Raw genomic sequence first — 71,587 nt, 5'->3', positions numbered from 1 at the left:
ATAGAAATCAGACATGTCAGACAGTATCTGGTCCATCAGTCTCTGGAATGTTGCCGGGGCACCATGCAGTCCAAAGGGCATGACTTTAAACTGGAACAAGCCCCACGGGGTCTGGAAAGCAGTCAGCTCTTTTGAGCGCTTAGCCAGTGGTACCTGCCAATAACCCTTGCAGAGGTCTATTGTTGTCAGGTATCTGGCCTTCCCAAGGTGCTCAACCATGTCATCAATGCGGGGAGTTGGATATGAATCAAATTGGGATATTGCATTCAGGTACCTGAAGTCTATGCAGAAACGGATACTGCCATCCTTCTTTGGCACCAGGACCACCGGGTGGCACCACTCGCTCTTCGAGGCTTCAATGATTCCTAGTGACAACATCAGGTCGATCTCCTCTTTCAACGGGATCAGTAGACGCTCAGGTATCCTGTAACTCATTCTCCTCACAGAAGCTCCATCTTTCAACACAATGTCACGTTCCACAATGTCCGTTCTACCAGGATTTTCACTGAACACATCTAATTTACACAGGTTTCTCACTTGAGCCCGTCTTTCCTCAGAAAGATGGTTGAGATCCAGGTCCTGAGGAGTGGGTTTTGGCAGATACTGATCATCCACTTCCTCCTCCTCTGAAACCTCCTGAATCAGAAAGACATCTGCTTTTGGTCTCTCCACCCATTCCTTAAGCAGGTCGTGGTGGTCGTGGTCGTTAGTGACCTTTCCCATTTTGATGTTTTAGGCCTTTTGCAAACCCTTTGTGTTCTTTTAAAATAATAAATTTTAACATATCTGACTGATATTGACCCTCTTGTCCCGTTTATTCTGGGCTCGTTCCTGTGAGAGCTTTGGGCCTGAAAGTTTGCACAAGTAGTATAGAGGCCCTTAGCGGTTACTCGGTGGCTTTCACTCGCTACACATAAATTAACAGAAAACTCTAAACTAGCTAACTAAGAGGCCTAGTTAGCTGGCTAGCAGAGACAAGACAGACTGACCTAACATAAATTACAACATAAATTAACAAAAAACTATCTAACTATCTAAGGAAGACTTTTTTTTGTTATCAGACAGCAGACAACAAAGTGCACGTGCAAATGTGCAAACAAGAGCAGCAAGTGACAGTATGACAAAAAAACACAACGTAACATAATAACAAGGTTTTGTGATGATGAGTTGAGGTAGTGGAGGAACAGTAAACATTCCTTAGTGTAGCAGCAAAAATTAGGAAGTGCAGAAGTTAGTGCAGAAAGTCCAGTAATAATATTGTGCAAAAGAGCATTTACAGGTTGGTGTGTACGATGGTTTGGTGGTGTAGGTCAGTGTGTTTGCGCTTGTGTTGATTAGTCAGTCCAGTCTCAATGTTTTGAGGTAGTTGAGTTAAGCTGAGTGATAATGTGTGTGTGTGTGTGTGTGTGTGTGTGTGTGTGTGTGTGTGTGTGTGTGTGTGTGTGTGTGTGTGTGTGTGTTTATCAGTCAGTCCCTTTTTGCTGAGGAGACAGATGGCTTGTGGAAAAAAGCTGTTGCACAGTCTGGATGTGTGTGCCCGAATGCTTCGGTACCTTTTTCCAGATGGCAGGAGTGTGAAGAGTGTGTGAGAGGGGTGTGTCCGATCAGCCACAATGCTGGTGGCTTTGCGAATGCATCGTGTGGTGTAGATGTCCTCAATAGAGGGGAGAGAGACCCCGATGATCTTCTCTGCTGTTCCCACTATCCGCTGTAGGGTCTTGCGGTCCGATATGGCACAGTTCCCAAACCAGACAGTGATGCAGCCGCTCAGGATGCTTTCGATAGTTCCTCTATAGAAGGTGGTCAGGATCGGTGGTGGAAGCTGGGCCTTTCTCAGTCTCCTCAGAAAGAAGAGACGCTGTTGGGCTTTCTTGTGCAGGGAGCTGGTGTTGAGGGACCAGCCGAGGTCCTTCTCCAGGTGGACGCCCAGGAATTTGGTGCTGTCGACGATCTCCACAGAGGAGCCGTTGATGTACAGCAGTGAGTGGTCGCCTCGTGTCCTCCTAAAGTCAACAACCATCTCTTTTGTCTTGTCAACATTCAGAGACAGGTTGCTGTCTTTACACCAGTCCGTTAGTCTCTGCACTTCCTCTCTGTACGCTGACTCGTCGTTCTTGCTAATGAGACCCACCACGGTCGTGTCATCAGCGAACTTAATGATGTGATTTGAACTGTGTGTTGCTACACAGTCATGAGTCAGCAGTGTGAACAGCCTTGTGGGGCCCCAGTGCTCAGTGTGGTGGTGCTGGAGGTGCAGTTCCCGATCCGTACTGACTGAGGCCTTCCGGTCAGAAAGTCCAGGATCCAGTTGCAGAGGGAGGTGTTCAGGCCCAACAGGCTCAGCTTTCCGATCAGTTGTTGGGGGATGATCGTGTTGAATGCTGAGCTGAAATCTATGTACAGCATTCGAACGTGTGAGTCCTTCTTGTCCAAGTGTGTCAGGGCAAGATGGAGTGCAGTCGAGATGGCGTCGTCCGTTGAGCGGTTATGGCAGTATGCAAATTGCAGTGGGTCCAGTGAGGGGGGCAGCAGGGTCTTGATGTGTCTCATGACGAGCCGTTCGAACCACTTTATGATGGTGGGTGTAAGTGCAACAGGACAGTAGTCGTTGAGACAGGACACAGAAGACTTCTTGGGCACGGGGACGATGGTGGTGGCCTTGAGGCATGTGGGAACGACGGCACTGCTCAGAGAGATGTTGAAGATGTCGGTGAGAACATCTGCCAGCTGGTCAGCACATTCTCTGAGCACTCTGCCTGGGATGTTGTCTGGTCCAGCAGCTTGGATTGACTCTGCGTAGAGTTTTCCTCACCTCAGCTGTAGTGAGACACAGGACCTGGTCGTTCAGAGGAGGGGTGGTCTTCCTCGCCGCCACGTCGTTCTGCCTGTCGAACCGAGCATAGAAGTTGTTCAGCGCATCTGGGAGGGAGCCGTCACTGTCACAGGCAGGTGATGTCGTCCTGTAGTTAGTGATGGCTTGTAAGCCCTGCCACATGCGCCGTGTGTCGCCGCTGTCCTTGAAGTGGTTGTGGATTCTCTGGGCGTGTGCGCGCTTCGCCTCTCTGATGGCCCGAGAAAGTTCGGCCCTAGCTCTTCTAAGCGCCACCTTATCTCCCTCTTTGAAGGCAGAGTCTCGGGTCCTTAAAAGTGCACACACTTCCGCAGTAATCCACGGTTTCTGGTTGGGTCATGAGATGATGGTCTTGGAGACAGTGACGTCATCGGTGCACTTGTTGATGTAGCTGGACACTGATGATGTGTACTCCTCCAAGTCAGTGAAGTCGCCGTAAGTTGCAGCCTCCCTAAACATGTTCCAGTCAGTGCTCTCGAAACAGTCCTGAAGACCAGAGATGGCTCCTGCTGGCCAGGTTTTCACCTGCTTCAGAACCGGTTTTGATCGCCTGACGAGTGGTCTGTATGCTGGAATTAGCATAACAGAGATGTGGTCTGAGTAGCCGAGGTGGGGGTGGGGCTCTGCCCGATATGCGCCGGGGATGTTTGTGTAAACAAGATCCAGCGTGTTTTCCCCTCTCGTTGCAAAGTCCACATACTGATGGAATCTAGGAAGCACTGACTTGAGATTTGCATGGTTGAAATCTCCAGCAACAATAAACAGTCCATCCGGGTGTGTATTTTGCAGTTCACTGATCTTTGTATACAGTTCCCATAGCGCTTCCTTAGCATTAGCGCTAGGTGGAATGTACACTCCGATAATGAAAACAGTGGTGAATTCCCGTGGTAAATAAAAAGGTCTGCATCTAACAGTCACAAACTCCACCAGCGATGAGCAATAACTAGAAACTAGCACAGAGTTCTTGCACCATTTCTCGTTGATGTAAACACACAAGCCGCCACCGCGAGTCTTACCGCACAGAGCTGCATTTCTGTCGGCGCGAAACGAGGCAAGCCCGTTTAGCTGAATAGCGGCGTCCGGTACTCTGTCGCTGAGCCATGTTTCCGTGAAAACAAAGACACAGCAGTCTCTAACCTCACGCTGTGTAGCCTGCTGGAGTCGGATGTAATCCAGTTTACTATCCAGGGAGCAGACGTTGGATAAGATGATGGACGGTAGAGCCGGCCGGCTAGGGTTTGTTTTTAGCCTAGCACAGACTCCCACCCGCTTGCCGCGCTTCCGCTTCCTCGCGCAACGCTTCCGATGTCCCCACCTCCGGCCGCCGACATCAGGCAACGCCGAGGCTTCGAGGCCTGGTTCGCGGAGCAAGCCGAGTTCACGCAGCGTTTCCCGCAGCCCATCCTGGATGTCGTCAACCGGGTTATTTAGGTTGAAAAGTGTCTGGCTGTTGTATGCACGGACACCGACACCAGTTGCGACGATATCCATACATAGTGCAAAATAAACACGCTACACACAAAAACGTAAACGATAAACAATGCAGCACCACTTTGGCTCCGGAGTGGCCGCTGCGTGCTACTGCCGCGCCGCCAGATAATCACTTGGAAGAAGCACCAGCACCTTCTCACCAGGACTGAAGGATCTTTGCCGAGCTGACTGGTCGTACCAGGCCTTCTGGTGCTGCTGTGCTTCCGCTTTGTGGGCTTGGGCCAGCTCCATCATCTTCTCCAACCGTTCCTGCATCTGGACAACATAAGAGACAACACTGACAGCCTGTGATCTTTCTTGGTCACCCTCCCAAGTCTCCCTTAGAAGAGACAAGGGGCCTCGTACCTCATGGCCATACAATAGTTCAAAAGGTGAAAAACCTGTAGAAGCCTGGGGTACTTCTCTATATGCAAAGAGGAGGTAGGGCAGCCACTGATCCCAGTCTGTACCAGTTTCATTGACAAATTTGCGTAACATTTGTTTCAGGGTCTGATTGAAGCGCTCTTTTAGGCCATCTGTCCGAGGGTGGTATGGCGTTGTCCTCAGGCTCTTAATCCCAAGGAGCTGGTACACCTGCTTCAACAAAGTGGACATGAAGTTAGTGCCACGGTCAGTAAGAATCTCACGAGGAAAACCAACCCTTGAGAAGAACTGTATGAGACAGAGGGCGACTGCTTTGGCTTTTATTGATCTCAAAGGAAAGACCTCTGGATACTTTGTAGCGTAATCTGTCACTACCAGCATGTAACGGTTGCCTGCCTTGCTTCTTTCTAGAGGACCAACAATGTCCATTCCTAGCCGTTCAAATGGAGTGCTGATAATTGGTAGAGACTGGAGAGGAGCTCTGGAGGGGATTTTAAGAGAAGACTTCTGGCACTGAGGGCAGCTTTTACAGAACCGTGTAACATCCGAGCGCACTCCAGGCCAATGAAAATATTTTCTAATGCGGGCCATGGTTTTATGCTTTCCCAAGTGGCCAGCCCATGGAATGGAGTGTCCCAAGGAGAGCACCACCTTCTGGACTGCTCTAGGAACCACCAACTGCAATGCTGAACCCTGCTGATGATACAGAATGCCATCTTTCAGCAGAAACTCCCCCCTGCTGTTCAAATCTTGCTTAGTTCCTTGGTTCCTCTCTGCAGCTTTCTGGAACAGAGATGTTAGAGATGGATCGTCATGTTGCATTTCAATAATATTAACAGGGATTTTAAAACCCAAAGGTAACTCAGGCTCTGTGCTAGGAGCTGCTCGAACAGCAGTATGTAGAAACTTCTCTTGCCTTCTCTGTCCACGTGACTTACAAGACTTCCCGGGTGCAGTCTCTATGTCTGCATCATAGAAGGACAAGGCACGGAGTGGGTGTAGGGACTCCTCTTTCTTCTTAGCTTGAGCTCTTGTTACTGCAACATTGCATGTATGACTAGGATTCAGCAAGTCAAACAACACAGGCAGATCTCGACCCAGCACTACTGGAAATGGCAGATTCTCTGCAACACCAATATTTAGAATATACGTTTGTCCTTGTACCTTGATGTACAGATCTGCTGTTGGATATGACCTCTCATCTCCATGAATGCAGCGAACAGGGATTGTCTCCACATTAACTTTATTTGCGGGAACAAAGTCTCGGTGCACAAGAGTCTGAGTACTTCCTGAGTCAACAAGGGCCTTTAATGGTTTCCCATCAACCTCAACTAAGGTCATTTTGAAACCATTCTCAAACTCCACTTTAGGCTCCACACTTTGTCGGGGCACAAAACACATCTGAGTTGTTTTTGTAGAATTCTTTGGGCACATAGGTTTTGTGTGGCCCTCCATCCCACACAAATAACAAATCACAGTCTTGATGGAGGTCTTGACGGCATATTGACAGACTGGCTCTTTGGAGGTTTACTCACCCCTGCTTTCTGGTAGTGAGGGACAGATTTTGAACCATCTCTCATTTTCCATGCTGTGTGGCTCCATGGCTGTCCTTTTCTCCGTGCTGCCACAAACACATCAGCCAGCTCTGCAGCTGCCACTGCAGAGTTTGGATTGCGTTCTTTAATCCATATCTGTAACTCAGGAGACAGCATTCTCAAGTATTGTTCTAAAATTAATATTTCACTAACCTCATGCACCATTTTTCCTTTTGGCTTTACCCACTTCTCATATAACTCTTGCATATAGTTGCATATAGTTCTTTTAGATTCTCATCAGGTTTTATCTCCAGTGAACAGAATCTCGGTCTATATGTCTCAGGATTAATGTCATATTTTTGAAGAATAGCTGCTTTAACTTTGTCATAGTCTAGAGAGTCATCCATATCCATATGAACATACGCACCTCTTGCTTTGCCAGTGAGTAAAGAAATCAGATGAAAAACCCAGTCCATTTTTTGCCACCGGCAAACTACAGCCATGCGTTCAAATGTTGTTAAAAAATGTTCAATATCATCCTCCTCTGTCAATTTTTCCAACCTGGGTTCATAAAAGCGAGACTGACCTGATTGAGGATGTATTTGCTCATTACTGGAGCCAGCACAGGGAGGATCCTCCTCTTCAACGGACTCTACCTCTGGTTGTTTAGGTTCCTCCATTTGCAGCTCAGGGAGAAGTACGAGCTTTCACTTCTACCTGCAACAGCTGAAACTGATGTTGTAGTGCTCTAAAGCGCTGTTCCTGGCGGGTAAACTCCTCCCTTCTTCTTGCTTCCTGGGCCTCCTGCTGACCCATATGAGAATGAAGGATGGAAATCAGTTCTGACATTGTCAGCTCCTTACCTTGGCTCTCAGTACTATCCACCCCTCCAGAGGCTCCATTTTCCTCTCCTCCTTCTACTTGCTCTACCACTCCAACTGGCTGGTTTTGACAATCTCCTTTTGCTCCTCTGCCACTCCTTCCCATTCTGTGCATGGCTTGATAAGTGAAGAGGGGGAAAAAGAGAAAAAAAAAATCCTGTGCCTTCAACTGCTGATCCCACTCCTGACACCACTTGTGATGGACCAAGCAGTGAAGGAAACTTAGGCACAGGTTAAAGTCCAAAAAAATGATTTTTTATTTAACCCAAAAAACATAATTGGTTAACTCGTGCAAAAGACTCAAAATCTTGGGCCCATAAAAGAGGTCAAAATAACAAAACTCTACTCAAAGTTGACAACTCAACTGATAACTCAAACAAACTGACCTAACTTAACGAGACAAAGGGGAAACTTAAATAGTGGCTGATCAGTCCACAAAAACAGGAGAAGGGGTAAAACACACAAAACCTAACTAAACCAAACATAATGAACTCCAATTCCCCCCCATGGTCCTGAGTTATAGCGTGAACCAATTTGTAGTCTTCCTTTAAAGCTCGCTCTGCCCCTTTTCCACCTCTTGGCTCCTTAATCAAGGGACTGGAACAGCTGCAACTAAGGTAACTCAGAAAACAAAAAATTAATCATACATAACAGTGTAAACTAAAATGTGTGCACTTATTTTAGAATGCAGTGTTATGTGGATATGTGAATTAAATCTAAACCAAAACCAGTTATTTATTGTCCTGTAAATTAATTCCTATATTTAAAGAAAGAAATGTGAATGCAATGTTACTTATAAGCCTCTACACTAACATGGTGGGTATTACCACTGTGTGGCTGTAAGTGCAGCCATCACACAGACATGAAAGTTGAACTCCAGTGGAACGAGGCAGCACATGAGAGCTTCAGTAACCTGAAAAAACTCCTTCTGGAAAGTCCCGCACTTGCCGTCTATGACCCTGACTTACCTGCTTTTATCACCACAGATGCATCAGACTACGGGCTAGGCGCTGTGTTGACACAGTTACATCCAGATCAAGTGGAGCGGGTTGTGGCGTTCGCCTCCCGAACACTGTCTCCTGCTGAAAGAAAGTACTCCACCACAGAAAAGGAGGCGTTAGCCTGTGTCTGGGCGGTGGAAAGATGGCGTACATATGTATGGGGCCGCAGATTCACGTTTCGTACTGACCACCAAGCTCTTACTACCCTTCTCAGCACCAAAGGTATGAACAGAGCGGGCATGAGAATCGCACGATGGTCTGCAAGGTTGATGTGTTTTCAGTACGATGTGCAGTACCGTCCTGGTGTTCAGAATGTCATCGCAGACTGCCTCTCACAGGTTCCCCTGACGTACTCCAGCACTGACATTGATGCTGAAAAAGACCTTCTCTTGGCGATAGCTGAAGTTTCTCCTCTCTTGACAGCGACACCGTTGACGGATTTTAAAGCTGAATATGAGGACTGCCCTGACCTTTCTCTGCTGCGACAGGTTATCCGCTCAGGCTGGCCTAAGGTGAAAAGGTCTCTCCCACCTGAGATGCAGCCGTATTTCCTGGTGCGACATGAACTTGCTGTGGAATCACCGTTGGTTTTCTGGGGGACACGTCTGGTGGTCCCAAGGTCCCTGCGAGAAAAGGTGATATGCCTCGCACACGAAGGTCACCAGGGCATAGTTCGCACAAAGCAGCGACTCAGAGAGCTTTACTGGTGGCCATGCATGGATACTCAAGTCCATGCGATTCTGTCATCGTGCTCAGTCTGTCAATTGTGTGACAAAATGGCCAAAACTGCTCCTGCTCCCCTACAGCCGGTTCAGTTTCCAGATGGTCCCTTTCAGCATGTGGCCGTTGACATTGTTGGACCTTTTGACCGCGGGTCGCAGGACTGCAGGTTTGCTATCACACTGGTCGATTACTTCAGCAAATGGCCAGAAGTAGCCTTTACTTCATCAGCTACTACAGACACTGTTATCAGGTTCTTGTCTTCAGTTTTTGCATGGGAGGGAAACCCTTGTGAGCTTACGACAGATAATGGACCACAATTCACTTCATCTGCCTTTGCTGATTTCCTGAAGGAAAGGGGCATCAAGCACATTAGAACAAGTGTGTATCACCCTCAAGCGAACGGGTGTGTTAAAAGATTCAACAGAGTACTGAAGGACTGTGTTCAGGCTGCACAGGTGTCCCAGAAGCCGTGGAAGCCCGCCGTAACAGAGATGCTACAGAATTACCATGCTACAGCTCATGCAACAACTGGAGCAGCACCGTTTCAGCTTCTCAGAGGGAGACCAATGAGAACAAAGCTAAATGTTTCCCAAAGACACAGGACAGTATGACCAATGCAGGGCCAGAGTCTTTCACTAGCAACGTAGGAGTAAACGTTACACTGATGCTAAGAGGGGGACAAAACCTCCCCAGCCTGTGGTCGGTGACAGGGTGCGGATACGTAAGCCTTTCCGAATGGCGAAGGGAGAGAGACAGTTTACTGATCCACTGTCAGTGCAGCAACAGACTGGACTGAGCACCTTCATCTTGAGTGATGGAAAGCGATGGAATGCAGCCCGTCTCTCACTCTGCCGAGCAGAGAATGCTGAGCCGTTGCAGGCTGGTGAAGAGGTTGAAAACAACACAAGAGAAACTCCTAAAAGACCTTCTGTTCCTAACAGACCGAGACAGTTACCAGCTTGGACCAAGGATTATATAATGAAATGAGTTTAAAAAAAAAGAAAAGTGGGAAAATAACACGCTTGAGCTGTTGGATGGTAATGTTAAGTTCCATACTGCTAGTTCTGAGGTCCAAGTATAATAGATGATTGATTTACTGTGATTTATTTGTGAAGTTTTGTGACTTAAGGTTGTTAAGTTACTACAGTAATCTTAACTGTACAAGTATTCATTATAAAGGACGATTTAGGCACCATAACAAGATGGGTATGTTAAGATCATAGATATAGCTCAAACACCCAGTAGTGTTATGAATGAAATAGGTTCAGCAAGCAGTATTGAAATGCTGTCTGGTTGCAAAGTTTACTACTGATAATGTTATGTGCAAATAGTAATGTTACCATGCTAAGTAAGTAATACTGAGGTAGTAGAATTCTGTGAGAATGAGGAGAGATGTTATGTTTACATACACTGCGAAGATGGTGAAGGGTTGCTTTACAAGGGGGACTGAATATGAACATATACTCAGTTACCAGTAGGGGACTAATGTGATAGAAGGATAGAAGAAGAGAAGTGTATTGTGATATGTTTTGGATGGCTAACTACTGCTGAATACATGTTCCATTATAAACCAAGCCATCTCCGTTCTGTCGAAACACCACAACCAGTCTGTGTTTTTTTACACCACAAACTTGTGCCTTGAACGCCCCATCTGAGTGGCGGAAAAAATGCTGTTTTTATCTGTCTTTGAACGCCGCTTTTTATGTCACTCGGCAGAAAACGGCAACGATGGATAAAAACTGCGTTTTTTACGGCGTTCTGTGTCAGCTATGATGGCGTTTAAAATGCAGTTTTCTTGAAATTATGCAGGGCAATCCCCATGGTTCCCTCATCCAATTACTTTCAACTCCTTTCACCCAATCAAAGAAGAGGAAGTGCAGACCACACTAATTCATCACAGATTCACCTTGCTGCTAAGTGATTACCTATTCGGTACCAATGTATGTAACCCACTCTGCATTTTGATATGTTTAAAGCATGAGCAAACAAGGTAAAAAACAGAATGCTTTTTCTGAAACAAGTAGAGACCTTAACTGCGGCAGTTCCACTCATTTCTGAGCTTCTTTCTTATTTTCCTCTTTACGTCTCTTAACCTTTAACTTACTTCTTACCAAACAGATTCTGAGATCATACACTACAGTTTCGTGCTAGTTCTGGTCATTTTTCTCCCCTTTGTCCCCCACTTTTTTCACCTGTATTTGGAGACCCGGCGACTGGCTCCCTTGTTTACGTGAGGGATCAGCTGGTAGCGCTGCGCCCTGCAGCTGCACTATTCTATTGTGGTTTTTTTAACGTTTACTCTTAAACTTGAACTTTCTGCCATGACCTAAAATTTTCTCACATGTGGGACTAAAAAGGTTTATGTTGTCTTATTATTTACTCTGTCCTGTTTTGGTTTATGTGTAATGTAGGTGAATGAGCTGAATACCTAATTTAAAATATTGCATACATAAATGGGGGATGTGATTGATTATTTTTTATATATACAGTATATATATATACACACACGTTCACACGTACACATACACACACGGGTGGTGGGGGCGGCATCACGGGCTTCTCCAAAAAAAGGTTGCTCGTACTTGTGCTGCCCCGACATCAACCAGCGCATTTTGGAGATGGCATAGGCACCGGTCGGTTTTCTGCCGCCCATTTGCAGGGAGTAAGCAAGTCTGGAAGCAAAAACTCTGGTGCGGGAGGAGTTCGGAGAGGCCATGTAAAAAGACTTTCGGACTGCCTCGAAGAGATTCTGTCAAACCGTGAGGCGTCTCAGGAGGGGAAAGCGGTGCTCTACCTGCACTCTGTATAGTGCTGGTGGAACGCTGCTGACTTCGACTGAGAAAATTGTCAGGCGGTGGAAGGAATACTTCGAGGACCTCCTTAATCCCACTGACACGTCTTCCGAGGACGAACCAGAGTCTGGGGATGAGGGGGATGACCATCCAATTTCCGGGGGCGAGGTCACTGAGCCACTTAAACAACTCCTTGGTGGCAGAACCCCTGGTGTGAGTGAGGTCCGCCCCGAGTTGCTGAAGGCTCTGGGTGTGTAGGGCTGTCCTGGCTGACATGCCTCTACAATGTTGTGTGAAGATCAGGGGCAGTATCCCTGGACTGGCACACCGGGATGGTGGTCCCCATTTTTAAGAAGGGGGACCAGAGGTTGTGTTCGAACTACAGGGGGATCACACTTCTCAGCCTCCCTGGGAAAGTCTATGCCAGGGTGCTGGAAAGCAGAGTTCGTCCGCTAATTGAACCTCAGATACAGGAGGAACAATGCAGTTTTCGTCGTGTTTGCAGAACACTGGACCAGCTGTTTATCCTCTCAAGGATACTTGAGGGTGCATGGGAGTTTGCCCAACCAGTCTATATGTGTTTTGTGGACTTGGAGAAGGCATTCGACCGTGTCCCTCGGGGTGTCCTGTGGGAGGTGCTCCGGGAGTATGAGGGGTCTGGACCCATTGCTACGGGCCATTTGATCCCTATACAATCGTTGCAAGAGCTTGGTTCGCATTGCCGGCAATAAGTCGGACTCGTTCCCGGTGGGTGATGGGCTCCGCCAGGGCTGCCCTTTGTCACCGATTCTATTCATAATTTTTATGGACAGGATTTCTGGGCGCAGCCAAGTGGCAGAGGGTCTTTCACTTATGTGGCCTCAGAATCTCATCTCTGCTTTTCGCGGAAGATGTGGTTCTGTTGGCTTCAACAGGGTGAAGGCCTCCAGCTTGCACTGGAAAGGCTTGCAGCCGAGTGTGAAACAGCGGGAATGAGGATCAGCACCTCCAAATCTGAGGCCATGGTTCTCAGCCCGAAAAGGGTGGAGTGCCCACTCCAGGCCGGGGATGAGTTCCTGCCTCAAGTGGAGGAGTTCAAGTATTTCGGGGTCTTGTTCGTGAGTGATGGGAGAAGGGAGCCGGAGATCGACAGATGGATTGGTGCTGCAGCCACAGTAATGCGGACGCTGCACCGGTCCGTCGTGGTAAAGAGAGAGCTGAGTGTAAAAGCGAAGCTCTCAATTTACCGGTCGATCTACGTCCCTACCCTCACCTATGGCCACGAGCTGTGGGTAGTGACCGAAAGAACGAGATCGCGGATACAAGCGGCGGAAATGAGCTTCCTCCGAAGGGTGGCTTCTCACCTTATCTCCCTTAGAGATAAGGTGAGAAGTTCAGCCATTCGGGGGCTCAGAGTAGAGCCCTCTACATTGAAAGGAACCAGCTGAGGTGGTTTGGGAATCTGACAAGGATGCCTCCTGGGTGAGGTGTTCCTGGCATGTCCCACCGGGAGGAGGCCCCGGGGCAGATCCAGGACACGCTGGAGAGATTATATCTCTCGGCTGGCCTGGGAACGCCTTGGTATTCCCCTGGATAAGCTAGAGGAGGTGGCTGGGGAGAGGGAGTTCTGGGCTTCTCTGCATAGGCTGCTGCCCCCGCGACCCGGCCCCAGATAAAGCGGAAGAAGATGAATGGATGGATTTAAAGTCTCACACACAACCTGTCGACAGAGGCCCTGTCGACAGAAAAGAAGAGGAGAAATGAGCAAAAGATACAGGTAAGAAGATGTGTCATTGAACAATTGCAGGCCTGAAACAATCAGAATCATATTAAGAATACTTTATTAATCCCTAAGGAAATTATGTGGGTTACATTTGGTCCAAGAAGAAATTCTAAAAACAGCAACAGACTAAACTCCAAACAATACATCATCCATCCATCCATCCATTCGCTTCCGCTTATCCTTTTCAGGGTCGCGGGGGGCGCTGGAGCCTATCCCAGCTGTCATAGGGCAAAGGGTGGGGTACACCCTGGACAGGTCGCCAGTCTGTTGCAGGGCTAACACACAGGGACAGACAACCATTCACACTCACATTCACACCTAGTGGCAATTTGGATTATCCAATTAACCTATCCCCACAAGCTGCATGTCTTTGGACGGTGGGAGGAAGCCTGCTTTAAACATATCAAAATGCATAGTGGGATTATAATACAAGTGAATACTGTGACAAACATTGGTACTGAATAGGCAATCACTTAGCAGCAAGTTGAATCTGTAATGAATTAGTATGGTCTGCACTTCCTTTTCTTTGATTGGGTGAAATCTGTTGAAAGTAATTGGATGAGGGTACCATGAGGACTGCCCTGCATAATTTCAAGAAAAAAGGCGTTTTAAACGCTGACACAGAACGCTGTAAAAAACCCCAAACAAAAACAAAACAACGCTGTTTTTAATCCGTCTTTGAACGCCGTTTTCTGCCGAGTGATGTAAAAAGCGGCGTTCAAAGAATGCCACTCAGATGGGGCGTTCAAGGAACCAGTCTGTGGCGTGAAAAACAGCATTCTGTTGGGACAAACACCGTTTTTTATGGCCTTTTGAATAATTAAACGCAGTTTTTACGCCATTTCTTAACCAAAGAGGTTAGAAAAGTGGCGAATTTTTGCCCTGATATCTTGCCATAGATTACCTTAAAATAACAGGGCTATGTGCAGTGATGCTAATGTTAGCCATGTTAGTACGTTACCTTCAACAGGTGGTCAGACTGAGTAAAGAGGCGCACAGTCAGAGCTTCAGCTCTCCATTTTGCTGCAGGGTCCCTTCATTCTTCAAATATCCGTGTCGATCAGAGTGTAAATCCCGAGGCTGAACGGCCTTTGTACAAGCACACACGCTTGTTAGCAGGGCAAAGCTATGAGATAGAAATATCCAGGCAGACAGCTGAGAGCTCCTTACATCCCAAGGTGTGGCTAATTTGCATTGCAGCAGGATTTTTAAAATGTATAACGTATTTTCCACACTATAAGGCACACTTAAATACCTTTAATGTTCTCAAAAATCGAGAGTGTGCCCTATGTATGAATTCTGGCTGTGCTTACTGACGTCAAACCGATTTTGGCGTGCAGAAATCTGTTAAAAAAATGTTTTAGTACACTGCTTGATGGATTGTCAGAGCATTACGGCTGTCGTAGTGAGGAGCTTCGCGGAGTAATCTGGGTCCAAAACTCCGTCCCTTCAGGTCCCAAAGTCAAACGAACACTAAGAGTTAAAAACCGTCTAAATTCTTTCATCTTTATCATCAGCGTTGCTGCTTTATCGGGTGTAACAATTAAGTTTTACATCCATGCATCCATGAAAACAGAATTTATTAAATTTAACGGAGTTAGAAGTTAACAGGAAGTTAGCTCGCTAGTTTACACCTAAACATTTCATACCATGTTCTGACTGAGAGATTTTTGAAACTAATTAAAACGTACAGCTCTGCTACCACTTCATAAATGAAGACAGAAACCTAAACAGCAGTGGCGTTTGCAGGGTTACTGAAGTTGGACTACCTGGTATATAATGTTGTGCTACGTGATTGCTAGCAACACAGCTATGTTAGCATAACATTAGCACAGTGAAGCTGGAGGATGAACGCCAACTTTTTTTCCACTCGATAAAAGTTAATGTGGCGGATTCTGGTGGTTAGGGACAAATGCAATCGCATAGCAGGATGCTATATACGGACCAAACTTCAGTCAGGAGAACAACTGAGATTATTCATCCACAATACAAGGTTAGTTATTAATATACTGCAAGAGTATATAATATACTGCTAATCCAAATGTAATCCAAAGACAAATCGTTTCCTTCCTTGTTACTAAAACCGAAAGTACGACCTCACTAACTCAAAAGGTACAGCGGCATTTTGTCCTGAAACAACAGCTGTGATCTGTACATTACCACTGTTATTTTTCAGAATGATCAATAAATCTTCTAAATGTGGCTTCGATAGAACAAATTTGCTTATATAAACTTTAATTTCTATCACATTTCCTGCAATTTATCACCTAAAACGTGTTGTGCCATTTATTTACAACCCCACACCAATGATGTCGAAGTCTCAAAAATGTATTAAAACATTGGGTTAATTAATGTAATCCCTGGTTCTTTAATAACAGAGTGAGGTGTTTCACTATGGGAATCGCCTCGGCGTGACCAACTACGGAAGCTCCAATGACACCACGTCTGTCTATGACAGACCTGTCGAGCCGTGCTCAGGGCTCTGTCCCCTCATGCTAACACGGCCGACCAGCTCCTCCTAACTCATTCCAAGCAGATTTCTTTCCGTGCCTAAGCAAGGAGGGAAGTGTTGGTGAAACACCTCACTCTGTTATCAAAGAACCAGGGATTACGTTAAGTAACCCAACGTTCTTTTTCTAACTTCTCGGTGTTTCACTATGGGAGATATGGCCCACTCCTGGATTGCGCCAGCTCCCGAAGCTACTCTCCAATGCTACTCCAGGATCTCAGGTCAAACCTGAGGCACCAGAATCCAGCACTGTCTGAGCCAGGGATTACTGTGCAACATCCAGCTCTATAATCTCTACAATCCAATGAGCTAGCCTCTGGCGTGATACGGGCCTTCCCTTGTGAGGGTGCACTCCACACTGTATATAAATGCCACTTGTTTTGCACATATTCAACTCTGTATATTTTATATATTTTATTATTATTATTATTATTATTTTTTTTTTTTTTTTTTTTTACTATTTAATTTGTAAAAATGTGTATACACACACACACACACACACACACACACACGTAGGAAAATATTTAGTATACACATCCAGAAATGCATACACTATTATATATTGTACATATATTTATTAGTTTCAGGTTGGCCATTCTTGTATTTTGCTCGTTTGTGTTGTTGTGTTTGCACATCTCTGTTGCTTGTGGGGCTCGCACACAAGAATTTCACTCGCATGTGCTGTGCCAGTGTGCCTGCACATGTGATGTGACAATAAAAGTGATTTGATTTGATTTGATTTGATTTGAGGGGAGGCCCAGGAAACAAACAGCTGATCCGACTTCCTGAATCCAGCTGGTCTGTCAACATAAGTCCCCAAGGCCCGGACAGGGCACAAAGTGTTCAGCCTCTGCTCCCTCCCTGAAGAGAATGGAGGGGGGTGAAAAGCTAGGAGCTCTACTGTAGAGAACCTGTATAACGTTTCCAACACTTTAGGGACAAAGGCTGGGTTAGGCCTCAGGAGTGCTTTAGTGAGTCCCGGGGCCAGCTGTAGACAAGAGGGGTGAATAGACAGAGCCTGTAATTCACTAACTCGCTTGGCTATGGTTAGAGCCAACAGCAGAGTGGTTTTAAGAGAGAGAAACTTCAACCCCACTGCCCCAATAGGGTCAAAGGGGTGGTGGGAGAGGGCGTCTAAAACGACTGACAGATCCCATAAAGGGACCAGTGGTCTAGAAACTGGGAGCCTTCGACGCGCCCCTCTCGTGAAGCGACATACAAGAGGGTGCTGCCCGGCAGGTTTATCACCAAACCCCACGTGGCAGGCTGAAATAGCTGCTAAATAGACCTCTATGATGGAAAAAGCTTTCCTTTTGTCCAGCAAGTCTTGAAGAAAACACAACAGCTCCACCACTGAACACTGAAAAGGGATAATCTGCTTTTCATGGCACCACTCTTCAAAAACACGCCATTTACTGCTGTAAATAGAACGAGTGGAGGAGGCTCTGGCATTCTGAATGGTTTCAATAACTTTCGGGGGCATGCCTGCTGCCTTCAAATTCCACCTTTCACGGGCCAGGCCCAGAGAGCAACCTGGTCTGGATGGGGATGGTATATCTCCCCCCGCGCGGCCATGGCTCGTCCACCAGAAGCTGGATGAGTTCTGCTATCCAGTGTTTGGATGGCCACCGTGGAGCTATTAAAATCAGTGACAGCCCCTGATCCCTCACTCTGATCAGTGTTGGGGAGATCAGGCTGAGGGGAGGGAAAGCATACAGCAGAGTTTTTGGCCATGGATGGGCCAGCGCATCCACGCCCAGTGGTGCATGTGCGTCTGACAGGGAGAAAAACAGAGGGCACTGTGTGTTTTCTCGCGAGGCGAAGAGATCTACGGCAGCCCGGCCGTATCTCTGCCAAATCTGCTCCACCACCTGTGGGTGAAGCCTCCATTCTCCTACCGCGTCTTCAGAGGCCCGCTCACAGCGCGGCTGGAGCGGTGGCACGCATGCGCAGTTCATCCCTGGGTCTTGTCAACCATTTCCCATGGTTACAGACTACAGTTTGCGGCAAAACCACCGAGATTCAGCTGAGTGTTAGCTTCTGTGGCCAGTGGTGATTCAGCGAATGTGCTGGAGGAGGAAATATCCTCCCTGTTACACAAACAGGCGATCAGAGTGGTTCCGAGCGAAGAAGCTCAGCAGGGTTTTTACTCCCGCTATTTCCTCATGCCCCAAGGTCTTTGGTTCTCTACCTTGGCCTGGAGGGCACCCTGCTGGCCTCCTGCTCCTCTCTGCATTCTGACCCCACTCTGTCTCCCTCTCACAGTTGCTGCTGCAAAAGCCAGCTCTTGGCACCTGCTAGGGCTGAGAGTTAGGTTTTCTGGGTAAGCAGAGGTTGAATGCTTCTCCCTCCTGCTTTCTGCGGGTGCTTGTTTCTCTCATTCTCTCCAGGGCTGGGCCAAAGAGACCCTTGGTTGGGTCATAGGCTGCATCCATGACCTCAGCCTTCTGAGCATCACCTAGGCTTGACAGGTTTAGCCACAAGGCTCTCTCGCCCGAGACTGCAAGGCCCATAACGCGGCCACACCCTTGGACTGCTCCCCTGGAGGAGCGAAGAATGAGATCATTAACCACGCAGATTTCATCCCAGAGGGCTGGGTTCGGGGAACCCGAGTCAAGCTGACGACCCATGTCTTCCAGAATTTCTGCCTGATATGCTGATAGCAGTGTGACTGCATTAAGCGAGCATACTGACTGTGCAGCATATTTGTACATCCTTTGATAAATAGATGCCGTGAGGCGATCTATCTTGTTGGGCAAAGAAATGCTAGAAGAAGCTGAGATTGCCCTGCGGTTAGGGTGAAGGTGATACGCCACTGAAGGTTCCACTGCTGGGGATTCGGTCAGCCCCAGTTCACCCAATCCCCTGGATCTCAAGCTTAGATCAGCCCTTGGTCAGAAGCTTGCTTTTAAAAGGGCTTGACCAATAGCGACTCATTTCTTTCATGCAGGCCGGGACTGCTGGCAGAAGCTGCTTTCGATGGAGGCAAGGCTGGTGGGAGCCTCTTGCCATCATACAGGTCGCGTTCTGCCCCTTCGGCATCCTTGGCGGCTGGCCATGGGATGCCTAGCTTGGCAGCAGCCCGTTTGCAGACCTCGTACAAATTGCTGTCCACCGGGGGTGCAACTTCAGCCCCACTCGGTGGCCTGGACTGCTGGGGAGGAAAGGTAGAGTCATCCTCCTGTTCCTCATCCATGTCCTCCAGGTCGAGGAGGTCGGAGTCGGCATCGCCCTCCGCGTCCTCGCCACCCAGCTCGCCCACGTTTTGATCGAGGAGGTCCTCGAATGATGGGGGCATGAGCGGGGACTCTTCTTCCATCATGTCCGCCCAGATATCGCTCGTAGCAGTAGCAGCTGACAGGCAGGGGTCCTGACTTTTCGTTACTGCTACTCTCAGCCTCCTTTCCAGGACTTTCTCTGGCATCAAAGCACAGTGTGGGCATCCCTGAGGGTCCGCCAGTGAAGCCTGAGCATGCTTGGCACCCATACAGACGATGCACATTGGATGAGGGTCCCTGCCCGAGATGGTGGCACCGCATGATGCGGGGCACGGGCGGGAAGCAGCCTCTTTAGCCTTCGACTCCGACCTTTTGGCGGGAGTAGGAGCCGTAGACATGGTTAGCGGAAAGGGGTGAGACTAGGCTACACCAGGCTCGTCTCGACACGTTAGCCCATAAGGAGCTAGGACTAGCAGTGGGTGTTAAATCCGATCTAGTCGCCGCGGGAGTCAGCTCGTCGTGACACGTTAGCTGCACTCCGCTAGCCAATATCGTTAGCAACTTAATGCTAACCGAACCCTAGGTCGACCAACAAGCTAATGCTAGTGAGACGCTAATGTGGTTCGTGGCCTGCTAACAAGTTAATGGTAGCCGGACACTGAACAAACAACTCGCTGTAACGTGTTAGCCAGAGTCACACAATGTCGGCTACCTCGCTAACTAAAACCAGGAACCGCTGGGACAGCTCGCCTGACGCGGTTGCTGTTCCACAGTGCAACTCTAAGTACACTTCTTTCGAAGGACCTACTCAGCACGATCCAAACTGGAACCGGAAAAACTGCGTTCGGCGACGTACTACTACACGGGACGCCTGAGAACTGTTAAGCAGCTAATCAAGTTAGCCTGGATGTGCTGAGGGAGCTCAAAGTAGTTTCTCACGGGAAGAAAGCGAGAATGAGTTAGGAGGAGCTGGTCGGCCGTGTTAGTATGAGGGGGTGGAGCCCTGAGCACGGCTCGACAGGTCTGTCATAGACAGACGTGGTGTCATTGGAGCTTCCGTAGTTGGTCACGCCGAGGCGATTCTCATAGTAAAACACCGAGCGAAGTTAGAAAAAGAACATATATGATACGCATGGCGTTGACGGCTTTGAGTCTGGGCCCCTGTCACAACCAGTAGCACTGCCTTTTTCTTTCACTCCTTTGTTACATCGATGACTCGAACTGTGTTCTCTGTGGTGTTCCTCTCAGGCCCATACATACCTGCAGCTGGCCCCAAACCCCGCCTCTCGCATCATCACTACAACTCCTTCCATTAGTCACATCAGCACTGTCCTTCAGCAATTTCGCTGAAACATCGGATTGAACCAGGAGCCAATGAACATCTCCCAGAGCCATCATGGGGTGGAAGAATGTGGAAACGAGCAGCTGCAGGAAGTCGAGTCTGGACTGATTACAGACAGGGTGACAGGCGTGGATATGGGTCAGGGTCAAGATCCAGAGCTCGGCCTGCGGATTTCACTTTAATCAGACCAAATCTCATGCCTCATGTCAGACTGCACTCCAGAACGGAGGTGAAAACTTTTCTGCCTGCGCTCTCAGACGTTACACTCGACACTGCTGCAGCCGGAGTCACGAGCTGTTCTTCTGCCCTCGGACAGGTCGGGACTTGTTTTAGGCTCGCTGTTCTGTAACTGGCGGTTTTGTGAGTCACAGACATCTGCAGACTTCCACAGCAGTCACTGACTCAAATATCCACCTGAAGGAATGTGTCTGAGTTCACTAATCGGCAGATCTGAAGCCTGCTGCACTAAAACTGTTACTAACATCAGAGGAAACATTTGTGAGGGTCCGAGTCCACCGAGCAGGAAAACACAGGCACGAATACATCAAAATCAAACATGTTTCTAAGCCAGTAATGAACAAGTGCACAGATTTGGTTCCTCTGGTGCTGTGGAGCTCTGCTGCCCCCGAGTGGTCAGTGCAGTTTGGGTGTGTCGGATACGTGCACACATTTACAGTGTGTGTCTGTGCGCGTGTGTTTTACTCTTTTCCTTTTTCTCTCATTTTTTAAGATTTAACTATTTTGATGGGGTTGTCATATTTATTTATGTTTTTATTTTTTGAGCTATTCTACTTCATGAATTATTTTCTTATTAATATGATTTGTTTGTGCTGCTGTTATTGGGATAACTGAATCTTACTGAAACACACAGATTTCAAATTGAAAGCTGAACGAGGTTCTCTTCCGCGGCGTATTTTCAATCGATGACGCAGAAATGCAGATGAGGCTCGTTTTCAGCCTCTATTGCTGCTGCTTGAATGACACGCTGCGTTTATGCAAATCTATTTTGCCTCCTGTATTTACCTGCAGAGCTCTGATGTGTTTTATAATGGCGATGTGTGATGTCTGATAACATTCTCTAGTAAAACAGAGACAGCACTAAGCTTATCACCTTCGGTCCATCCAAATGTAGAGGTACCTGCGCTGACAGGTAGTAACCTCACCCTTCAACTCTCTGTTCTCCTCTGTCCCCTTCTTACTGATTAACGCACGTGTGTCTCTGTCTTTCATTTCTTTCACCTTCCGCTTCTCAGGTGTATTTTACGCGTCAGCGCAGTTTCAGTCGTTTTTCTACTTTTCAAAGGGAGCGCGTGCGCATGCGCAGCGGGAGTCGGCGCAGACCGTAAGGAAGCCGTGCTGCAGAGTTTATTTTTCCTGTAAAGTGCTGGGGTCAGCTGGAGGGCTGTGGCGGCTATAAATGAGGCTGAGGTGAGTCCACACTTTAACTTTTTTGGCTCACAAACTCCTCCGGGAGCAGCTCCGAGTCCTGCCAGGGCTCCGGGTCACTCTCCAGGCTGTGCTCGCGGAAGTGTTCTGCCTCAGAGGAAGAGCCCGGGCTCAGCTCAGATCCTCTTCATCACAGCAAAGGCACGTAGCGTGTGGGTGGGATTCTCAGTCATAAGTCCGTTAGGAAGTCTTCACATTTAAAGATGAGCTGATCAACGCAAATCGTATTACAGACACTCGGGGGTGGGGGTATGATGAGGGCGGGGGCACCTCAAATCTATGGCACCGCGTCTCCTCTGGATGTTTCAACTTTTACAGCTGTCGGTCGGAGCAGTCAGACCAGGGAGCAAGTCTGTACTGCGCACAGATTATCGGTCCAGATTAGGCTGTGTGATGAAACACGAGGAGCCGAAAACAAAGATGGGCCCAGGTGTTTGAGAAAAAGTACACGATCAAGTTCAGACATGTTTGTGTTTGCAGAGAAAATCAGAAAACACCAAATTAGACGCCTTTAAACGGAGCTCCGCGCGAAGGAAACAGCCGCGTTGCCCAAGCTTTAATGAGCTCAGATCACAGCTGCTCCTCGCTGGTGCCTTTTTTTCTTTATGTTTGGTTGTTTGTGTTTGTTTCATAAACACTTTGAGCTTTTGTTCATCTAAAGGTTATAAACAGCAAAACTTTATTCAAATCAGGCTTACCTGGAAAACCATGACAGGAAAGTCGACCAGTGCGCGTTCATGTGTTGCCATGGAAACCATCCAAGGTTCATACCTGCGCAGTGCCGCAGTCTGCACGTGCTCTGTCTCTTTGCCTGAGGAATGAGACTTTTTCTTTTTTTTAATCATTTTATTAATGAATTATTTCTGATGAATAACTTAGATTCATCAAATCAACCAAATCCAATAACTGAAATTAGCTGAAAGACTTCAGATTAAATTATTAAAATTTTCATTTATTTTTGTAGGAATTGTAAGAGTAAAAATTTGAATTCATTGAATACATACATTTCTAAATCCTGGGTTTTTTTCCACACAAGTCATTTTGTTAACCTAAGAAATGACAAAGTCATTAATTAAATTATTTACTATATTATATTTTGTTTAAATTATTTTTAATTGAATTTGTTGGTGTTTATGTTCATATTTGAGTTTGTGGACAGTCAGATGAGCAGTAAAAATAACAACTGTATTAAGTTTGTGAACAGGAAGCTTCAAAAGCTTTATACATAAAATCATCACACAGGAATCAGTGGATGCATCACAGGTGAACTCTGAATCGTGTCACTTCCTGATGTCTATGCAGGTTTCTGTCGGTCCAGTTCTTCAGTCCTCACTCTGCTCGGTTTCTGTTTTGCCTTCATCATCACTCTGCACACTCAGGTGAGTCTGATCACATGACCTCCTCCATCACCAGATGATGCACGTACTGACTGCTGCCGCTTATGTTAAACAGCTGAAGGTCTTCATCAGTCTCCTGTGTGTGTGTGTGTGTGTGTGTGTGTGTGTGTGTGTGTGTGTGTGTGTGTGTGTGTGTGTGTGTGTGTGTGCACGTGGATGCTTGCAGGTGATGCCTGAAGGATCTCTCTGCTCCTCCTCAGATCTCCCCATGGATGAAGGTAAGACGCTCTTCCTATTCCTCTTGGACCCTGGTTTTAGTTCTGACTTAAATTATGAGCTCCCTGAACGCATCTGGACTTCCCGTTCTGTAGGGGCACTCTCTGGAGCTGCTCCAGTTGGCAAAAACTTTATTTAAGTTGTAGAAGGGTGTCCCTGTGAGACTCCCTCAGGTGGACCTGAGGACTATCTGCTGGTCCCGGTTCTGGTCCCAGTCCTGATTCTGGTCCTGGTCAACCACAGATGAGTCTTTGTTGGCGAGAGTGGATGTGAGGTGTCTTTCTTCTGCGTGCTGGAGCGAGCTGGCGGCACTGTTGGAGGACAAAGGCTGTCTGTCCTCAGAGTGACGTCAGGCCTGTTGTTTCCTGTTTGCACGCACACGAAGCTGCAATTGAACGCTGCGTCCTTCGAGGCGCGGTGCTCCGATTTGCAGGAGAGCAAAAAGTGAAAAAGCAGAAGCAAGATTAAAATCAGCCACGTTCACAAACAACAAACATCCACCGACTCATGATAAAAAGAAAATAAACATCAATAATAAAAACAAATCTTTTAATAATTAATTTAATGACTGTAAACAATAACATAAAAACCTGAGAATGAAGAACACTGAATGTACAAAATTACAGTTCGCAAAGTAAAAGTATTAAAATGAATTGAAAAAGTGAAAAAAAATAAATAAAAAAACATAATAACATAAATAAAGGTCCCACATAAATAAAAAGAAAAAATAACTGAAATAATTATAATAAATAATTAAAACATTTAATATATTTTTTAATATTTACAATAATCTGATTTTCAATAATATAACAAATAAAATAAATAAAAAATTAGAGTGATGTTTCTAAAACTAAACCTGAACAAAGAGAAATGAAAGAGACTGTGTGTGTGTGGGTAAGGGTGTGTGTCTTTGTATAAACAGTTACTTATGAGGACCAAAACGGTTGTCCCCATGGGTTTGAAGACATTTTTGAGACTCAGAATGCAGTTTTAGTGTCAGGGTTATGATTAGGTTTAGGCAGGAAAACATTATGTCAATTAGATGTCCTCATTAAGCTATCAAAATGAGACGTGTGTTTGTGTGTGTGAGGGCAGGTCAGTCACCAGCACGTGGCATCTGGTGCTCCACGTTACTCTGAGCCTAATTAGATTAGGCTCCACCCCCTGGCATCAGGGTGGCAGGTGGATCAGTGAGACCTGGCAGTCCTGAAGAGACTCGGTCTGGAGACATCCTCTTTTGGGTTCTGCTTCTCGCTCCCTTTAAGGTAGGCTGGGATTCTAGAGTTTCAGCACAAATCTCAGGTGTTTCTGCAAGTGAAGGGTGAAGTGCTGAGAGATGTTTTTTTTGCAGAGGTGACTCAGCTTTTTGTGTAGGAATCTGGTCTCTGACTTGGATCAGCTGTAGAAACAACTGTGTGAAGGTTACCTTTCTGTTTAACAGCCACTCAAATCACTCCGTGTAGGAGCAGCAGGTAGAAAACATGCTGATTAAACCTGATTGTGTGATTCAAACCAGTTGAATGTGGCAGCCATGCCCCAGAGCATCATGGGAACTGAAGTCTCTAGATTCAGTCTGCCGAGTAGTTCTTATTGATTATTTTTGATCCCAGCAGGAGGTGTGTGTGTGTGTGTGTGTGTGTGTCAGACTTGAACATGATCTCAAGTCACCTGCCTCTTAATCACTATGGGAACCAGCTGATGTGTTGCATAAGATAGGTGGTGGGGTTATCGCGATGACATCATCATGCTGCTTTGTTTAAACTGGTTTGAGGCAGTTCTGGTCCACACAGGACTGGTTCAGACTGGCTCCTGTGTGTGAGGAGGTGAAGTTTGGAGTCCGGCTGTTCGCACTCGCTGGATCTTACTGACGTGCTCTGAGGTGGAGAAACTACAACGTACTTCAGCACATCGTTGCTACTCTGAGGTCAGAGTTCATGACAGCACTCTGAGAATCAGACTGAACGGGTACGACTGCTTGGAAGGACTTCACGGGAGAAAGCCTCTCCTCTGTGAAAGAACAGGGCAGCACAGCTGCACCTGAACAGAGCCCAGAGGAACAGACATAACCAGAGTGCAGGTGTTGGTCCATCATGGACAGAATCAAACACCTCAGACCAGCGGTGATGATCAGAGTGGACCATCAACTTCTCTGTAAACACAGTGGAGTAAGCGTGAGGCCGTCTGTCCCACAGCTCTAACTCAGAGAGCTGTGCATGTTCATGTTCATGAAACGCTGGTATGAACATGTGCTAGCTGCTGTCTGTCAGACCTCAGTGTGTGTGCAGCAGGTTTGTCTCCGTGGACGACTGACCTAAATACTCATACATGAATAAACTAGAACATCAGAGGAGTTCTTCAATAACAGAAACCCTGAGCACGGTAATCACTGAAAGCCTCATCACAGTGTGAAACATCAACATTTACCCAGATTATTAAAAACGGGAGAAGTGAGTGACGACTGGCCACAAGGCTCACCGACATCAGCTAAGAAAAACACGTCAAATAAAGCTGTTTGTCAGCAGGTGTGAGTCTGAGTAACAGGTAACGTGAGGCCAGTAGTCCTGGGCGTACCTGAGAGTATGGCCACTGTGCGGAATATAGTTTATACTTTGCTGGTGTTTTAAAGTGAGCTCACCTGTGCAGATTACAGTGGCTCAGGTCCACAGTGTTCAGCTCTGCTTCTCCTGTTGTTGTTTCCAGTGTGTAATCTGTGATGGATTAACTCACAACTTTAATCCCCATTACTCCAGATTAACACACACACGCCTCCAGCTGAGGAAACATGCTTATCAATAAGGAGATGATTAATCTGTAGGTGTAAATGTCACTGTACTTGTTCATTGTGCAGCTGCTGATCGATCACACCGACAGATTATAGATTTTGTTTCCGTGCTTGTGGTCGGGGTTCAGGAGGTGAAAGGAGCTTATGGGAAACGAGGGGTTATTCCTGTTAGAATGAGGCATTCGAGGTGTGCAGGAACAATGACGCTCCACGTTAATCCTACTCTCTTCCCCGCAGAGGGAGAAGATGCTTTGTTTACCTGCTGTTTGACTCAGCACTCTGACAGGAAGTGATGCATATCCTCAGACACCACTTCCTAAGTTATTGTGTGAAAGCAGCCAATCATGAGTCATCTCAGATGTCAGATTTTTTTTTATAAACCAGTAAAACAAAGTACTGAGTGTTACATTAGGAAATATTTTAACAGGAAACATCAGAGGATCTTGGACTGAACCCTGTGGAACGCCACACGTGAGACAGATTTAGCCAGTCAGCTCTTCAGCTTCCTGTACTGTGTTCGTCTGCAGATTAAAAAAAACCTAATCAAAATAAAAATAACATATCAGGAAACTAAGGTTTTTAGTTGATGTTGACTAGTGCAGCAGCAGCACCCCTGCTGTCTGAACTCACACATTTTTCTTTCATCACAACAAACAATAAAAAGTTTTAGTACTTTGGGCTGAAGCTGTGTGAGGTTTGAAGGATCTTTAGGAAGATCAGATCTGGTTCCTCTAAAAGAGGATAAGCTGCACAGATCAGGACCTTCAACGTGATGAATGCTTCACTCACTGTTTCCTCTCACACATGTTTCTTGTATGATACAAACCGTAACTCTGCCGTTCACGACTCACAGTGTCACACTTCTTGCAGCACTGATCTGTTCCTGTTCCTGATATTTTGTCCACCCCTGCTGGTTACAAGTGGCGTGTGTCTGTGGCATCATGGCGAGACACTGTGGTTAAACGGCTCCGTTGTGTCTCAAGAACAGTTGGCCATTATTCCCCCCCCCCCCCCCCCCCGAGACGCTTCAGGACACAAACGAACAGACCGAAACAAAATGGAGGAGCAGGAGGTGGAGGAATAAAAACATTCAAACTGGAGCTGAGCCATCAATGTCAGTGAAAGTAAGACACATCTCAGCTCTGACCTCGCTGAGCTGAAGGAGCGACAAGGAGAAGATGATGTCCAATTATTCATAGCTACGCAGCGTGCTGGAGAGGACGAACGTGACTCGGATCATGTAAATGTTCATTCAAAGCATTTCCATTTCCATAATATGTTTTGAATTTTCACACCCTAAACGTCTCGTGGCTGCAGGGACGTTTGATTCATGGAAACGCTGTGAATCGCTGTGTTTCCATTCAGCATCTGCTGATCAGGGTTTGTGGTTACTTCAGGTCAGCTGGGAAATGGAGGGGATAATAATAATAATAATAATAATAATAATAATAATAATGGATTGCATTTACATAGCGCTTTTCTGGGCACCCAAAGTGCTTTATAATTCTGACTGACCTGATTTTTGTTTCTGAGAGAAATGAGAGCCACATAGGAGGACATTTGTTTTAAATTTTGATAGAACAGTGGCAGTATACTGTCTTCGTAACTGGATATCAAGCCCTTGTAGAGCAGAATGTATTATTTTGGTCTAGACATCCCACAAATGTGATGTCCACATATGTGGACGCCAGTTCCTAGCAGGTTAAGACAGAGCTCCGTTTGTATTTGAAATGAAACCACACTCAGTGATGTCTTTCAGGCTCCATCCCCAGTAAACATGTGACTCTTTAAAATGAAATAAAAGAGGACCTAAAATAAATGATGATGCTAATAAAGTTTTTTATGAACAGAAACGGATGACATCAGTGATGAGTTCAGGTGCAGCTGGGTAATCTTCAGACTGCAGTTCAGGTCCCATTGAACAGAGCTGAAGAGAAAGTGTGTGAGGAGGCGCAGAGGAAGGCACTCAGTCGAGTACAGTGATTAAAGTTGTCCAGAGGGGCAGGGCCAACCTGCAAGCGACGAGTAAATCGGAGCCGACGGCGAGGTTGCCGTGGTTCTGCCGTGTTGTTGTGTTGCTGCCTGTGTATCTGTTTCCGTAATGTTGTGTTTTGTGATGTCTTGATGCTGCCTGTGTGTCTGTGTTGTTGTGTGTCTGTGACTGTGTTGTTTATGTCTGTGTTGTTGTGTGTCTGTTTTGCCATGTTGCTGCCTGTGTCCGTGTTGTTGTGTCTGTGTTGCTGCATGTCATCATTAAATCGTGAGCTCTTGTGTTTGTTCAGATGTTTCTGATCAGATCCCGAGTCTCTGTGGTTGCTCGGTAACGCCCTCTAGTGTATTTCTGGCTCATGTCAGGTCAGTTTGTAGCTCCTCCCTCTGCTAGCGTTTCTTTGTGATTCTTTTTTTTTTTAAATATTTTTTTATTCATTTGAACCCAAACAGAGAGGAGGAAGGACCTTCATCTTCCTCACTTTTTAAATCTTTTCCTCCCCTCAGCAACTCCTCCTGCTGTCTGCCCTTTCTCCTCCTCCTGTAACTCCTCCTCCTCCTCCTCTTCCTCCTCATGTTTCTGTTCAGCTCTGCAGTCACAGTTTACAGATGTGGGGCATTCAGGGCACTTTAGAGCTGCAGGAAAACTCAACCTCTTCTCTTTCATCCGCTTTTTGTTTTTGAGGACGTTTGTTGAGCCCAGCGTTCAGGTTCAATGGGGTATCAGAGGAGCATGTGGCGCAGTCTGACTGGAGGAGGAGGAGGCGATGTAGCTGTGGTCAGGTGTTTCTGCTCAGAGAAACAGGTGAAGATCTCTTTCAGGAGTGTGGAGGAGGATCGGCGGCTCAGACGAGTGTTTGTGCGCCGCTGGTTTGGTGAGTCGCCGTCAGATGGTCCCTGAAAATCTCAGACTTTTTTCCTGATGCAGCATTTTGGATGGAGTGAGGTCTCAGAGACTGTTTTCTAGTGTCAGAGGTTTGAATAAAGCTCATTAGTGTTAAAGCTATGAGCGGAGTGGATAATTTATTTATTTATTTATTTATTTTTAAACAAACACGTTTTTCTTCACAGGTGTTAAACGGAGCAGGTGAAGAGGTTTCAGATGTTTTCAGCACATTTCTCTCCTGTTTGTTTGAGTTTTTATTCTGGTTTCAAACTCTGGTCAGGGTCCTAGAAAAGCTGCTCTTCCTGTTGGTCCAACGGTTGCAGAGGTCAAAGGTCAACCCTGTGTGTGTTTGAAGGTGTTTGAATGTAAACTCTGAGCTGTGACTGGCCCACCAGGCCTCATATCACATCCATAAACTCACTCCCTTCCTGTCTGGTGAGTAAACGCCTCCCTGGCTGCAGAATGGCAGGAAGCCAAAGAGCTAACGGACTAGTGTGTGTGTGTGTGTGTGTGTGTGTGTGTGTGTGTGTGTGTGTGTGTGTGTGTGTGTGTGGCTGTTTTCATTCAAACACGCACTCCTCCTCCCCTCCTTCTCCTGTGTTCCCTCTCAAGGAGGATTTGTGTTTTGGCTTCTGAGATTCCTGTCATGTGGGAGGAAGTGAACACAGCGTGAAACCCTCCGGCTGAGCTGCTCTTCGGAGCCGGAAGAGGTCCGTCTGATCCTCCCGCTGAAAGTCCTGCAGGGTTAATTTACTTCACCCACAGCTTCACATTAAAGGCTTTTAACTGACTTTTATTCTGAAGGAAATTCAGGAAACTGTGTTTGTGTCTGAGTTTGTTGAGTATTGGACAGAGGATCCGTTTGAAATGATTCAGACCTGAGCTGCTGTTGTGTTCAAGTGCAGTTTGTAATGTGTGTGCAGCGAAGCAGAGAGGACAGGTCCGAAAGCTGGTTACCCCCTGCCTTTGTGTGCCTGCTTTTCCACCTGTTGGGGAGCATGCTCTGTCTGTGTTCTGAAGTCAGGTTTGATAGTTCTGTGCATGTTTAATGGGAACATCAGAGACGGTGGCAGCAGGAACTTCCTGTCTGAGGAGCGCTCTGCTGTCCTACTGTTGTCGTCCACATGTTGAATGTGTGTGTCTGTGTCTCAGGTGGACTGTCGGTGTCGCTGCTCTTCAGATATTTAGCCAAACCCTCAGAGGACTGGTTAGCCGGTACGTGCGCCAACCAAATCTCTCAGTATGCGATTCCAAGAAATCTGTCAATGAAGCTAAACCAATTAATCAAAAAGGAATCAATGACTATCGCTGATCTGCTACATGCTGATTTCACTGAAAGAGTCTGTGGGAACCTGCTGTGATTGGCTGGCTGGACCATGCTTGAACACCTGATCCGAGAATCTGGTTACATACATGAAACACGAATGTGTAGCTTCCACTTTCTCACAGTGTCATACCTGTAAACATCTGCCAGCATCAGCAAGTAACTGCACAGCAGCCATGTTGTTATTGTCATGATGATATCATGAAACTCATCCTAAAGGATAAAACAGCACAAATAAGACAGCTAGCAGCTACACCCATCTGTGTAACCATGCACCTGTAAGTCATAGAGGCCACGCCCCTGATAATGCAAACTCTCAGTCTTCATACACTAAACAGGTGAGTTATTGACTACAGGTGTTTTGAAGATAGATCAAAGTGTTTTTTACAGGCTGTAAACATGTTTATGTTAATATGGGAGTCAATGGGGACTAACTCACTGCTGCCTATGCTGGACACCAGAGGAACTATAGGTCGATGGAAGAAATGGGCGTTTGAGGCGTTTCACTTTGAAACTCCCGGAGCTCGAACCACCTGATGAGTCAGTTCCTGAACATTTGATTCCCAGCCAAGCAGCCCGCATGTACATGTTGAAATGTTGCTCATTCGTTCAGTTGCTTCACACAGTACAAACTGTTTCTTCACTGTAAAAACATCTAAACACATTTGGATTCCTGACATTCCTCAGGTGTGGTTAATAGGCCACAACCTGTCCAGATGTTTGCAGCTGTGGATGTGAGGCGTGAGTGTTTCCTCAAAGTGAATTCAGACTCCAGGACCAAAATAACACACTGCTTTATCTGTCTTTGCGGACAAACATTCATCATGTTCTAACTTCTCCTTACACAAGCTTTTATTGTGAAACTCTGCTCTCACTCTGACAGTGGAAAAACCTCAGTGCTTTTATTGTGAAAGGTGATGATGTAGAAGTTTGCTATCAGTGACATCATCTCTCTCCCTCCCCTCCTCAGAGTCCCCCCGCCTGTCCACCGCCTCCATCAGCAGCGATGAGCGTGCTCCATCGTCCACACCCTCCGACTCCTCCGACCTGCTGGCATCTTACCGGCGCCCCGTGAGCCTGATCTCCACTTTGTCCTCCGGGTCTGGATCTTCCAGAGACGACAACCTTGCGCTGCCTTCATCTATCACCAGCTCCTCCTCGGACCCTGACATCAACCTTAACCTGAGCCCCGAGGAGGTCGCTGCAGACCTCCAGGGGTCGAGCCCCCAACCCAACAGGAAGGGGCGGAGCTTCATTCACAACAAAAACAACAACAACAAAGACTGGAAGGCGAGTCGTACCTTGAGCCGCCGGCAGCCGGCTTCACCGTTTATCCGCGCCAGCATGGCGCCCAACCCTCAGCTGACCTACCTAGACCGCGTCGTCATGGAGATCATCGAGACAGAGAGGATGTACGTGAGAGATCTGCGCATGATCGTGGAGGTGAGTTACCTAACTGCGTGACCCTATAGGTGTCATGGTAACAGGTGTGGGCTCTACGGGCTCAAATTTTTCACTGATGTGGATGGTTGGTCATTGTGGTTGCCTAGGTAGCCACCTGTCCAACCATATCCTTTATTCTCATTGGTAGTTTAACTCAGTACCACCTCCTGAGTTCCTGGAATTCTGTTGCCGAATACCTGGAACATCGATCGCTGCTCGCTAGCGGCGGGTTCAGGACGAGTCAAGTTTGCTTTGATCACGCTCGCTGATGGTTTGACGCTTTATCCTGAAACTATCTCTAAAGTAACTTCAGGCGCTAAGCTTTTCTCTGAAAGTCTAGTCTGTGATCTCATGAAAACACCTGGATGTCCACAGAGGGTGGCGGTGGATGATCCCAGGATCATTTCCATGGTGTAGAACATGAAGTAGAAACACTTCCATCCTTGGCGTCTTATTTTCAAACGATGATCAGTGACCATGGAGCTGGACAGGGTTTGGTTTTTAAGCTGCTGATGCATGAGCTTCTCATCCTTTAGTTTTAATCTAAACTCACCAAGGTAAAACTGTCTGAACTTCAAACATTTCATTTCTATTCTGAAAGCACTCAGGACAAAAATTGACCCATTTTTCTTAGTCTGAACATTTTGGGCTCGTGAAACATACGCGTTTCCTGAACGCATCTCCACGTACAGAGGACAGCTCGCGGTGTCAGTCGTTACCCCAGCCATGACTCAGTGCCAGACTATAATTAACAAGCTAAGACGTTCTGCAGTGATGGGATTAGCTGCTTATGTAACAGGCTCACCGAGCTGCACGCACCTGTTTCAGTGTCTGAAGTACGACTCAATCAAACCAGGCTGTTTAAAAAACTTAGGAAAACAAAAAACAAACCAGTGAAGGAGCAACGGAAAAACGGAAATACTCTAACAGATATTTATTATGATTTATTTACCAAGGTTTCAGAGAATAACAAAGACCTGTCCTTATAATAAAATAATAACAAGTTTTAGGCTCTAAAAAAGCTCTAAGTGAGATAGAATATGTAATATGAAATCAGTAAACACATCAGACATACGAGTTTTCTCCATTTTTTTTAAATATTTAAAAATCAAGTAAACTCTGACACATTAAACATAAACTGATACACAGATTTTAAAGTTCAGTTTATAAAAATAAACATAATTACGTAATCACTTTTATTTAAAACAATAAATGTGTTTATGTACTTACCTCAATAATAAATACCAAACATATGGAATATATATATATTTAATCAAACAGAAAGATAAGATAAGATAAAACTTTATTAATCCCTCGGGTGGGTTCCTCTGGGAAATTCAGTTTCCAAAAGCACAGCACCGACAGAAGTTACAGTTACAGAATATTATATATATATATATATATATATATATATATATATATATATATATATACACTCAACAAAAATATAAACGCAACACCTTTGTTACTGCTCCCATTCCCCATGGGATGGACGTAGAGACCTAAAATTCATTCCAGATACACAATATAACCATCCCTCCCAAACAGTGGTCACAAATCAGTCCAAATGTGTGGTAGTGGGCACATCTGTTATATTGAGATAATCCATCCCACCTCACAGGTGTGCCACATCAGGATGCTGATCGGACATCATGAGTAGTGCACAGGTGTACCTCAGACTGCCCACAACAAAAGGCCACCCTGGAATGTGCAGTTTTGTCTCACAGCAAAATGCCACAGATGCCACAAGCAATGAGGGAGCGTGCAATTGGCATGCTGACAGCAGGAATGTCAACCAGATCTGTCGCCCGTGCATTGAATGTTCATTTCTCAACCATAAGCCGTCTCCACAGGCGTTTCAGAGAATATGGCAGCACATCCAACCGGCCTCACAACCGCAGACCTCGTGTAACCACACCAGCCCAGGACCTCCACATCCAGCAGGTTCACCTCCAAGATCGTCTGAGACCAGCCACCCAGACAGCTGCTGGAACAATTGGTTTGCACAACCAAACAATTTCTGCACAAACTGTCAGAAACCGTCTCAGGGACGCTCAACTGCATGCCCGTCGTCCTCATCGGGGTCTTGACCTGACTCCAGCTCGTCGCCGTAACAGACTTGTGTGGGCAAGTGCTCACATTCGATGGCGTCTAGCACGTTGGAGAGGTGTGCGCTTCACGGATGAATCATGGTTCACATTGTTCAGGGCAGATGGCAGCTGAGAATGTCCCAGTTCTTGCATGGCCAGCATACTCACCCATTGACATGTCACCCATTGAGCATGTTCGGGATGTGCTTGACCGGCGTATACGACAGCGTGCACCAGTTCCCACGAATATCCAACAACCTCGCACAGCCATTGAAGTGGAGTGGACCAACATTCCACAGGCCACAATTGACAATCTGATAGACTCCATGCGACGATGTGTTGCACTGTATGAGGCAAATGGTGGTCACACCAGATACTGACCGGTTCTGGGTCCCCAGACCCCCAATAGCACAAAAAACTGCACATTCCAGGGTGGCCTTTTGTTGTGGGCAGTCTGAGGTACACCTGTGCACTACCCATGATGTCAGATCAGCATCCTGATGTGGCACACCTGTGAGGTGGGATGGATTATCTCAATAAAGCAGATGTGCCCACTACCACACATTTGGACTGATTTGTGACCACTGTTTGGGAGGGATGGTTATATTGTGTATCTGGAATGAATTTTAGGTCTCTACGTCCATCCCATGGGGAATGGGAGCAGTAACAAAGGTGTTGCGTTTATATTTTTGTTGAGTGTGTGTGTGTATATATATATATATATATATATATATATATATATATATATATATATATATATAAAAACACCCAGCACGCCCCTGCGGGCGGTTTATCCTTCAAGCTCGGGTCCTCTACCAGAGGCCTGGGAGCTTGAGGGTCCTGCGCAGTATCTTAGCTGTTCCCAGGACTGCGCTCTTCTGGACAGAGATCTCCGATGTTATTCCCGGGATCTGCTGGAGCCACTCGCCTAGCTTGGGAGTCACCGCACCTAGTGCTCCGATTACCACGGGGACCACCATTACCTTCACCCTCCACATCCTCTCGAGCTCTTCTCTGAGCCCTTGGTATTTCTCGAGCTTCTCGTGTTCCTTCTTCCTGATGTTGCTGTCATTCGGAACCGCTACATCGATCACTACGGCCGTCTTCTTCTGTTTGTCTACCACCACTATGTCCGGTTGGTTAGCCACCACCATTTTGTCCGTCTGTATCTGGAAGTCCCACAGGATCTTAGCTCGGTCATTCTCCACCACCCTTGGGGGCATCTCCCATTTTGACCTCGGGACTTCCAGGTTATACTCGGCACAGATGTTCCTGTACACTACGCCGGCCACTTGGTTATGGCGTTCCATGTATGCCTTGCCTGCTAGCATCTTGCACCCTGCTGTTATGTGCTGGATTGTCTCTGGGGCATCTTTACACAGCCTGCACCTGGGGTCTTGCCTGGTGTGATAGACCCCAGCCTCTATTGATCTTGTACTCAGAGCTTGTTCTTGTGCTGCCATGATTAGTGCCTCTGTGCTGTCTTTCAGTCCAGCTTTGTCCAGCCACTGGTAGGATTTCTGGATATCAGCCACCTCCTCTATCTGCCGGTGGTACATACCGTGCAGGGGCCTGTCCTTCCATGATGGTTCCTCGTCTCCCTCCTCTTTCTTGGGTTTCTGCTGCCTGAGGTATTCACTGAGCACTCGGTCAGTTGGGGCCATCTTCCCAATGTATTCTTGGATGTTCGTTGTCTCATCCTGGACTGTGGTGCTGACACTCACCAGTCCCCGGCCCCCTTCCTTCCGCTTAGCGTACTGCCTCAGGGTGCTGGACTTGGGGTGAAACCCTCCATGCATGGTAAGGAGCTTTCTTGTCTTTATGTCAGTGGCTTCTATCTCCTCCTTTGGCCAGCCTATTACCCCAGCAGGGTACCTGATCACGGGCAGGGCGTACGTGTTGATGGCCCGGATCTTGTTCTTACCATTCAGCTGACTCCTCAGGACTTGCCTGACCCTCTGCAGGTACTTGGTGGTTGCAGCCTTTCTAGCGGCCTCTTCATGGTTCCCATTTGCCTGCGGGATCCCCAGGTACTTGTAACTGTCCTCTATGTCTGCAATGTTGCCTTCTGGTAGTTCAATCCCCTCAGTTCTGACTACCTATCCAGTTTTGTTAATGATCTCACTGAGGGGGTTCAGGCCTATGCAGAACAGCAGTGGGGACAGAGCATCTCCTTGGTAGATCCCGCACTTGATGGTGACTTGTGCTATGGGCTTGGAGTTGGCCTCTAGTGTTGTACACCACATCCCCATTGAGTTCCTGATGAAGGCTCTTAGGGTCCCATTGATCTTGTACAATTCTAGGCATTCCAGTATCCAGCTGTGGGGCATTGAGTCATAGGCCTTCTTGTAATCAATCCAGGCAGTGCACAGGTTGGTCAGTCTGGTCTTGCAGTCTCGGCTGACTGTTCTGTCTACCAGTAGCTGGTGTTTTGCGCCCCTGGTATTCTTGCCAATTCCTTTCTGTGTCCCACTCATGTATTGACCCATGTGCCTGTTCATCTTAGCCGATATGATGCCTGACAGGAGCTTCCATGTAGTACTGAGGCAGGTTATTGGTCGGTAGTTGGAGGGGACCGGTCCCTTCTTGGGGTCCTTGGGGATCAGGACCGTCCGACCTTCGGTTAGCCATTCCGGGTGTCTCTCGTTAACTAGCAGCTGGTTCATTTGTGCTGCCAGACGCTCGTGGAATGCAGTCAGCTTCTTTAGCCAGTAGGCGTGAACCATGTCGGGCCCTGGTGCTGTCCAACTCTTCATACTGGAGACCCTTCCTTGGATATCTGCCACTGTGATGGTTACTGGACCCTGTTCAGGGAGGTCGCTGTGGTCTGCCCTCAGATCCACTAGCCACTGAGCATTGCCGTTATGGGTTGCGTCCTTCTCCCATATGCTCTTCCAGTATTGCTCCGTCTCCAGCCTTGGTGGTGCTGTTCTCTTATTATTGTTCCCTTGCCACTGAGAGTACACCTTTGCTGGTTCTGTGGAGAACAGCTGGTTTATTCTCCTGCCTTCTATCTCTCTGGTGTACCTCCTCAAGCGGCTGGCCAAGGCTGTGAGTCTTTGCTTGGCAGTTTCCAAGGCCTCAGGTATGGACAGCTTGCTGTATTTCTTATGCACCTTCTTTGTCGCACCTTTCTGCAACTCCGTTAGTTGGCTAACCTCCCTCCGTGCTACTTTGATCTAGCCTCCTTCTCCATGGAGGGGCTATGTACCCAATCTCGGGTGGGGGTGATGATATCTCCCCCCTGACCTGGCGTCCTGACTCCTCCTTGCCGTAGCATTTGTGTTGTACCTCGTCAATCTCTAGCTGTGAGAGCAGTCGAAGAATCCATAGGTCCGTCATCCTATTCATGTAGCCCCTTCCGCCGGGGTTACTTGCGTAGTAGCATTCCAACAACGATGCCTTCTTGTTCCAGTAGCCCACTTTTCGTCAGGGTGCCCTGGTTCCTCAACACCTGACGCGGACCTTGTTGATCCGGGCGACATCCGAGCCGGCATGCCTTCATATTTATCTGTCTCGCTCATGTCTGCGGTAGGCTCGCTTAGCATAGGGGGTCTAGCCTTAGGACCCTTACTGGATACAGACGCCCCAGGCAGGAATCGAACTTGCGATCCTCTGTTCCAAAGGCGTTCCAAAGGCGTGTAGTCTAACCACTACGCTATCCAGCTGCTAGTGGTACCAGGAGTGAGATATATATATATATATATACACACACACACACACACACACACACACACACACACACACACACACACACACACACACACACACACACACACACACACACACATATATATAAAAATACAGAGACATATATAAATAAAATATACGAAGGGGATAAATAGGAATAAAAATAAAGATACAAGTGAATTGCACATTTCAAGTTTGGAGTCTATTGCACCATTGACTATTAACAAAAGTATTGCACAAAAGGTATTGCACAGTGAAGTGAAGAGGCACTACAGCTTAGTTGTTCCCCCCTCCTTTGTCCTCCTGTTTCCCCTCCCTCTCCCCTCCAGAGAGGAGTTAAACAGTCTGCATCTCTGATCAAGCCAGAAGTAATCAGATTACTGTGGTATAGCTCAGTGAGCGTTCAGTCTGCCTCCTGTTGGAGAAATGGAAACATTCCAGTTTATTTTAAAGGGTGTTTTATTTGACGCTGAGCTTTTTAAAAAGTGACCCCTGACCTTTCTGTCACTTCCTCTTATCCTCTTCTTCCCTGCTTGTCTCTTCCTTCCTTCCGTCCACTCTACTAACCTCTCCCTCCTACCCTGCAGGACTACCTGGCTCACATCATCGATCAGTCCGACCAGTCGGATCTGTCGATCCGTCCTGAGCTGGTCTGCGCTCTCTTTGGAAACATCGAGGACATCTACGAGTTCAACAGGTGAAGAAGATAAAGTTTAATGTGTCCGTTATCATAGCACGATATTTTGTCTAAAACGGTTAACGTTGATGTTACGTCTCCCCCATGTCAGCGCTCTCTGTTTCCTGTCGAGGGGTGAGTTTGCTTTGCAGACCGGCGCTGTTCTACTGCACAACATGGAGTGCTCTGTTTGCTGTGACTTTGAGTGCCTTCATGTTTAGGAACGATTCAGCAGGTTAAATATGAACAAACCGTTTCACCCATTTTCACTCCTGAACGGTGCAGCCACAGACGAACACCGTAACACAAACCAGATCGTATATATAAAAATAACCATGACCACCATGATGTCAGCCTTTGGTTTAGTGTTAGTCGAGTCATTCGAGTAGAAGGTAACAGAGACTTTCACTGCATGTCATTCGTCTGCTCTCCTCCCTCCTTCTTGTCTGCCTTCATGGTTAAAGGTAAAAACTCCAAAACATCAGAAGAACATCATGAAATATTAAAATGAGCGTTAGGGTTCAGACTCTGAAGTGAGAACCAAGGAAACTGCTGAAACGAGAGAAAAACTTCAGGTTTCCTTTGGTTTGCTCCTGGTGACATGCAAAGCGTTGTTGTTGCTGGGGTCGCCACGGTGACAGTGTTTCCTGTTCACAGCGAGCTGCTTCAGGATCTCGACCAGTGTGACAACGACCCCGTCGCCATCGCCAGGTGCTTCGTCATCAAGGTGAGACCAGATCTGATTGGATTTGGGTGAGGATGGTTCGTACAAGCAGCGGCTGATAAAACTCTTGGCTTGTTGTATTTCAGAGCGAGTACTTTGACATCTACACACAGTACTGCACCAACTACCCAAAGTAAGCCCTACAGCAGCTGTATTGCTTTCCCATACGTTAGGTTTCGAGCACATTTTAAAAACCTTGTCTCATTCACATTGACCTGTCCACACTTGTCTGTCTCCTCTCTCCTGTTGCAGTTCGGTGGCGGCGCTGACGGAGTGCATGAGGAACAAATCTCTTGCCAAATTTTTCCGGGACCGCCAGTCCTCGCTTAAACGTTCGCTGCCTCTGGGTTCATACCTGCTCAAACCTGTTCAGAGGATCCTTAAATACCACCTGCTGCTACAGGTACCACACCAGCACACCTGACAACCAGTTACACCTGCATCCAAACCTGTAGAAATAGACCAGAGGACTGAGATGAAGCAAATATGTCTAAGGCCACGTTTACATCACATTTCACACGAAGACTCACACGGATTCCCGGAGGATCAGTCAGAGTTAAAGTGTCTTCAGACATTTCCTGGTGTGAAAGCAGAAGTTATCTTCTTAGTTATATTTTTTTTTAGCCAACTAACTGAAAACTATATGAGCAACACATAAGTGAATTTTGAGTGGATATCCACGGTATTTGGAAAAAACTTCCAGATGTGGATGATTCGTTTGGGTTGAGAGTGTTGAAATCTCCCAATTCTTTGAATCTTTGGGCTGAAGGAAGGACAATACTCGGTGTATTTATGCTCAATCAACAATCATTTATTTCCATACAATTCAACACTTAAGAGCATAAGGACCATCATGATGGGGAGACATGCCTGAAGAGGGTCACAGCAAGTCTCAAAATGGTGACGGGTTGCTCAGCTTTTTATAGTCTCTAGTGGCCCCCATCTAGTCGTAAAAGCCAAAACATCACATTCTTTCTCCGTTACAGCGCCTAAGTTATGACCTCGGCAGTTGTTTCTCTGCTTTCTGTAAGGTGGGGGTATGGAATGTGGTCTGTCTATCTCCCCTGTCTTAGACACAGAGTCTCCTTCTCTTCATGATTCAACAATAGAACATGTCAAGAAAACAGTGTAACACATTCCCAGCAGATCAAGGATACAGAGTGATGCACATTTATCTAATGAACTAATATGTGAATATGTTCTGTTAACTCAAAAGTATAATGAGAACTAAACTACATACAGCTCACACACTCTATATTAAAGGGTATAATATGATCTACAGCAGTATTCTAATTCAACTACTTTGATTACATATATAAGGTAACATATAATAACAGAATAATCTAATAATTCCCCCTTTTGATCTCTTAAAAGAGATCACTTATAACATGCACTCCAGCATTGCAAGGTCCAGTTCTTCTTGGTCCTGAGGCCCTCTGTCCCCCTTTAACGGGTGGACCATATGTGGGATGACCTCTGTGTTCACGCAGTTCAGATGCAAGCAAAGTTAGATTTACAACCATAACAGCAGTTACAGATGACACTCCCATCACTCCCCAATTCTCCCACAGCTTTATTTTGGTGCTCCAGTTTTCCACCCCCTTTTTAATGCCCCCTTATACCTTTCAAATGTACTTAGACTAGAACCTCTGTCTAAGGAGCTTTTAACCTTTATTTTTATTGCTGCAGCTACCAGTGTCTTCCAGTTGGGTGATTCTCAGCTTCTTTCTTCGACCTCCGGGGTTAGACCACCCTTTAGTCATTGCACAGTTCTGGGGATTATTCTGCCCCGATTTCAAACAAGGATCTGTGTGTTTTTGGGATCACCGCCGTGTCCCCCTTTTTGCCAAGAGCCTCTCGAACCTCGTTGGTCTGGTGTTCCTGGTTTTCGCCAACCCCTTCATGGTTATTGCTGTGTTTGTGGGATCCATCTTCTCCAGGAGCCCAAACGCCATGACACTTGACCCCAGTTGCTGTCTCGGCAGTCCCTACATCTGTCTCTGCTGTGAAGGGTCCTCACATCTCCGTGTCCCCGTCTGGTGTCTGTTCCTTTCTCTGCAAGAGACAGAAAACCAAACACCTCTCTCCCTAGCCTTGATAATCTAATATTGTTATCCATTGTTGTTCTAATGATTCAAATTTGGTTTAAAATTATGTTCAGGACTCTCTGACCCAGGGACTTATTCTAATCATAATCTATGTGTATGTAAAAGAAATCAAAAATTAGTGAACCCTTTCTAAGTCTAACACATTATAAGCTTAAGTTTTACCATAGCTAAATTATTAAACACAGAAATAACGTCATAAGATGTTCATAAAACCATTGTTTGATGTTCGGACTCAACTCCCCCTTTTTGACACACTCCCATGTGTCAATTCATTGGAGCTAGACAATTAAAAGAGAAGGTTAGTGTCATCATATCTCAGAAAGTATCAGAAATTCTTCTCTCGAGTACCGTTGCTCCAGCCTTGTCATCCCTGTGGATCTTCAATCCCGAAAATTTCCCTTCTCCTCATGTAATGAAGTCTGTCATCCTTCCATGCCCTGGTAACTGGTCCATCCAGAGCTGTAACATTTTGAAATGTACATACAACAAGCCAAACCACACCTTGGTCACACCAAGCCTTTTCTACCCTGAAGATGTCCAACGCCATCTTAGTCTGGACCAGGGTTGTAATAGTTTTGCAATTTTCATTAGTTTTTATTTTTATTTAGCTTCGACTTCAGATTTTCAATTTTATATCAGTTTTAATCAGTTTTTACCAATTGTTTGCTAGTTTAGTTTAGTTTTGATTAGTTTCAGTTATAGTTTTAGTTGTGTCTACAATAATTAAGTGTAGCAAAATCCCAGTCCCATCATATCAGTCATGCTCTTGTGCTTATCCTTGGGTATTGTGACTATTAACTCTTGCAGCACCGGGTGCTCCTAGTTTTGGTTCAAGTGAATTTATAAACTTTGTGAAGGGAATTGACTCCTCTGCACACTGGAATAAACATAATCAACATGATCCACATTTTACTGCGTGTTATTTCACCATCTTATTGATTCAAATGCTCCATCCTTATGTGGTTTGCGACATTATGTTTATCCACTCTGTCTCTAAATGTTTGAAGAATTTTCAAGTTTGGGGTCAAATTTTGAGAATTTGACCATAAGTGAAAGTTATGGTGTTATCACCCCCCTTCGGGGCTTACCTTTCCCAGTTTTGATGATATTCCTCCCTATTCTTTGCAAATACCCCCTGTTGGTGGCGAGAAACTGTTGGTGTGGTCAAGTGGGTGCTATAGAAACAAAAGCTCAGGACAGAACAGTTATCAGTCATGTACTTCATACAAATTTTGCATATATTGAATTTCATATTGATCCTCTGAGTGTAATGGTACATTTTAATTTGAATTTATCAAAACTAAACACAATAGGTTTTCTTTCTTTACTTTGCTCTTGTTCTTTTTCAGTATCAAATGTCCCTGTCGATTATATTCTACTTTTAATAACTTACTATTTCAAGCGAGAACCTAAATCACGTGGCCCAATGTTTGTTATTGCATATCTCTATTCTGAATGTGGCAAGTCATTCATAGGTATTGTTAAAGCTTTGGCGATTTTCCTCTATAAAATTTAATTAACTTTTTACAGTGGCCTGCTATGGTTAATAATAACATATTCCAGTCATGAGTGATATCAAACGTTTTTCTCCACTGTAGCATTTGGCATTCCCAATAATATAACATGATACCTTAATCAAAACACAGCTAATATAGCACAGTTTTCTTAATGCAAACATCAGTAACTCAAAATCAGCAACCAAAGTGTTAAGTCTGCAGTTCATACTCATGTGAAGCTACAGTCTCCTCCTCCAGTCTCTCTTATCCTCCTGCTCCTGAAAAAACAAAACAAAGCGAAGCATCCACCCTTCTCTTGTCCGCTGGGTGAATTGTTTATTGGCATTTATTAATGCTAAAGTGGGTGCAGTCATTGTCTCAGTATCAAGTCAGTCAAAACTTTTAGTCGTCAGTCCATCACAGTCCATTCACATGCATACCTCCATACACATTCATACCAGATGTTGCTGATAATGGAGTCTCACGCGCAACCTATTCGAGCATCCATCACCAGCAAGATGACGTCATCATTTTAAAGGAAAACAATTCTTTGTTCTTTTGTTCTGGATTGACTCGCTGCAATCCTTTTAGACTCAGGACTCATATGATCAGTGTCCCATATAAGTGAATTTCTCCCAAGCCAATTACAATCATGGAGAGACACACTTTGCAACTGTTTTTATAAGAATATTTCATAGCGCTTTAAATTTCAATCTTTCAGGCCTGGTTTAAAGAGCTGATTGTTAAATCATAAACTCACAAAATATCAACATATCACCACCGGTGGATCACACTTCTCAGATTTTCTTATCTCAGTGCACTGTAACAAAAACGAAAACAGACATAACCAACAAAATACTACTAAAATAACACAAAACTAGGGCCCGTTGCAGACATGTCCAAGCATAAAACTATCCCTCTCTCGCTTACGAGAAAGAACACAAGCCAAAGCTCACTGATAAAATCAAGCTAGCGCTAAGCAAAACCAAAAAAATCAACCAGAAATTCACAGGAACGTTTTGCTTCCTGCCGGGACAATATTGTGTGGGAATGAGAACCTTTTGTTCCTCCTTGAATTAAATCTCAATCACAGAAAATGCCGTACTCCAACCTAAACTTACACTATTAATTCATCATTTTCACTCTGTGCCACTGTTCCTCATCAGGGCTGTGTGGAGCACAGCAAAGAATTCAGTCAAGGCCTTGAGCCACAAACAGACATCACGCACAGACATTGTTTTCCTAACCAAACCGTTTTAGACCTTATTCCTAAAATCTACATAAATGCCCTCTGAGTGACATATAACACATTCTAAGTAATCAATGGTAATCAATGGCTCCTCATAAAAATTATGCATTGGGATGTTTGTGTGCAGCATTTTGCATATCAGCATAAGCAAAGCATTCTTCATTGCATCAGCGTGTATGTGTGTGTGCGTGTGGATCACTCTTCATTGCACAAGCGTGTGTATGTGTGTGCATCACTTCTCAGTGAATCATCATTCCAGTGTGTGTGTGTGTGTGTGTGTGTGTGTGTGTGTGTGTCATTTCTCACTCAATCAACGAGTGCACGTGTTCATGTGTGTATTTCACTTCATTCTGAATCTGTGTGTTTGTAGACGTGTGTGTGTGTGTGTTTCTCTTCATTCTGAGTCAGTGCATGTAGATGTGTGTGTTTGTGTGGGTGTTCGTGTTCATCACTTTCCTGTTCTGGTGTTCTGGGTAAACCACGGCCTGAAGCATGCCCTGGGGTCCTGCCCTCCTCCTTTTCAGTCTGTTTGCGACCATTGCTGTTGCTGCTGCTCAAAGTTCAGTCCGTCCTGGTTCTGACCCCAATTGGGGCAGTCCTTTCTCCAGTGTCCATGCTCACCGCAGGTGAAACCTGCATCTTCTCCTGTGTTTTTTGTCCATTCTGAGGTGCCTTCTGTCCTCAGTTACTCCTTCTGTCTCGGTCACGCCCTTTTTGCTGCCCGATCCTCCGTGTTGGTCCATCACTGTCCTGCACAGTGTAAATGCAGAGTTATCAAGGTCAGCATTCTTTTGCTCGGCCTTACTTTTCCTTCGGGCTTGGCGGGCGTCTCGTCACAGCTCTGTCAGCTGACGTAGTCTGGGAATTTTCCCGTGTAGTGAAACGGGCCTTAGGTTTAGTGCTCTCCGTCTCTGCTGCATGAGATCACATTCCTGCAGCACTGTTGACATTTTCAGGTCGTTGTTGTGGGTCCAGCTGTTACAGCATTTGGTCAGTGTCACGTATAGGGGAGAGCAGGAGTCCAGTCAGCCTCGGCTTTCAGGGCCGGCAAAGCAGCCTGTAATTAAATATATATAGAGAAAAACAAAAACAAAACAAAAACAGACAAAAACAAAAGCAAACGAACAGGAAAATGATGTTGTGTTGGCTGTGTTATTCAGAGAGGGGAGAAACAACGGGGCAGGCCCTGTGTCAGCCTTCTCTCCCCCCTTTTGTTTTTTTTTTTTCTCACCATATAATCCACTCATGACCCACCAAGCTGACAGGACAACACACACTGTAAAACCTAATAAGTTCACAGAACTCAAAAATTGTTGTGTAACAGATTACACAACAATTTTTTAGTGATGGTTTTTAAAAGTTTTAAGTTTAACTAAAATAAAAATTATAGTTGCAGTTGCCTTAAATTACCTCAATGTTAACTCATAAATGTTGATATTCCTCAACTTATAATTAGGGAGTAATAAACTCAAAATGTTCAATTTTTTCAACTTAATTAAGGTGGGAAATACACTCAAAATATTTTACATATTGCAACTCATACGATGTGGGAAATAAACTCAAACTTTTTCATATTTTCTAACTTATAATATGGGAAATAACACTTAAAATCTTCAATATTTTTTAAAATACTGTGGGAAATACACTTACAAATAATTCTAAACTGTTTACCCAGTAAATTATAATCAGCTAAAAGTGTTAGAAAACATGAAAGTAACAACACTAACAATTTAACAACTTTTTATTAAACACAATGTGCTTTTAAAAAGGCACAAACAACAGAGCTCACTCATAAAAAAGTGCTTCATAAATAAAACAAGAGAAAAAGACTCCAAGGGTCTCCATCTCAATTCTAAAATTCAATAACATTTTCAGTATTAACAGCAATTGCAGCTATTAGAACATTGATGCATTTAACACTTACTGTACCTTGACAGCTGCAGCTCACTTTCTTTTTTAAAAATACATAAAAAAACCAGTACTGGTTTCCACTGCTGTACTTATAGGGAACAAACATCAAGGCAGTGCATTTACGTATTAGGCAACAGAACATTAAACATGAATAGTGAACTGAACAGTCATTCATCTTAAATGTGAGGTAGAAGAGGCAAATGATTAGGAAAAAAACAAACAAAAAAGCTTCCTCAATACTCAGCTTAACAAGTAGTCCATTCTGAGTGATTCACTCATTGAACAAATCATTCTTCAGCATCAGTAGACGCCCTTTCAGTGGTTTGTTGTCCTCAAGGCACATCACAACCTTCTGGATAAATGTGAATGTAAGCTCAAGTTTCTTTGGGTATTGTAGGTCTAATGCATAGATGTACCCAAAGAGCAGGAGAAATGAGTCAGCCAGATTTGTGGGACCATTCACAAGTATTTCATCCTCAACGACAATGCAGATGCTTTCGGGACTGAAGAGGGCCGAATCAGTAGTGTCATCCGTGACAACTGTCAGCAGAGCCACAGGAGTGTCAGTGAGGTCTGGACCATCTGCTGACTGCAAAACAAAAATAATACAAGAATGAGTTCAGCCCCACAAGGACACAAATCATGCTATTGATTAGAGGTGTGAATCTTCATAAGTCGCACGTTTCTTTTAGGATTATAATGTCAACGATTTAATTTGATATTGCGATACATCATGATGCATTACAATAATCTTAATTTGGGTTTGGTTTCAAAACATATGTGTAAATAAATGTTTTCAATAATAAATATATGCCAAGATATTTGTTTTTGTTATTTACCAAACATTTCTCTGACCACAACATGGCACCTCCAAAAAAATAGAACACTTGAATTTTAAAAAGGGAGATAGTTTTTATCTGCAGATTTTTTTTGTATAATAATCTTTCAACTATTTTCATGTTTTCTGGTTTATGCGTAACAATCTTCTTGCAATCTTATTCAACAATAGTTGATATATGGGAGAAAACAAGTCAGATGAGGACTGTGTTGAACATCCTTCCTGATATACACCCTGGTTCTCCTTGAGTTCTGAGCGATGTCATATGGTTGATGCTGAGGCCAGTACACTTACATCACAAGTCCTGAATAACGTGGAGGCATCTTCACGCAGGTACACAGGAAGTGCACGAAGGACGAGGGCCCGTCTTGTATTTACATCATGCTGTTCCTAGATGAACACACAATATCTATTAGAATAGTATTTACACAAATGCAGAGTAAAAACAAAGTGTTGGATAGCCATGTTCTGATTGTCATTGTTATAGATCAGGGGTGTCCAAACTTTTTGTGTAACGGGCTAAACCTGTCAATCTAGAAGGGTAACCCAAAAAAAATCTAAAAATTTTGAATAATTCAAGGCAAAATTCTCTAGTTTCTTTGTATTTATTTTTTATTTAAATTGGGACACAAATTATAAAACTCACCCACTGACAACTGGTGAAATGTTGACTCTCTGTAGCGCTCTTTGCAGTCTGATATCTGTAAACAATATGTGCACAAAGACGACTTATTAATGTTCAAAAACATTTTTTGCACAGCACACACACACAAGTAGTCAGCTGATCTCATCTGATGCAGATCTGCTCCTTGATCAAGTGACATTTGTCCGGATTTTTGGCACGAGTGACGTCGAATCAGCACCGCAGCTGGATGGCCCGATTTACATACCCAGCGCAGCTGATACTCACTACAATAATTTACTAAGATTATATGCACTCCTGTTATTAAGTCCAGTTCAGTCTGTTAATGTTAACCGTTTCAAACTAATGTTGATAGGTGTGTTGCTAAGCTTAATAACTTAAATAACAAACTTGAAATTTACCCGTCCTATTTTCCCTTTTATTGTTTTTTCTCTGTGCTGTAAATCTTCTGTCTAAGAAGAAATCTGAGGCTGCTGTTCTGAAAATAAGCTACCAAAGCTTTTTCTGAATGAATCAATAAAGATCCATTTATGGAAAGCTGTGATGAAAGCAGTTTTGTCTTTAATTATATTCAACAATATAACATATTCGACCACTTTTAAGTGATTTTGTGATCTTTAATACACTTTAATACACTAAAGTTAAGGTTATTTACCTAATTTCTAGTAAGTAGCCCTCAGTGAAAAAAGTTTGGACACCCCAGCCTTACAGGTTAGGGAGTATTTGTGATCCGCACAGTCTGCATCAATGATTCTTTCTTAGCCTGGGAGCAGAACGCGGCTCTTTATTTTCATTTCATTTCAATTTATCTAGCAAAGATCGATAGGGTCTGGCTTAAAGGTGTCAAGGAGGCGCCTCAGTCTGGCTGGTTGAGCCTTGTCGAATTAGCGCGAACAATTTAGCTGAACTTCGTTCGTAGCACCGAGTTCGACCAGTGTATAATGTTAGGCTGAATCAGGCGATGCATTTTTCCGCAAGGCTTGACTTGTAGAGCTCGCTTAGTGGAATACCCCTCTAAACTGTTAAAAGGATTTCGAGATTATCTCACAACCACACATTTGAGACTACGAAAAAATACAAACATGTCTAATTACCATCATGATAACACACTCATGTTGTTTATTATTGTTCGCTTCATGCTAGCACACACACACAGCTCAACAGCGTAAACTACTGACTGTGTAACACGGACACTTATTGAAATAAGTATACTCACAATACGCACGTACATTACCGGCGAATACGACAACCAGTGGAAAGTTTTAGTAGAAAGTTCAAATGCATGGAGCTAGAACTGCCACCGTCAACTTCCCGGGCAAGAATACAATGCATTATGGGAAATGTTGTCCCCCACGGAAAACCGCCAAAACGTTACATCATTCTAATTTGAAATAACATTACGTATTTGTCACATTAGAAAACTTCTAAAATTACAATTACTTGGATTCGAATTCATTTATAACAAACATTCACTGTGCACAAAGTACGAATATATTTCCAGTAAAAAATAAAAAAGAATGTTTATCGAAATTAAATTTAAACAAAACAAAAACACGTTAGACTTACCAAATTTAGGGCAGTTGATGAAAAAAAATAAGGTGGTGGTCGTGGTGGGTTGAAGTTGGGGACTCTTAATCCACACGGGCTGGCCAAAACTTCCCCGTATCAAGGTAAATTCAAGATGGCTGACTAAGCTTTCCTGAGGGAGCGACAAGACTCCACCCACCAGAACGTCACTAATATATGCTTCTTAAACTTTTTGAGCGTTCCAAAAAATTTAGCTAAAAAATATTGAGCCCTATTCAATTAAAGCTGCATAAAAGCCAACAGAGCTCAATACTTTATAGTTTGCTCAACTACAAAACGACATTTGAGTGTTATGAGCTTATTAGTTATGAGCTAGAACAACTGTTAGGGATTACAGTGCAGGTACATATTAAAATTCTTAAGATCATGTTTAAAAGCCCAAAAATGGAATTTTCTTTCATTCAGTAATCACTTGTATCAACCAATCAGCAGAAAACATGTCACAATTTGAATCTTTTAACCCCTAAATTTGTCATGTCTTCACTGGTTGGTCAGACCAGTGTCTTTTTCTTTGAAGTTAAATTGTTGTCCTGCAACCCAGAGAGTTTATTTGTCAGTAATGTATTTATCCTTTAACAACAGATGTATGTTAAGTTTCGCTGCTTTAGCCTTGCTGGAAAATCTTCACATGTTCATGAGTGTAAGCTGTTTCTTCATTGCGTGTGTGTGCATTTGTAGGCAGGCAGGTTAATTTTATCTTTTTCTCAAACTAGGCGTTACCTTAAAAGGAGCCTTTCTCTCAGATTTCTCTGCTTGTGTGTGTTTTTGTTTCACCTTTTTGTTGTGATGCTCCGGGCGCCTTCCCAACCTCCACAAGTCCGTTGGCCCCAATTTTATGTGTTAAAGACTTCTCTTAATTCCTCCTCTAATTCTCTCCTTGCTGCTGTCTGTTTCACAGCTGCTGATTCGTGCTGGGTGTGGTTCCCATTACCTATAATTTTGCTTCGGCCGCTGTGCTTGTGGGGGCAGTTGGTCCAGGTCCGCAGCTTCCTGTATTAACACACTAAGAGATTTATTTAATTTCATTTTCATCACTGTTAAACAGATAAGCAGGCAACACGCCTACCTTGACAGCGTCATAATTCTCCACTACACACCTCTTACTATCTCTCTTTTTTTTATTTTTTTATTTTTATTACACCACAGAGTAATACACCCAATTATGCCCGTCTATCTCTATGTGGCTCCAAATTCCCTCTTTATTTAATTTCACACTCGTCAGGGGACAGGCACACAACAATTTCAAACCACTGAAGCGAGGAATTCAACCTTTTTATATTTCTTTACTAATCTAGACTCAACCTTTGTTCGCAAAATGTGTCTTGTTCTAGTCCGGAATAAATGTGAACCCGTGATTACACGGCCGTTCCAGTGTTATTTCCGTAGCTAATGCGGGAGTCCTCAGTTCCCAAGTTGCCACCTTGGCATCCAGACGCCGCTGGGCCTGGCCGCGCGTCCACGACCAGGAGGGTCGCCACACCTTGAACAAAATTATTTCCACAGGTACACTAGGCATCAACCTTTGATCCTAAAATGTGTCTTTGCTCTAATGTCCTCCTAATCAAACACATCAACCGTCACTGTCACTGTGTTCACGCTTCACACTCACAAAAAACACACTCAGAGCGCGCCTCACTCACACTCAAAACAACACCTAGAGCGCGCTTTACACACAAGACAGCACCCAGAGCGCGCTTCGCAGCTTCGCACACACTCACTCAGAGCGCGCCTTCACACACACACACAACACTTTTCCTCAGCGGGAATTTTACACAGAAACCTCTGAGCTCAACTATTAGATCTTCTTAAAGCACACTGCACCATAGACCAAAATACCCCTTTCTATGCGCTTATGACCGCCACAACGGGGCAAAGTCGCATCATAAAAGTGATGCTTGCATCCCCGAAGTTATACCTGACATCATAAACCAGGTTTTGCTCTATGTACTTCTTGGCAAGTAAAATTTTACTTTGTTTTATGACCGCAGCCCTTAAATCTCGACTGACGCCACAAACCACCGTCAAACCTCTATCCAATGTACTAAAGCTAGCACCAACCACTACTGCACTTCACGGCCGCACCACCGGAACACGGCCGTATCATAAACCAAACCTACGGACGTGTTTCGCTCTCGCGTTGCCAGCGTTCAACTGCACCGTGAGCCAGCATCTGCTTTTCCTTAAATCAACTTCTATTTCATAGCCGGCAAGAGCCAGGACGTAACTGACACCATAAACAAACTTCAAACCTCGACTTCAATGTACTGAACTAATGGCCGCGTCTTCAGAAGAAATTCTAATGTATTATTGCTACAGAGGCCAGTATTAGACAAAATTAAATGTGGAAGGTAAAGTGGCTGCAACTAGTCCAACGTAGTATGTTATTAGTATCTCGGTAGAAGCAGTTTATTTAACACACTGGAATTCAGCCTCAACTTATGTTGTTAGTATCTTGCGCCAAAAACCAGACACCGACAAATTTACTGTGAAAATACGTGTAACTCAGTGAACAGATTAATTTGGAAAGCCCAATATGCACATTTGGTATTTATAATACAACAGGCTGTGCTTACCTTTTTATATTTGGACCGGTCCTCTGTTCACCTCGCCCCACGATCTCACCAAAAGCCAAATCTGCACTTCCTCAGCACACCAAAGATCCGGGTCACACGGCACCAAGTTGTTGAAATCTCCCAATTCTTTGAATCTTTGGGCTGAAGGAAGGACAATACTCGGTGTATTTATGCTCAATCAACAATCATTTATTTCCATACAATTCAACACTTAAGAGCATAAGGACCATCATGATGGGGAGACATGCCTGAAGAGGGTCACAGCAAGTCTCAAAATGGTGACGGGTTGCTCAGCTTTTTATAGTCTCTAGTGGCCCCCATCTAGTCGTAAAAGCCAAAACATCACATTCTTTCTCCGTTACAGCGCCTAAGTTATGACCTCGGCAGTTGTTTCTCTGCTTTCTGTAAGGTGGGGATATGGAATGTGGTCTGTCTATCTCCCCTGTCTTAGACACAGAGTCTCCTTCTCTTCATGATTCAACAATAGAACATGTCAAGAAAACAGTGTAACACATTCCCAGCAGATCAAGGATACAGAGTGATGCACATTTATCTAATGAACTAATATGTGAATATGTTCTGTTAACTCAAAAGTATAATGAGAACTAAACTACATACAGCTCACACACTCTATATTAAAGGGTATAATATGATCTACAGCAGTATTCTAATTCAACTACTTTGATTACATATATAAGGTAACATATAATAACAGAATAATCTAATAAGAGGGAGTCTCTTTAATGAAGACTCCTTCAGTCTTCATTAAAAAGAAGACTCAGTCTTCTTTTTAATGATGAGGATGTACACATCATGGACAGGGAGGAATGCTGGTTTGAGCGGGGAGTCAAGGAGGCCACATGAAAAGGGAAAGCCCATCTCTGAATTGAGGAGGGGGCCTAAAGGTACATCTGTCACCATCTTACAATGCTGTGATTGCAGCCATTCCCGAACTCTCTGTGAATGGTACTTGTGGCCATTGATCAATAGGTTTTGATCAGTGTTCATTGATTAATGGTTGTTGATCCATGGTCATGACAATTTTCATATTAATGATCAACGAACTGACCTCACAGCCCATTGTTCATTCAGTGAACATTTCAGTTATTGTGCAAATGTACTGTTTATAAAATTGGGGAAACCTGCAGTCAGCTGAGACTGAAGAAGTCACTTGGATAAGTGATGATTTCTCCCACTGAAAACGTCCAGATGAACAGAATCAACCTTTTGGGAGTCTTCTTTTATTTTTTAGACTATATATACTTTCAAGCATGTATTGGGGAATATTTGTCAGACTTTTTGGTTATTTGGTTTGAAGCTACAGCGTGATCGTGTCTCTTTCATTTTACATAAATAAATTGGTATCATCTGCATAAAATTGTATGTTTTAACCTTTTCATGTATAGTGGTGACTACAGTGGACAGCTATCCAAAGGCTGTTTTCAGGTATTTGTGTCAGTGTTGATGGTATACTTGCACATAAACCACTACATTAGACACTGATACATTAGACACTGATGTGTCACTCCATACACAGTTGTCCACCTAAGTGTTTAAAAAATAATGAAGTTCAAAATTATTTTTTTTCATGCCTAAAAATGAATAAAAATACTTAAGAAAAATATCCAGATTGAGGTTGTCATAATTCATGCATGAACGGGTTAAACTGAACATGACTTTATGCTGATTTGTTGGTGTTTGTAATGGTTTTCTTTAGGAGATAGAGAAGCATTTTGACCCAGAGGATGACGGTTATGAGGTGGTAGAGGAGGCTCTCTACACTATGACGGGAGTGGCATGGTACATTAATGACATGAAGAGAAAACACGAACATGCTGTCCGACTCCAGGTAACTAATGGCAAAACAAAGTTTTTTCTATACACACTGTAATTATGACTATAAAGTGAAAAGAAAATATTGGGGTAGGGATAGCTCAGTAGGTAGAGCAGCGGCCCCATGATCGGAAGGTTGAGGGTTTGAATCCACTGAACGGCTACCCTGAGGTACCCCTGAGCAAAGTACCGTCCCTACACACTGTTCCCGGGCACCCAATGGTGAATGGGTTAAATGCAAAGAGGAATTTCCCCACTGGGATCAATAAAGTATACATTATTATTATTATTATTATTATTATAGAAAATAACTTTAAATGAATACATTCCTGTTTTTAGGCTGTGCAGATGAAGTTCTTATCAGAAGGTAAATGTAAGAGAGGCGTGTCCCAGATAAGAACTATTTATTAGCTCTGACATCTTGTGACAGTTTAGAGAGAGTTTGCTCCCAGTGGTGACATTTTCAAACAGGAAGCCCTGCACTGAATTGCTCTGATAAAGGAAATTAAATCTGGAAAGGTTGAACTTTCTTTTTCTACAAAGTTGTTTCAGGGCTTCCTTCCTTAAAAACAAACCAAAACAACCAAAGGCTGGAGTGTCTGAGTGTTTCTGTGTTTGGTTCTTCAGGAGGTTCAGTCACTGCTGCTAAACTGGAAAGGTCCTGATCTCACCACATACGGAGAATTAGTTCTGGAGGGAAACTTCAAGGTCCATCGAGCCAGAAATGAAAGAACGCTCTTTCTCTTTGACCGGGTGCTGCTCATCACCAAACGTCGCGGCGAGCACTATGTCTACAAGACGCACATCTCTGTGAGTGGCAGCAGACAAACATCTAAGAGCTGCAGGTTTTCAGGTCTTTGTTTTAAGTGCAGGTTTGATTCTTAGTTCTGTCTCTTGGTTTCAGTGCTCCACACTGACGCTCAACGAAAACGCCAAAGACTCCCTGAGTTTCAGCGTCATGCATTACAAAAACCCCAAACAGCCTCACACCGTCCAGGTGAGTCGACCTCCACCCGCCAGCCAACATATTTAAGCCTGAGAGGATCGGAGTTCACTCCGTGTTTTTGTCTTTTAATGTTTCAGGCTAAGACGGTGGAGGAGAAGAAGCTCTGGGCTCATCACATCAAACGCATCATTGTGGAAAACCACCAAGCCATCATCCCACAGAAGGTCAGAAGCATCAGTATACTCACCCATTTCGCTCCAGGTGACCAGTGCAGACACCAGTAATGGTTAGTTGTGTCTTTCAGGCAAAAGAAGCTATCCTGGAGATGGACTCCATCTGTGAGTAAACATCTCTTCTGCTGTAGAAGATTAATAAAAGCAAAGATTAATAAGGATGTGATGAAATGCTCCTCTGTGTTGTTGTTGCTTCCCTGTAGATCCTTCCAAGTACCGTTACAGTCCTGAGCGCCTGAAGAAAGCCACATCCTGCCACTCTGACGAGTTCCCACGAGATGCTCGTCAGGGCCGCCGACAGTCAGGTAATCAGATTACCTGGATTACTGATCAAGGTATCTTGTTGTTATTGATGTGTAACGACCAGTTTTGTTTCTTCTCCAGAGCCAATCAAACAAACCCTGAAAAGCAACAAAGGTAAAGTCATTTCATTGAAATCGATTTTGATAAATCTTTGATCAGTATGTCCACTTTTGTGACTTTTGTCCTCATAGTAGTTTCTCTTGGAACGTTTTTGTTTAGGTTGTATTCTGCCCAGGTTTTAGATTTCCTTCTCAGACATGCATTTGGACCTCTAGGTTATCTCTTATAATATTTTGCAGATGTTTATTTCGGGCAAAATTCAATAAAATGTCTGGACTCTAACAGATTGACCCGCTGTGGACCTAATAAGGGTTAGCATGGTAGAAAACACTGTGAGGATTCTGAGGCCTGTTGCTCTCTGGGCTGATTAAAGCTGCAGATGTTAACCGGTAAAGCTGTTGTGTCTAACAAATCTTTTTGCTCTTGTTCTTCTGCTGAATCCCCTGCTGGACTCTCAGCGCTGCTGGAGGTAAGACCCAAACTCATTGAACACACGCCTGCTTGCTGTTGCTCAGATTTAAAGACTGTTTCTTCTGTTTTCTTCTGTTTATGACTCTGTGAACTTTCTGATGTGTTCTTATGAGCGATGTTTCAGTGAGGGTTACTGAGGCTCAGTCCTGCTGTCAGAGCCACACTTTAGTTTTAGGAAGCAGAAACATGATAGTGTGTGACGTCCTGCAGTGCTCAGATGACAGGCGCTCTCTGCGGGCCACCGTCAGCAGCAGCATGCTGGGGGAGTCTGTCACGGAGGAGGAGGCGGAGCTCGGCAGCAGGAAGGACTCGCTAGAGCGCCTGCTGTGCAGCGTGGAAGAGGCGGGTCAGTTGGATGATGCTCTGCTGGAGGACAAGCAGGTAGACGACTTTGCTAGCTCCGTGCTCGCTGCCATCTCCTGCTGGCACGTCACTGTCCAGGCCTTCTTTTCCGCCGCGGGGACGGTGAGGCTTTCCGGTGCCAGCCCAGTCTTCATCACCCGCAGCCCCTGTAATGCGCTACAAGGATGCTGCTGTGGAGCTCAAAGTAACTGCTTCATGGGCATCTAACACTAGCCGAGCTGCATGCTTGGGTTCAACACACTTAACTACCGCAGGGTGACCACATGGGGCAGCGTTTAAAGGAACTGACAATATTTGGATGAAATTCATTGTTTTTTGTTTTCCTTCAGTCAGATTGTTTCAGATGGGTCACTTTCTTTGCAAAAGGTTTAGCTTAGATTAGTACAAAGACTGGAAGCAACAGCAAACTGCTAGGCTAGCTTTGTTAAAACCTCACATATATCAAATCAGAAAGATGTTGAGGTTTTATGAGCACTCATGACCTCAGTCATCATCTCTAAAGTCCTAACCTCTGTGAATCTTATCAATCTGTTTATCTATAAGCACATTTAAAAACAACACAGTTGACCAAAGTGCTGTACAAACTAAAAAGTGAAACAAAGACACAACGAGAACAAAACAAAAACTCAGTCACAGTTAAAAGTTAGGGAGTAAGGATGTGTTTTCAGACGGGATTTAAAAATGTCGAGTGTTGGAGAGATCCTAATTTGAAGAGGCAGACTGGTCCAAAGTTTAGGCACAGCAATCGCAAAGGCCCGGTCACCTCTGTGTCTTAGTCTGCTTCTAGGAACAATCAGAAGCAACTTATCACCTGACCTAAGCGTTCTACTAGTTCTAATCCATTATAAGAGACTTAAAAACAAGCAGTATGCTCTTGTTCTGATGGCTAGTTGGTTAGCTAATTCACACACCAACTGTCACGGACCGCCGGGGCAGACCGTGTGGAGTGAGTGGAGGACCCAAGAGCAAACAGAGGTGAGGACACACAACCGGACTTAACAGAAGGCGAGCCTTTATTGAGGGCCGAAGACTTAAGGAACAAGGCAGCAAAGCAACTGAGGGAAAACCTGAACATAGACTGGGAAAACTATGGCTAAACAAAGTACAAACTAGGACTAGTTAAGGCTGGGGAACTATGACAAGGGGTAGGGGAGATAACACAGACGACGCGACGCAGACTACATGAAACACAGAGACTAAATACACATGAGGGATGATCAGGGGAAGTGGCCACACATGGGATCACAGCTGACACACATGAACCTAACGACAGGACAGGAGGGTGCAACTGAATACACTGACAATGAATACAGACTTACAAAGTAAAACAGGAAACATGGAAATTAGACACGACAAGAACTAAACATAACCACGCAGACAGGACTCATGACCCAGGGAAACTTAGTACAGGGGAGATGACATAGCTGACAGCATGAACTTGACAGTACAAGACACACAGACATAAACACACGAAGGGCAAGGGAGACTTAATGCAAGGGTAATATATACAAATGGCTGGACTACCTTAGAGAACCTAAACAAACAATAAACATCAAAATAGGCTAAACATAACACACTGGGTCACACGACCCAGGACCATGACACCAACAGGTGTAACTTAGGAAGAAGTCTGTGAGAGTCTCTGTGAGGACGTGAGCAACCAGGTCCTGTTTTTAGGTTGGTTGCTGATATGAATGCAGCTCACAGTGTCTGTACAGCCCAAAGTCGCTGAGCCAGCTGCCCAAATATTATGTCCCATGTTTGCTTTTCAAAGGTGGAAATAAAGAACAGGTCCATGCCACATACCTCATGCAAAGTGCTTCAGCTGAAAAATACCCAGCTGCCCACCGTAATCTTTTCACTGAAGGCCATACTGTGGTCAGTGTCTGGAACATTATTTGGTTTGTTGATCATGACATCAGTTTGATGTCTGAATGACATCAGTACCAGGTCAGGACACCAGCGCTGTATTGTAGCAATCCTGGGCGTGCACATTATTCCACAGCAGCGGGAAAAACAACCTCCTTTAACCACAAAAGCATTTTCTGTTATGTTTTCCAACAACATGAGTGCTCTACATTTTCACACTGAGAAATAATCTCATTGACTTCTGTGCCTCCTGCAGTGTCTCCGTCAGTACCTCCTTCAGTGCCTCCTTCAGTTGGGGACATTGACTTTAGAAGTTGTTTATTGTAAACAGAAATGTGAAATGTGAGCAGATTAATGAGGCACACTGACAGTTTTTCTTGGATCAAATGTTTTTGCTAAGCGAAGGTTGTCTGTATGCACTGAAACACCCGACTCTGGAGAACAAACAAACAAAGACTTCCCAAAAACTGTTCCTGTCGTATTAAAGAATGAGAACAGCTCTTTGACTGATTTTGGCTTTTTATCTTTGCAAAGTTTAAAAGTTGTTGTTTTGTTGTTTTTTTTCCTCTGGGAGCTTCTTCGAACATTCGTCCTGCAGCTTTACATCCATCTTTGTCTTTAGTGCTGTGAGCATGAATACGATAGGTGATTCCGTGTTTCTAGGTGTGGTTGGATGAACTGGACATTTGCTGCTGCCTCTCAAAGTTTTGTTGCATTGATTTGCATTGATGGCTGCTCTGTATCATGTAATAAATAAAGGTTCAGTTCACACAATAATAACAAACACTCTTTAAAACCGAGTAAGAAGCTTTTCCATGAACGACACTAATGACTTCTTGGTTTGATTTTTTTTTAATCATATTATAAAAACTTTTCTTTTCCTCCAGCATTTCTTGACTTCCTGTTCTGTTTGTTTTTTGCTGAAGGAGACAGAGGGAGGCAGCGTCTCTTCAGACAACTCTAACAAAGAAAATGGACAACTCCCTGAAGAAGAAGAGCCAGGTGGCACCGAGCCGACACCTAAGCAGGTAAGTAACACTCAGTCGCTGACTTGCAGTTGTGAGGCCATCTCCATCTCCAGATCGCCCAATCTCTGGGCTGTCAGTGCTTGTTGATTTTGAGGGGTGGGGGGTGTTTGCAGGTGGTCGTAATCTCTTGCATCATGGCTGTATTTCCCACCTCTAATTACTGCTTCTGTGTTTTTGTCCTGTCCAGCCAGCAGTAGAGAAGCTACCACAGGAGAAGATGTCTGAACCAATCTCAGAACCAGAACATTTCACTGATCCGACCCCTTCCAACATCTCCAATTCCTGTCGAAATTCAGACAACCTGAAACCTGAAGTAGATCCAGAACCCACAGAGGAGCCATCCTCAGCTACACCTGATTCAGATTTGAAGACCTTGAGCAGTGGGGAGTCCTCTGATGATGAGGACAACGAGAAGGAGACAGCAGAGAAGGAAGGCGAAGCCACCAGCATCCTCCCGTCCTCCGTCCTGGACAAAGCTAGCTCCATCGCCCAGCACTTCACCAACAGCATCAAGCGAGGCACCGTGGCCCAGGATGACGCCCGCTCGCTCGGTTGTCCTTCACCTCGGTTACCCAGCAGGAGTGGCAGCAGCCTCAGCCTGAGTGCCGAAGCAGACGACCGACCTCCGCGGCTCTGCAGCTTTGTTGCCGATCCTGCAGAGACCTTCGGTGGGTCCGATTTGACCATGTTGTCTCCTCGAGATGACAGTCTCTTTGACAGCGACCGAAGCATTAGGCGAAGACGGGACTCCATGCTGTCCATGCAGGACCAGCTGCTCATTGGGAAAATCAAAAGTTACTATGAAAATGCTGAAAACCAAGATGCCACTTTCAGTCTTCGGCGCAGAGAGAGCCTCACATACATACCATCTGGGTTGGTCAGGAGCTCCGTCAGCCGGTTCAACAGCACCTCGACCTCCTCCACCTCCACTGTGGACCCTACTTATGCAGAGTCACACTCTGCTTTACCCCAAAACACCCAGGATCTTATGGGCTGTAGTGGCTCTTTGGACTCTTTGAAGTCTGAACAAAGAAGCACTGATCCAGAAGATTCAGAAGGCAGCCAGGGGTCCAGGTCTCAAAGTGTGCAGGATAATCTCTCTGATGATGAAGACTTCAAACCTTCATCTGAAATGATTAAGATCTGGCAGGCGATGGAGCGAGACATCAAAAGATCCCAGAGTGAAGATGGAGGGCAGGATCAAACCAAAGAAGCTGCAGTAACCTCCAGAACCTCCGGCCTTTCTTTCCCAACCAAAAACTCTTCCCAAGAAAGCAGAGCTTCTGATCTCAGAACAATCAAAGAAGAGTTGACAAGCCCTATGCCCCTCAAGCCCAAAGCCTCGGAGGTGAACCGGACAGGAAGCGTGAGGGACACGCTAAAGATGTTTGGGGAAGAGGCTGCTGTCCTCAGGGCTCCAGTGCCTCAGGTCAACCAGCTGAAGGTGGAGGCAGAAAAGGACCACCCCAGTAGCGCTTCAGACCAGGTGGTCGAAGTGGACAAGATGGCGAGCAAAGTCCTCCACCTGGCTCGTCAGTACAGTCAGCGAATCAAAACCTCCAGTCCGATGGTCCGACAGCGAAGTCAGGGTCTCCTATTTGGAAAGAAGAGCTTAGCCAGTGTGGTAGAGGAGAGGGAAGGTTCGGGTACGTCACTTTGCACACTGCTTAACATTTCAAACCAGCAATCCTCAAGGAAATCTATCTATTGATTGTCTATGTGACCATAGGACCACTAAATCTTCAATCAACGCAATTCAGAAACTGTATTTAATTCTCTTTTGACTTCTTGACATTCACCAGATCATCAGTGACCTTTTGAGGTACAGTTAGGGTTATCGATCGTCAACCTATCCATTTTATATGAAATTCTAATTTAGAAAATCAGATAGTACACCTGTAAGGTGATAACACAAAGGAGAGACTGGATTAAAAATGTATCTTTTTTTATATACCATGTACGGGAAAAGTGTGATGTTAACCCTGACCATACTCTGAGTCCTGCACGGGCTCGATGACCTGCTGGATGTTAAGAGATTAATTGTTGTAAATGTTTGTTCTGTGTGTTTGCAAAACTGGGTATATATTCAGTCCTGCTCAGCCTGAGCCTGCCCTGCCTTCAGCAAACTCTGCTTCTTTAAATAAACCATTTCCTGTTGAGCAACCGATCAGTCCAACCTGCCCACACATGCTTAGTCTGCACCCGCTGCATGAAAAGAAAAACAAAAAAACAATGGTACCACATGTAGTTATAACACTGTACTGCCACCTTCAGGTAAAGATGGTAAAATGCGCTGCTTAGGGGCAGATTATAATCTGAACAGCCTAAAGTGATGAGCCCATCTTTCCTGAAGCTGAAGTAAAATATCACAGCTGCATGTGGTACCATTGTTTGATTTATGTAGAAGCCAAACATATGTTTATGGATTATTACGGCTTTTGTTAATCATTTCTGTCAGTTATCGGAACACTGTAACGATCAAATTTAAGAGTGATTTAAATATGTTTCGTTTGTTTTGTTTTTTTCTGGCAGGTAAATCCAGCCTGACTCTGCCGCTGGTTTCTCATAAGCAGGCAACTTCTTTGCCGCTGAGTCCCGTAAACCACGTGAGGTCTTTAACCCTCGGCTTCACCTCCAGCTCAGCGGGAAACTCCAGGGGCGTCTCCTCGGGCCGGCCTCACTCTCGCAGCCCCCTCAGTCCACCTCCTCCCCTCGAAGGCTTCAACTGGCCCGATGTCCAGGAACTCCGTTCCAAGTACTCCGCCAACAGCTGCTCCCAGAAGAGCGCAGTCAGTCGAAGTCGATCCATCCCGGAGCAGTTCGACAGCAGTCTGAGGAGGCACTCCAGCTGCTCCTCAGGCTGCTTCCTCGCTGATGAAGCTCCCAGAAGGGTTTCTTCACAAAGGCCTCACAGAAACGCCAGCCAAGAGGAACGCAGCAGACGGCTCCTCAGAGCCAATTCCCTGGATCCTCGGCTGAGTGAATCTCAGATGAGTGAGTTGCAAAAGCTCCAGGACCAGGTGGCAAACGACGGTTACTACATTGCAGCTGAGGCCCCCCTAACAAACGACCCCGAACACAAGATCATTGTCATGGAGAAGTTTCCAGAGCCAGAAGAAACAGCCAGAGACAAAACAGATGAAAGTTACGTCCAGATCCGTTCACCCACCAGCAGAGAGAAGATCTCCATCATGGCTGTCATCGACCGGTGCCGGGCCTACCAGGAGTCTGACGAATACCAACAGAGGGAGGAACTGAAGGCCAAAACCGAGCAGAACAAGTCCACAGCATTGTCTGCTGATCAAGATGTTTCCCAGAAAACGAGATCAACCTCAGGACCAAAGGCGGAAGGTCAGCAGAGCATCGTGAAGAACCTGAGGGAAAGGTTTCAGAGCCTGAGCTGAAGAGAGAGTTGTCCGAGCTCTCCTCTACATGTTACGACTCTCAGTTTCTAACCAAAGATGTAACAATGACAAGCTGCTCAAGTTTTAATGATGACATAATTATTTAATTTATGTGAGCATGAAAGGAAAAGCTGTTCTAGCATGTGGTAATGGCACAAATGTTCAGGGGGGTGAAATATTAAAACAAAGAAGTTATCATATGTGTATATAAAGTCTGCAGTTAGAATTCTTTCTGCTATCTGAGAAATGTAAATATCTTATTGGAAATCTTGATGGGAGCACCTTTCTGTGCAGGATGCCATGTTTTACACAGGGTTATTACATCATTTTCTGTCCAGGTGGAATCAGGACTACACTAAGGGATCGCTTAAAGCTCCAAACTGCAGCCACTTAAACTTAAACTTTAAAGCTCCACTGTGAGAGGACTAACCACTAAACTCACATTCATTCCCGGTGTAAAAAGCGACCAGGTTGAGTGTGTGCTGTGTGCCAAGCATTTCACCTCTTCACCTGACCTCCCTGAAGCCCCAACTCCTGTGACTCAGAGGTCAGACTGATGCAGTCGTTTGGAATTACTGCAGCACTCGATCACTGATTTTAAATTTCAGAATATGGATTTTTGGATTTTAAAAATATGGAGGTCTACATTGTCAGCACCAGATTCACCTCTTTGTTTTCAGAGGTCTTGTTGCAGAAATTACAGCCTTCATATTTCACTTGTTTGATGGTGATTTTATCAGAGACCACCCATTCCTTGGTGATAATGAGTCTTTGAACAGTCACCTCTGAATCACCAGAGCTTGGTTGGGGTATTTGGACCACCCGGAGCAGCGGGGTGTTGGTAACGCCACCGTTCGGTGAGGTCAGATTGTTCTTTGTGTTAATGTCTGCTTGATATGAAGGCAGCTTTAATCCCTGCGTGACACACAACCACAAAGACCAAACCGTCCTTTAAAGGAGCGGTACTTTATATTGAACTCTCTGTGACTGGCTGCGTTTAGACTGTCTGTAGGGGGATGTGTTGGCTCCAAAAGAAGAGGAAAAGCCCCTCAGAGTTTGTGTGATCTGCACTTTGTGAGTTGGTAACTAGTAGAGTGAGGAGCTGACCAAGCTGGTCGTGACTGAGGGCTGGGGTGAGAGGCCTCGTCACGATCAGGACTTCCTCTCCCGGATCCGCCTGCTATAGATTCAGACTGTTGAGACTAGAAGACGGTTCAGTGAAGCCAACATGAACGCACCTGATACCTGCACACAGTGTCAGTTATTGATCATCAGCTTCCAGTCACACTGATTGATTGTGGTCACCATGTTAAAGTCAGACTGTTCCTTCCAGTGACTAGAACTTTAAAGACATAACCACGAGTAATTGTTCACGACAGCCAGAGCAGTGCACAGAGCCCCAAACCTGCCTCATTAGAAAAAATAAATAAATAAACACAGGTGATGGATTTATTAACTGTCCAGTAATTACTAAACTGTAAATAAGTGAAGTACAAATGATTTTTTTTTGTTTGGCCAAGTTCTCTTTTTCCTGTTAACAATCATAAATATTCAACTGTAAAAGTCATTAGTAGTTTATTCAATAATTGATATTTAAAGGAATTTCAGTTTTTGTGCCTTGTTGTATTTCATCATATTTTATGTAAGTCAATATTTTCCTAATAAGTCATGTGTTGGACTCTGCTGCTAGCACTTTGTTCAGAGGCACATGGCAGATTTCAACATGTGACTTCCCACCTGCATATCCTGCTCCTCAGTCCACTGTCAACAGTAATGTGACGATGTCATTTACTCCTTATTTATTTGATCAGATGTAAATAGAAACACATCACCTGTCTTTCTATAAATGTGTGCGTGTGTGTCTACAAATGTGTTTGTATGACGTCTGTTCTGCATTAAAACTAAATATAGAAGAAAAAGCGCGTACATTCTTTACATGTACACAGTATTATGTGTTGGTGTCATGCACACAGTTCTCTTCCTGCAGCATCCCTGTCGGTCACAACGACTCTGCTCATTGGTTGATGGATGCAGGCTCGATTTCATACTGAAGAAGCTCAGAGTCGTGCAGCCAGCTAACGTTAGCGCTCAGACTGCTCCTCTCACATTACTCACCCAGAATTATCATGCTGATAAACACTGTGCACGCCATAATTTGATGTTAAATTTGTGTTGTTTTTTTTAAGTATGATAGAATGACGTAAAGTAATTGATGACAACCATCATCAATTACTTTGCGTCATCCCTCCGCGATGATGATGGTGGTTGTCATCAATACTGTAAAAAAAGCCTGTACAGACATTTATTACACACCCAGTGTGTAAGGTTTACACTAGGGCTGGGTATCGTCACTGATTTCTAGAATTGATTCGATTCCGATTCACAAGGTCCTGAATCGATTTGATTCGATTTGAATAGGGGAAATTTTGCCTCAGACAGTCAGAAATATTATAATTCTGTACTTATCAGTACATATCTATATTTTTATAGATAAAAAGAAAGCTGATACTTGTGAGACTTTATCAAAGGTGTAAGCATCACAGCAGATGCCTTTGTTGCAAAGTAACTGAGGATAAAACACAGGAAAAACATGAAGGCGGTTTTCCTGGTCTCGGTTTTTATATCAGATGACCTTAAAAATATTGTGCAGTCAAAAACGAAGACAAGCAGAGCAAAGTTGTTGTTGTTTTTTTGTTTTGTTTTTTTTTGCCTGTCCCGTTTGGTTCTTTTGCCATCAGAATTATTGTCTAAAGGGGAAGAAAGATGCCCAACGGATTTACTATACCAAATGGACCATCCCAGCCTTGCCGTAATATCTATTTGATTCACCTTTTATTGTTTATTTTATTTTTCATTTTCACTTGTTAGATATGGGACAGACTTGAATGAGGAAAAGAAAAGGGAGAAAGAAAGAGGGAAAGAAAAACAGCAGAGAAGAGGGACGGGGATAAAGGGCAAAAAACAACAAAATAAGCAGACAAAAAAAATACATATATCAATCACCTGGATCACCTGTTGAGAAAGAAAAAAGTAAATACTAAATATTAAACATTCTGCAGCATGCAAGATCGACAGCGCACAGTGTGCTTTGAGGTAGGAGCCAAAAAGGGTGTAGTTTGTGTGTGTGAGCACCCGTGTGTACACCTGTGAGCATGAACGCGCTTGTTTTTAAAAGGTTCCTTCATGTAATGATCTGCTAGAGGGTGGGGGGGGGGGGGCACAGCCCCGTCCTCCAGGGCATGAAGCAGATATGGAGGAGATCAAAACTCCAGACATCCAGAGGCCCCCAGAACACAAGAGACCAAGGAAGACCAACAGAGGGGCAGCCGCGCCACTGTCCCAGAAAGAGCTGAGGAGAGTCCCAGATGAGGACTCACTCAGCAGCAGAAGCCAAGGGGGGTTGCAGTGACGTGCCCGTCAGCTCCACCGGCAGCCAGCGGTGCCAGAGTGACCAAGCCCCAGGCCGAGAGGCCGAGGGCACCCCACCCCCGAAGTGGCCCGAGTGAGCCCCAACAAGCAGCCACCAAGGAGTGAGCCGGTGTGTACCTGGACGCCCATCCCTGGACACAAAGAACCACCAACGCACCGATGTCTGAGGAAGTCCGCCACTGGCAGGGGAAGTGGTGGGGGGAGATAGGCCTCCAAACCTTGGAGGGCCCGAGATGTCCCCAGAGAGGTGGCGTCTGATACCCGACCTGACATATGGACAAAGACAAACAGGCACACACAGATACAAACATCCATTCCCACCCTCATGCTCTCATATGCAATTACTCAGCACTCACCCAACGTGGAGACAGACATAAAGAGACGCTGTACACACGATCACACTCCCCAAGCGTACTCTAAGCCCCGGGTCTAGGTACCCTTGCCCCTGGAGGGGGAAGCTGCACCCAGACCCAGGTGGTGTTACCCTTTTCCCTGGGGTGGGGAGAAACAGACCACTCCGACTCCGCAGCAGCAGGGAGGCCCCATATTCCAAACCCCAGGAGACCAGGAGATGTCCTTACTGAATCATCAGAGCTGAACAGGTGATAGAGAAATAGGTTTACCTTTTGGGTGACATGAATGAGCTGAAGGGAAGTTATGAACTGTTTTAGAGAGACAAATAACACCAGGATCTTCTTTTTACTTAGCTGACAGCTGGTAACTGCGTAGGGGCGGGTCTGGCACAGTCAACGGCGGTCCAGGCATGGGATTTCTCTCGTGGAAATATGCACATTATTTTTTCCTTTCTATTGGTAGGTGGCACAGTGCACTTGTGGCGAGTAACAAGCTAGAGGACTGGTAATCTTGTTGGGTATCCAGTTACGGAAGCAACACATTAACAAGAGAATTCTGAGTAAAACCAAAGTTACTTTCCCTAGTAACTAGTTACTCTGAAAGTAACAAGTAACTTGAAGTAACTGAGTTACTTTTGATAGAAGTAACTAGTAATGTAACTAAGTTAATCATTTAAAGGAACTTACCCAACACTGCTAATAAATAAGCGAATAATGCAAAAAACAGATTTTTAGCGTTGGGTCCGCGTTTTGTGTTTATGTCTTTGTGCAGAATCCATGTACCTGCTCTCATTTACTGTTTTTGCTGTTTGGTGGTTGTAGAAATTTTGTGAGGTTTAACCTGAGATCCTGGCGTTTTAGGCAAAATACATTTATGTTTAAAAATCGATTCAGGATTTTAATGAATTGATATCACGTTATCCAAGCCAGAATTGATTTTAATTGATAAATCGATAATCAAAACCCACCCCTAGTTTACACCCCAGCTGCCCTAAAGTAACAGCATTAGTAACGTTCATGTTTTTGTACTGGTTAATCCAGCAGTTTGCACAAGCTCTGTAAATGCTTAAATACATTCAGTGTTATTCTCTTTTTTCTTGTTTTTGTTTTTTTTGGGGGTTTTTTCGCCTGTCCCGTTCAGCCCTGATAATCAGAGTTATTGTGACACACATCTGCACCTGGCGCTATCACCACGTTTGAATTCTCGTTTTATGCACATTACATTTGTGACTTTCAGTGTTTTCAGTTTTTGTCTTGCACATAAACCTTTAAACTAAATGAAATGTTTTATTTTCAGCCTACTGGTGAAGGTTCTGGGCTGCCTTTCCTCATAACAGCCATTCCTCAAGAGTCTCCCCATTTAAAGCAATGCACTAACAGGGACTGTAACATCTAGTCCTTTTTACTGAATATACAATAGTATAAGTCGCCCTGCCTCCAGCTAGCCAGTTAGATGGCACAGATTTGGTGCTTCTAGTGGAGTTTAGCCCATTTATTCCCTTTGTACAGGCTAATATGCTCAGCATTGAAAAGACATCAGTAAGAAAGTAGATTTGTCCTCCACAGAGCGTCTCGGCCTAACACAGGCATCTGTTAGCCTCATCGTGCAGTAAGTCTGTGGGTAGATTGACCTTGTGGCGGGAAACTTTGCTAGAATCAGTGCTGGATCAGAAATTCATCCCAGAAACAAACTCACTGAGGGCTGGTTCTGCTGGTTCTGGACCAGCTATAGCTGGTATTTGAACGATCAATTGTTTCACAGGATGACAAGCAAATAATATCAAAACATGAAAACTAGAGCTATAGATTGATTAATTTTAAATGATTTAGTAATAAAAACAAGCACAGTGACAGTACTCCTCACTAACTGTCCAAACTCACCAACGTTGACAGATAATATCAGAGGAATCATGTGGAAGCCTGACTTACACAGCTCAACTATAATGCAATATACAAAAGTACAGGGTGGGCCATTTATATGGATACACCGTAATAACATGGGAATGGTTGGTGATATTAAAGTCCTGTTTGTGGCACATTAGTATATGTGAGGGGGCAAACTCCTCAAGATGGGTGGTGACCATGGTGGCCATTTAGAAGTCGGCCATCTTGGATACAACTTTTGTTTTTTCAATAGGAAGAGGGCCATGTGACACATCGAACGTATTGGTAATGCCACAAGAAAAACAATGGTGTGCTTGGTTTCGACGTAACTTTATTCTTTCATGAGTTATTTACAAGTTTCTCTTTGTTCACAGCCATTGACATGTCGAAGAGGTTAACACGTGAGGAGCAGATCGAAATTGTGTTGATATCTGGTGAACGCGGTAACCGGGTCATTGCAGCAGATTTCAATGTAAGACACCCTACGAGACCACCCATCTCCCATGCTACAGTCAGCAAACTGCTTGCTAAGTTTCGTGAAACTGGTTCAGTGTTGGATTTGCCAAAATGTGGACGCAAGAAAACTGTCACTAATGAAGAAACATCAGTGGTTGACCTAGCTTCATTCAGCAAGAGCCCACAGCGTAGCACTCGCCGCATGTCACTGGAGAGTAGCATTAGTCGAACATCCCTTCGGCGGATATTACTGTATACTAATGTGCCACAAACAGGACTTTAATATCACCAACCATTCCCATGTTATTACGGTGTATCCATATAAATGGCCCACCCTGTACATCTCAACTCTGTGGGGCCTTAAAAGAAAATCAGATGAATGTGTGTTTTCTGCACTGTCACCAGTATTATACCACCAGTATTATAAAGATTCAGGATTCGAGGTCTTTATTGTCAGTACAACAACATACACAGTATACAGCGTACTGAAATGCAGTTTCTTCGGCATAAAAGAGGGAGCAGAGGGGCAACAATCACTCTTCGACTTTATTAACATCATGCTACCTAAGTGGCTGGGATTCCAGCACAACCCATGCAGACTCAGGATCCTGTACGGTGGAAAGATCCACCTCTTCTCAACACCTCAAGAAGCTGAAAAATTCTACAAGAATCTGCCGAAGGAAACAGCAGAGGATGCTCATCACCAGTGAGTCTGTTAAATAATAGGTTAACCATTAACACACTCCATAAGACTGCCTCTGCTTCAACATAACCGACCAGTAATTGAGTCACTGATAAGAGACAGATACAATTTTGAGCTCGAATTTATGTGGAACTTATGTTAACATAAATATTCGTTCTAAGTTTAATCGCAATTGTTTTTGGGTTATATATTAACAGCTCTAAGTCTTTTTTTGTTTTGTTTTGTTTTGTCCTACCAAGGGTAAACTTTACTTTATTATGGGGAAAAATCACTATCATTATATGGTTAGTGTACACTGTCTGATTTATGGGGTTTTGGAGAGGTCGCGTTGACTAGTTACTCCTCAGTGATGTGGATTAACGCCCTCCAAATAATTTGTTCAAGGGAGGGGGGAACTGGTGCTTCTAATGATTGAACATTTGCATTTCCTTCCAACAAGGAAATGCAAATGTTCAATCAGAAATTGTTTACAAGTTCTTTATCTGGTATGTGTGAGTGTGTGAATGTATGTGCAAACCTGCTTCTTCAATTTTTCCTTTACTTTGTTTATTTAAGTAAACAGTCTGACAATATTTTATGGAGAGGACAACTAAAGAAAACATTTGAACGTTAACATTACGACCTGGAACGTTAGGGGGATACGGAAGTTAGTTAAACTGAAACAAGTATTAAACCAACTAAAACATTTTAACTCTAGAATTATTTTCGTACAAGAATCTCATCTTACTGCATCAGAGATACATTTATTAACCAAAGGATTGCAGGGTCAGGTATATTACTCTTCTTTTACTAGACATGCCAGAGGAGTCATTACTCTTATACATAAGCCAATCCCATTTCATCTACGAGGGTGATTACAGATCCAAATGGGAGATATGTAATTGTGCAGGGCCGTATCTCCATGTTAGAAATAAACCTGATAAATATCTATGGCCCCAACGAGGATAACCCATCCTTCTATGAAAATCTTTTTCTCACAATATCAACCTTGGAGGGCCTTTATATCGTAGGAGGGGACTTCAGTTGCACCCTGGACCCTATCCTGGATAGGTCGTCTCAAACTGACACTACTCATAACCAGACTAGAAAAATACTTTTTAACTATATGAAAGATTTGAGAACAAATGAGGTCTGGAGGACAAGGAATCCAAATAACAGAGAATTTTCATGTTATTCTAGTTCGTATCGAAGTCATTCGCGGATAGACTGCTTTCTTATCTCTACAGAGTTACTACTATGTGTTGAGAACTGTTGGTATAACAGCATTGTGATTAGTGATCACGCAGCAGTATGTCTATCAATTAGATTGCACCTTGATCAACTTCACCCAAAGGATGCAAACATTTTTGTTAAAGGACCCATCATTTGTCAAATTTATAGAAACTTGCATTGATCAATATTTTCAAATAAATAAAGATGAAACCACAGCTAGTATTAGGTGGGAAGCATTTAAAGCTTACATAAGAGGGGAAATTATAAGCTACAGTAGCAACAAGATTAAGCAATATTGTTGGGTCTGTGTTTCCACAAGCCCCGCTGGTTTTAGAGACTTATTCATCATGAAAGAAAACAAGACAATCAGCGATCGATCGATTACTCGCAAGGGAGGCCTTGTTTGTGTCCACCACAAAAATGACTCCAAATCCAGCCTCCGATTGCTGCCTTTTATTGAGAAACAGTTCACACAAAACACATCACAGCAATGCAATGCCCACATGGTTCTAAGACAAGGCATTGTATGTATATGTGGTGTGTGTGTTATGTGAGAATGTGTGTGTGCGTGTGTGTGTGTAAGAATGTGTGTGTGTGACCTCCTGCTGACCAAAGGGTCATAAAAGCAGGAGCAACATCACAAGAAACAGATCTTCCAGATAGGATGTATCTGCAATAAAACACTACTGCCCCCCACCCAGAACCTCAAGAATCTGGGGAGGGGGACAGTGGAATTCCTTTTGTAGAGATGGCAAGCATAAAAATGACAACATTTAACAATTCACTCTAACAAATATAACCAAGAATTAAAATCAAGGCAAATTAAATCTAATGAAACAGAATTTTACCAGAGCAATCAGAATCAGAATCAGAATCAGAATACTTTATTGATCCCTGGGGGAAATTATTTTTTGTTACAGTGCTCCATTTTAAACCAACATTAAGACAAGACAGACAATACGCTAACTAAGAATAGTACAATATATACATATATATACATACATACATACATAAATGATCCCACTAAACTAAACAATCTGACTATTCTAAGAGCCAGGTATGATAAATTAACAACAGAGAAAGTGGCAAAAAGTTTAATGTGGACCAAACAATTATTTTATAACTAAGGAGAGAAGGCAGGAAAATTATTGGCCTGGAGGATAAAAAAGATGCAAGCAGAAAAAGCCATCACCCACATAAAGTCCAAATCGGGTATTATAACAACAGACCCTTTAGAAATAAACAAAAATTTCAGAGAGTTTTATCAATCTTTATACAAATCTGAATATACAGGAAACAGAGAAACACAAACATTTCTTGATCAGTTAAAATTTCAAAGAGGATTTCAGAAGAGGATAAAACAGCCCTTGATAGTCCTTTAGCAATAAAAGACCTGTCAGAAGCCATAGACGACCTGAATAGCGGTAAAATGCCTGGTCCTGGTGGACTTCCAATGGAATTCTATAAAACATTTAAAAATAAATTAATACAGCCACTTCTTAAC

The 71,587-nt window shown here is 44.6% G+C and overlaps 3 protein-coding genes across 11 annotated transcripts; 1 reads left to right on the top strand and 2 right to left on the bottom strand.

Moving 5' to 3' along the window:
• The first annotated feature begins 21,760 nt into the window (after positions 1-21,760).
• Positions 21,761-63,965, top strand: LOC308396478 (pleckstrin homology domain-containing family G member 3-like). 4 transcript variants are annotated; one of them, XM_080881808.1, is made up of 20 exons: positions 21,761-21,896; positions 23,217-23,293; positions 23,478-23,529; positions 30,337-30,399; positions 31,479-31,951; positions 38,319-38,428; positions 39,065-39,134; positions 39,218-39,264; positions 39,384-39,534; positions 53,254-53,385; positions 53,997-54,179; positions 54,274-54,366; positions 54,453-54,539; positions 54,620-54,653; positions 54,752-54,853; positions 54,933-54,965; positions 55,370-55,380; positions 58,541-58,642; positions 58,830-60,288; positions 61,175-63,965. In XM_080881808.1, exons 3-20 carry the CDS (start codon positions 23,481-23,483, stop codon positions 62,044-62,046), a joined length of 4,071 nt encoding a protein of 1,356 aa, XP_080737934.1. In that variant the 5' UTR covers positions 21,761-21,896; positions 23,217-23,293; positions 23,478-23,480; the 3' UTR covers positions 62,047-63,965. The 4 variants fall into 4 exon arrangements, with proteins under 4 accessions (XP_080737934.1, XP_080737935.1, XP_080737932.1 ...); XM_080881809.1 differs by lacking the exon at positions 30,337-30,399; XM_080881806.1 differs by lacking the exons at positions 21,761-21,896; positions 23,217-23,293; positions 23,478-23,529 and adding an exon at positions 28,879-29,173.
• On the bottom strand, positions 32,776-37,665 carry LOC308397045 (uncharacterized protein; the record flags this gene model as incomplete). Its single annotated transcript, XM_080882769.1, has 3 exons — positions 36,765-37,665; positions 35,127-36,480; positions 32,776-32,820 (listed from the first exon to the last, which is right to left on the bottom strand). The coding sequence occupies exons 2-3, from the start codon at positions 35,838-35,840 to the stop codon at positions 32,776-32,778; spliced, it is 759 nt and encodes a 252-aa protein (XP_080738895.1). The 5' UTR covers positions 35,841-36,480; positions 36,765-37,665.
• Positions 45,708-49,158, bottom strand: LOC308396909 (uncharacterized protein). Of its 6 annotated transcripts, none has more exons than XR_013971648.1 (4): positions 48,943-49,158; positions 47,384-47,434; positions 47,028-47,123; positions 45,708-46,484 (listed from the first exon to the last, which is right to left on the bottom strand). XR_013971648.1 is itself a non-coding variant. In XM_080882544.1 (4 exons), exons 1-4 carry the CDS (start codon positions 48,605-48,607, stop codon positions 46,167-46,169), a joined length of 480 nt encoding a protein of 159 aa, XP_080738670.1. In that variant the 5' UTR covers positions 48,608-48,922; the 3' UTR covers positions 45,708-46,166. The 6 variants fall into 6 exon arrangements, 1 of the variants encoding a protein (XP_080738670.1); XR_013971649.1 differs by having other exon boundaries at positions 47,380-47,434; positions 48,943-49,138; XR_013971650.1 differs by lacking the exon at positions 48,943-49,158 and adding an exon at positions 48,606-48,923.
• Positions 63,966-71,587: the final 7,622 nt, after the last annotated feature.

Source organism: Rhamphochromis sp. 'chilingali' (genome assembly GCF_963969265.1).
Source record: "Rhamphochromis sp. 'chilingali' genome assembly, chromosome: 5".
Taxonomy (NCBI): Eukaryota; Metazoa; Chordata; class Actinopteri; order Cichliformes; family Cichlidae; genus Rhamphochromis; species Rhamphochromis sp. 'chilingali'.
Note: the sequence above shows the minus strand (reverse complement) of the source record. Positions and strands in the feature narration are given on the sequence as shown.

Coding starts and splice junctions, on each gene's coding strand:
- LOC308396909 (XM_080882544.1), bottom strand. Junction 47,124..47,383: donor CAACATTTCACCAGTTGTCA/GTGGGTGAGTTT, acceptor GTGTTCATCTAG/GAACAGCATGATGTAAATAC. Junction 46,485..47,027: donor CGTTATTCAGGACTTGTGAT/GTAAGTGTACTG, acceptor TTTGTTTTGCAG/TCAGCAGATGGTCCAGACCT.
- LOC308396478 (XM_080881806.1), top strand. CDS start 29,014: ATGGGGTATCAGAGGAGCATGTGGCGCAGTCTGACTGGAGGAGGAGGA. Junction 39,135..39,217: donor CCAGGTGCTTCGTCATCAAG/GTGAGACCAGAT, acceptor GTTGTATTTCAG/AGCGAGTACTTTGACATCTA. Junction 39,535..53,253: donor AATACCACCTGCTGCTACAG/GTACCACACCAG, acceptor GGTTTTCTTTAG/GAGATAGAGAAGCATTTTGA.